General features: G+C 40.2%; 1 protein-coding gene and 1 long non-coding RNA gene across 2 annotated transcripts; one reads left to right on the plus strand and one right to left on the minus strand.

Annotated features, from left to right (window-relative positions):
• Positions 1-289: 289 nt before the first annotated feature.
• On the minus strand, positions 290-41,753 carry LOC126278969 (peptidyl-prolyl cis-trans isomerase Fkbp12). Its single transcript, XM_049979264.1, has 5 exons — positions 41,368-41,753; positions 30,172-30,219; positions 20,796-20,908; positions 7,969-8,042; positions 290-967 (listed from the first exon to the last, which is right to left on the minus strand). Exons 1-5 carry the CDS (start codon positions 41,402-41,404, stop codon positions 910-912), a joined length of 330 nt encoding a protein of 109 aa, XP_049835221.1. The 5' UTR covers positions 41,405-41,753; the 3' UTR covers positions 290-909.
• Positions 41,754-41,811: 58 nt separating this feature from the next.
• LOC126278970 (uncharacterized) lies at positions 41,812-42,975 on the plus strand. The gene is made up of 3 exons (XR_007550772.1): positions 41,812-42,321; positions 42,480-42,590; positions 42,768-42,975. It is a non-coding gene; the product is annotated as an uncharacterized LOC126278970 (long non-coding RNA).
• Positions 42,976-72,089: the final 29,114 nt, after the last annotated feature.

The raw sequence follows: 72,089 nt of genomic DNA on the forward strand, positions 1-72,089 counted from the left end.
TCTGGCATTTTGGATTAGAGATATTTGCTTGCTGTTTTAACCTTTTATCTCTATTTCACTGTATTTTGAAAGCAATGTTTGTTGAATTTGCTTTTCAATTGTTTCACACTAACTATGCAGTCTGTATGGGATCATCCACTTTATCATCAATTAACATTTCATTTAACACAATCTTGTCTAATACAACACTAGGATTCTAGTTAATATTTTCAGAGAGATTTGGTAGGTCAATGATGTTGGTAAGAATGGTCCAAGTTTGTAGCTTGTGGTTCACAAAAATAAGTGCAAATTAAGACAAATGCCACTGACATTTATTCATTAATATTTTGTTTACACATTTTTTCATATGGGGTAACAACATAATGATCAAAATCCTTTTAACAGACACAACTTTGGTTACTATGAAAATATTACAAAATAATAATGGCACTAGCAAAAAGATCTTGAAATGGTTGACAGTATAGCTGAGGTATTTTGGAAGACAGTGATATTTCAATCACTAATACTAAAAAGATAGTAATTTTAAACTTCCTCACTGAGAAAATTAATTAACTTACAAGTGAGTCACAATCAGTACCTGAACAGTCAAAGATTCATTCTACTAAGTTGCTACATAAACAGTACATAAGACACTAGCATAAGTTTTCTTGTAAGACAGCTTTTGGCATAAATATATATATATATAGTACTGAAATGCATTAGTTTAAAATGACAGTCCAAAAATCTTCAAAGTAGATTCTACACATTACACACACGCATCCACACAGATGCAGTATCACTAAAATAGAAAGTTTTAACACTGGAAATGATACTGTTGTAGCATAGAAATAACAATTTGGTTGGTTTGTCAGTTGGCTGACAGTTTGGTTTGTTGGTTGATTTGCTGATTCAATGGTTATTTGATGTTATTCAAGGTTCAACCTTCAGTAACTCAACATCGAATATCAGTGTTGCATTGGGTGGAATAGTAATTTTCATTAAGGAAAGTCTACAATCAACTTGTCTACATAAAAACAGCTAATATAAATAATGAATCCCAAAACAAGTTTTAGCACTATAACAAATCATATTGGTCAAAGTAAACACAGAAACATCTGTTAAAGTACTGACAGCACAATCAAAAAACAAAAGAATAATAAATACTAGCTTTTACACACACACACACACACACACACACACACACACACACACACACACACAAAACAGAGACAAGGAAAGGGCTAAAAGTAAGACAGCCTAAAACTTGGCTGGAGAAAAGATAAAAACAAACTTAGCATCCAAAAGTTAAGATATGCGAGTCGAACATAAAGAGAGAGAGAGAGAGAGAGAGAGAGAGAGAGAGAGAGAGAGAGAGAATTTCTTCAGCTTCAATTGTATATGAAATTATATATAATCTTAAAATATTTATTTTGTACTGCTAACCAATTTCAAGTCAGACCTTTATCAAGCGTATCTGATGCACAGGCATAAAGATGCTAATGAAGCCCGACACCCTTAAACATCTCCATTTTCATATAAAGCATTGCCACAAGTTTCCCCAAGTGAAATTCCCTGATGCCCAAACAAGTTTTAACAATTTTCCCTGACAAATTTTGAGATCTCAAGGGTAAGTTAAGACATAAGTTGACAATACGACTTTGCAGCTACAGTACAAGGAACAACAGTGTACACAAGGACATATCTTTAAAAAATTACTTGCAAGCCGAAGGCATTTCCTGATGTGAGCAAAAATCATAAGTACTAATATCAACCTCTTTTGTAATGAACTGTTTTTAGATAGAGAAAACAAGTCGAATGGTGTATGTGTTTCACTAAGACCACTGATATTTTACTTCAATAAAATGAAACATTTCTTTGTAGTGACTAAACAGATTTAAAATTCCTTCATTGATTCCTGAAATAACCTCAGACTGACTATTTTCCTTCTTATCGTCCATACTTTCTAGCATACAAACTAATTTTTACTTTCTAAGTGCCAAAATGTACTATAAAAAATAAAATGTCTATCACACTGTACAAATGTACTTGTGGCGAGACAGTCACAATTCTTGAAATCCGTCACTCGTGGCCTCTGGCATGCTGAGGAGCACTGCAGTCCTGGGTCCATGGGTAAACAATGAAAATCTGAAGCATTACACCACACACAGACAGACCTGGCCTGTGGGCAAATCAGTGAGACTAGATCTGACAGGCAAGGCCTGCACACCAGTGGGAAACAACGGGCTTCAGATCGGCAGACCTGATCAATTTCAGATATCTGCAGAAATGACCTGTGGTTTTGGCCCATCGCAGAAGTCCACTCGTGTGGCCAGCTATTCACAAGCCACAGACAGCATGTTTTTGAAATGAGACCACAGTGATCAATCCATGCAACATATAACTTGTTCAAATACTCTGGGAACCAATCAAGATGAGGATAGGTAGCAACTCACCATAAATGTGATTGCTGAGCTGCAGACAGGCACGTACAAAAGGCAATCATACTTTCACAAGTAAAATTTCAGCCATAGTTTTTGTCAGAAAACGAGCGCGCGCCCCCACCCACCCACACACACACACACCCACACACCCACACCCCCACACACCCACACCCACCCACACACCCACCCACACACACACCCACACACACACCCACACACACACACACACACCCACACACACACACACACACACACACACACACACACACACACACACACACACACACACACACACCCACACACACACACACACCCACACACACACACACACCCACACACACACACACACCCACACACACACCCACACACACACACACACCCACACCCACACCCACACCCACACCCACACACACACCCACACACACACCCACACACACACCCACACACACACCCACACACACACCCACACCCACACCCACACACACACCCACCCACACACACACACACACACACACACACACACACACACACACACACACACACACACACACACACACACACACACACACACACACACACGAGCACAATCTCCGGCCGCTGTGTCTGCAGTCTCTCAGAATCAGATCCAAACAAACCACTCCTCATGCCTCCCTAACTCTCGTCGGCAGCTGCAAGCCTAGGGGCAAGAAGTGTGGCAGCACTGACTGCACGCTGATGGGGGTGGTCGGAAGAGGAGAAGCAGTAGTAATGTGGGAGTAGGGAAGAGGCGCATGTACTTGACTGCACACAGCCACTGACAATACGTGCCTACGTGACACCACAGTACACAAACCATTTCATCTACTGAGACAAAAACCAAAGTTTTCCCAGTGTTTTCTTTTTTCCAAATTTTCCCGTCATGTTTGAAATTCCCCAATTTCCTGAACCTGTGGCAACCCTGATATATCAAACCAAAATTTAAATATTTCTCTCTTCTGGTAACTGTGCAGTTTCTTCTTCCATTGGATTTGAATTGACATTATCCATAACAATGACACTTAACAGATCTAAACAGGAGTGTTTGCATCTGGCAAATCTAGTGATCCTCATGAGATTTCAAACGTTAACACTGAACTTTCAATGAAGCTATAGTCTGATTAATCTCCATATAACAGTTAGTCTGTTTTTCTATCCAGTCAGCCCTTTCAAGCTGCCATTTCCCCTCAAATCCTACATAATGTTTCCTGGCTTAATTTTGATTGAGCCAAGTCTCATCAAGATAGGTAACACAACAACTCAATCATTTTCTAGGTGACATACATTTTTGTTAGAGAAGTTACCCTACCTGTTACCACATCAGAACATTCCATCAGAATCTACCTTCCGCCGTTCCATTTTCCCCAACTCCAAAATATTTTACAATTCTGCCTATCAAATAGTGATCCCTTTTTAAATCTATCCTGTCATGTAACACATTTGCCGTCTTTAGCCATAAGGGAAACTAAACACTATCATAAAATTCCAATAGTGTGACAAATGTCCTGGAAACTGTCCAACTTAGTGAGTTGCTCTTTCAGGAGCATTTCCTTGCACACAAACTGTTACATAACTACAGATTTCCTTTCTTGCACTAATCAATGTATAACACCACACTCCTTTGAAGTTTTTGTCTGCAATTTTTAGATTTCATCTTTTCTGAGATTGTATTTAAGGTTATTAAGACATTCTTACACCTCTTATGTGACACTCAATTTGACCCCATGTGTATTGTAACTGAGTCACCTTCACTCCAAAACAAGAAAAGCCAAATATATTATGAAAAATCAAAGCTCTCTCACTAAACAAACACTTCCACAAAGCAAACACGTAAGTGACCGATTAGGTGCAACAATGTGGCAAAGGCATGCCAGTGCCAGCACTGATGAAGTATAGCGTAGCCTCAAACAGTCAACGATGTGTCTGGTAGTCACTGCTTCTTGTGATGCTAACTGGAAGACAACCATATCAGTAATGATACTGTGGCTAGTGCGTGCACATAAGTCATGGACTGAGAGAAAGGCTTTTCACTGGCAGTTAAAGGTGAAGGAAAAGATGAAATACTTCTCCAAGCCACAACTTTGGCTGCTTTAGTATAGGAGGGAATGGTGCATGGCACTAGTTTCACAATTGGGGCAGTAAGAAATATTCACAATATGGCACTGACATGTATCTATAATGAGCAGAGCAGAGTGACCAGGATATATTTTTGATGATTAGAATCTTACCAAGGTGTGTAGGCAGAACAAGCGATGTGCAAGCCTCATTATACACTGGCTGCTAAAACATCACTTGACACCTCACATGTCGTTGACTATACTGAGATTGCAAGCAATCAAAAGCCCACAACTCATAGCTCCGAAGTATATTTCGTAAATGCAGGCAACAACCATTGTGTCTATAAGCTGTCAATTTGTACGTAAGTATAACAAAGAATATGTTACTTTCAACGGAGAAAAAGCATTTGATAGCCTATGAAAACATGATATAAACAAATACCAAAGTAAACTACAGTTTTATTCTACATCTGTTGTTGTGGTCTTCAGTCCTGAGAGTGGTTTGATGCAGCTCTCCAAGCTACTCTATTCTGTGCAAGCTGCTTCATCTCCCAGTACCTACTGCAACCTACATCCTTCTGAATCTGCTTGGTGTTGTCATCTCTTGGTCTCCCTCTACGATTTTTACCCTCCACGCTGCCCTCCAATACTAAATTGGTGATCCCTTGATGCCTCAGAACATGTCCTACCAACCGATCCCTTCTTATTGTCAAGTTGTGCCACAAACTACTCTTCTCCCCAATCCTATTCAGTACCACCTCATTAGTTATGTGATCTACCCATCTAATCTTCAGCATTCTTCTGTAGCATCACATTTCGAAATCTATTCTCTTCTTGTCCAAACTAGTTATCATGCATGTTTCACTTCAATACAAATACTTTCAGAAACGACTTCCTGACACTTAAATCTATGCTCGATGTTAACAAATTTCTCTTCTTCAGAAACGCTTTCCTTGCCATTGCCAGGCTACCTTTTATATCCTCTCTACTTCGACCATCATCAGTTATTTTGCTCCCCAAATAGCAAAACTCCTTTACTACTTTAAGCGTCTCATTTCCTAATCTAATTCCCTCAGCATCACCCAATTTAATTTGACTACATTCCATTATCCTCGTTTTGCTTTTGTTGATGTTCATCTTATATCCTCCTTTCAAGACATCTATACTCTGGAAACTACCTAGAGGTCTATGGCAGAGGATACATCCCACTGTATCAGTTATCAGGGTTTCTCCTCATTCCATTCACAAATGGAGTGCGGGAAGAATGACTGACCGAATGTCTCTGTGCATCAAGTAATTATTCTAATCTTATCCTCATAATCCCTACGTGAGCAATACAAAGAGCATTAAAAAACTAAGAACCCACCTCGATTGCGAAAAAAAGCACCTAGTGTTAAGTGTTAACCCAGGTTTCGGCATAGATAACTACACCTTCTTCAGAACAACGATAAAACCCACAAGTGCCTAAGAAGACCTTTGTCAATGATTCTTAGGCACTTGTGGGTTTTATTATTCTCCTGAAGAAGGTATAGTTATCTATGCTGAAACCTGGGTTAACACTTAACACTAGGAGCTTTTTCACAATCGAGGCGGGTTTTTAGTTTTTTAACATATTAAGCAAGAATTGCTGACGCGCTGCAATGTTGAAGGTTCTTACAAAGAGCATTGTAGTATATTCACACAATCACCATTTAAAGTAAATTCTTGAAACTTTGTTAACAGACTTTTTTGCAGTAGTTTACATCCGGCTTCAAGAGTGTTCCAGTTCAGTTCCTCCAGTTTCTCTGGGACACTCCCACAGGTCGAACAAACATGTGACTATTTGTGCTGCTTCCTCTGTATATGTTCAGTATCCCCTGCTAGTCCTGTTCGGTACAGGTTCCACACACTTGAGCAATTTTCTAGAACTTGATGCAAGTGATTTGTTAAGCAGTCTTCTTTGCAGATTAACTGCACTTCCCCACTACTCCACCAATAAACCGAAGTCTACCACCTGCTTTAACCATGACAACCTATGCGATCATTACGTTTTATACCCCTACAAAGTGTTACACACAGGTATTGTTTGCGATGGCCGATTCTAACAATAAATCATTGATATTACAGTCTTAGGACACTATGTTTTCTTCATTTTGTGAAGTGCACAATTTTACATTTCTGAACAGTTAAAGCAAGTTGCCAATCTTTGATCCACTTTGAAGCCCTATCGAGATCTGAATGAATATTTACGCAGCTTCTTGCAGATAGTACTTCATATAGATAACTGCGTTATCCGCAAAAAGTCTGATGTTACTATTTATATTGTCTGTAAGGTCATTAATATACAACATGAACAGCAACAGTCCCAACATACTTCCCTGGGGGCACGCATGAAGTTACTTCTACATCTGACAATTATTCTCCCGCGAAAATAACACACTGTGTCTTCCCTACCACAAAGTCTTCAATTCAGTTACAAATTTACTCGATACCCTGCATGACTGTACTTTTGACAATAAGCGTACGTGTAATACTGACTCAATTGCTTTTCGGAAATCAAGAAATACCGCATCTGCCTGACAGCCTTGATCCAAAGCTTTCAGTATGTTAATTGAAGTCTTTCTGAATCATTACCATAATGACTGAAAATAAAACGTCATATAATAATGTAAAACTAAGCCTAACAAAAGATCACACTATCAAAAACCTTACTGGGGGGGAGGGGGGGACAAGTGCATACCACACCACCACCAAGTTAAATCGTTAACTGTTCATTATTTATGATATGATATGGTCTGGTCTACCAACATGGTTTACTTTCTTCCTCCAAAAGGTGGCATTTGAAGTAGCAAGACCTTTACATAACAGCCTTTTCACTTCTGTTACAGTAAAAAATGACATTTTGAACAACATTAAGCCTACCCTCAGGAACCCTGACCTTGGCAAGGTCTAAAATACGCATAAGACATACCATAAGTGCAACCAAATCTGAGGGGTATCTGAAGAGTAATGACATGTGATTCCTGAAAAAGGGCAGCAGCCTTTTCAGTAGGTGCAAGGGCAACATTCTGGATGATTGACCTGGCATTTTAACATGAGAATATGATCTTGCTATGCTTACATGCAACTGGCTGAAATCAACAGGAAACTATAGTCATTCTTTCCGAAGGCACACAGCTCTTTTATATTGTTAAATGGTGATTCCATCTCTTAGACAAGATATTCTAGGGGTAAAAATGGCAGCTCCTTTCAGAGCTTTGGGCAGGTCTGATAATGATTCAGAGATGATGAGGCTGCACAGAAGAGAGACGTGTGGAGAGCTGCATCAAATAAGTCTGAACCGAGGAACCACCACCACCACTCCATCGTAATGATTACGACAAATCCTTCATTTTAGCCTTCTCAGCACCCAGAATTTCACTATGAGAGTAATGTTATGTTTATTCAGAGTTGAAATCTTACTTCAAACCTCACTAAATACAGCAGACAAAGGATATATTCCAGGATGACCACGTGACCCGTACGCATAATCTGGAGAGCATGTAAGGCGGGCTCGTTGACCAACACACATCTGAAAATAATTGCAGTTATTAATACAATTATCATCTCACAGTAAATGGCATTTACAGATTTGTCACCAGCTTAGAAAGAAAACCAATTATCTGTTCTTAATTAATGCAATGGAAGTTGTTAAAATCATACAATGGTAATAACTGCAAGCTTCTCTGAAGATTTAAGGAATACATCTACATCTGTCCACCTTCAGACAAACACATTTAGTAACTACAGAAATTTAGCACAGAGCAAGAAGATGCTACCAATTTTCCCACTGCCCTCCTGTTCTTTGAGTGTGTGAGGTAACAGCAGCATGCTGCATTAGACCAAGAACTATAGTAATTACCAAGTAGCCTTTCTGTTACCCGTATATTTACAGCTTCAGGGATAATGAATGCACTCAACCAGACCTTTCTATGCCTGGTAACAGCACGGTAGAGTAATTTTTTGCCAAACTGCGTTTAAATGTGAAGTGAGCAATACTCACATAAATTTAATAATATGGGTGGACACCCATTCTGCAACAAAGTGAAAAAGTAGAACATTTAAATTAATTTGTTGGTTGGTTGATTTGGTGTGTATGTGTCTGTGGGGAGGGGGGGGGGGAGGGGGAGGGGGGGGAGGGGGAGGGGGAGTGGGAGGGGGAGGAGGAGGAGGAGGAGGGGGGGGAGGGTTAGGCAAAAACATGTTCATTGGTCCCATGCACATGACCTACGATGGCAGAAATCAAAGGAGGAACAACACAAACAGCACAGTCCCATCAAGGGGAAGGAATAACGCCCAAATAAAGGGTGGGAAAAGGGTCATCGCAGCAACAGGAAAAGGAAAGGACAGGAGGGAGTGGGCGGAAACAGTGAGAGCAGGGGTGCCCCAGAAAAACTCTATGTGATGATGCACCAGCAGCACAACCGACCCGTCCAGACACTCGCGCCATGCCATACCATAATCACAATATAATTGGGACAACACCAGGGGAAGAAAAAAGGGGAAACAAAACTACAACAGAGCAGACAAAATATAGGGACAAGGCAGAGAGCAACTGGCCAGTGTGGTGGCAAAGTCAAGGCCTACACTGATTGAGGGACTCAAATTCTAGAGTAAATTCAAGGCCTTTTACCTCACCCTGGACAATGAAGGTGGGAAGGCATATTTAATGTGAAAGGCCAAAAGGCAGGGGCAGTCCAGCAAAACATAGATCACCATGAGGGAAGCCCCACAACTACGAGGGGGGAGGGGGGGGGGGGGGAGTGGGCAGTCGTGCTGCGGAGTAAAAGACAATGGGTCAACCTAGTATGGCCAATATAAATACAGCAGAGAATGGTAGATTCCCACTGGGAGTTGCAGAGCAAAGAATGTCACATGGTGGGAATCTCCTCGATGGCAGAAAGTTTATTAGACAGGAGGTTAACCTCTGAAGAGTCGACCAAGGACTAAGCAAAAAGATTTGATGTATAGCCGCAAATCTGTCCCCATAGGGGTCACAGATAATGAGGACATGGCAGCAAGTTCAGCACCCGGAATACCTAAGCAGGCAGGAATCCAAAGGAAATCAACCGAACAAGCAGCATCACCACGATCAGCAAGAGAGCATGGATGGCAGAGGCCAAGGCGTGACAGGGAAAACAATGAGTGATACCCTTAAGGCCACTCAATGAGTTCATACATAACAAACCTCAGGTGAGTCAGGACCGTTTCATGCAGAGCACCTGATAGATTGTTATTAATTCTGTAGTAAACACTCTACATGTAGCAGTCAGGAGATGGTGTTCGATGCCAACAGAAGACATGAACACACATGCCAAATGATCGGCTGATTTAGAGCCATTGGTGTAAAAAAACAATGGCATCGTGAAATTCCTGTAAGAGCATTTGGAACAAACAACGCAACTCCAGTGGAGCAATGGATGCTTTCAGGCCCCGAAAGAGATCCAGCTGAATCCAGGCTGAGGAACAAAGCAAGGGGGAAAGGGGAGGTGAGCAGGGGGGGGGGGGGGGGGGAGTGTCGTGTCAGGAAAGGCCAAGGAGGGGAGATTGAAGTCACAGTGGAGAGACACAAGGTGAAACCCAACCAATACACCCACCGAGGGCAGGCAGTAGGCAGGCGACATCCAGAAGCCACAAAAAGAATAGAATAGAATAGGAGGGGTGAACAGTGATGGCATAGGAAACCAGGAGCTGGGACCACCGATTCAAAAGGCGAGTGATCCAAGTGTCAACCAGAAGACTATCAACAGCATTAGTGCTAAAGGCTCTGGTTGCTAAATGGATACACAAAGGTGAACCAGGTTCAAGAGGAGCAGCGTGGAAGGGGCAGCTGATCTATATACTTGACAACCATAGTCCAGATGAGAGAGAATTATTGCCCACTATAGGTGGAGAAGTGTAAAATGATTGGTGGCACAAGAAGTGTGGGCAAGGAAGCAAAGAACAATGGGTTTACTAAAACAGCCTATCTTCAGACGACAGCTACGGGCCAACCAAGTAAGCTTGTTGTCAAAAAGAAGACCCCAGAAACGGTCAGCATAGAGCATCAAGATACAGCTCCAGAGCAGGATCAGGATCGACTGTAGTACGGTGACAGAAAAGCATCACCCTAGACATAAGTGCAGAGAATTTAAGATTATGCGAGGCTGTTCCCATGGAAGCGCACCGGATGGCACCCTGGAGACGACGTTCCACAGAGACCACCAAGTGGGAGCCAGCCCAAATACAGAAATCATTAACATCCATAGCAGAGGTGACCATTGGCCCAGGAGATGCCCCATGTCCATTAATAGTGATGACAAGACAGGTACTTTATACTGAACCCTGTTGAACATACTTCTCCTGGGTCCGCAAAGATCTGAGAACAGTGTCGACCTAGATTCTGAATGACCAATAGGACAGGAACTCTTGAATAAAATCAAGAGTGGGGGGCCCCCAACGACCCCACTCACGCTGCATAAGGAGGATGTGATGGCGCTAAGCTGTGCCATTGGCCACACAGAGATTGAACAAGACTGCGGCAGGATAGCAGAGTTAAGAAAAACCTGCCGGACTGTGGTTTCCATTCGAAACAGATGATCAACCGGAAATCGTCTCTCCCAGAAGCCACACTCTTAAGGAGATAGAAGTTCCCAGGGTTCAAGGACCCAACTGAACTGACTAGCCACCATCCAGTCTAGTAACTTACAGGGGACAATGATCAGGCTGACTGGCTGGTAAACAAGGAATGATACATCCTTGCCAGGCTTAAGGACATGCTGTCTCTCCACTGAGAGGGGAAAATGCCTTGGAGCCACATACAATTAAACACCTGGAGGAGATATTGTCACTGTGGAGGATTGAGGTGTTGAAGCAATTGGTTATGGATGGAATTCGGGTAAAGGTTCACTACAGGATTAAGGTGTAAAAGGTAAGCGGGAAACTTCAGCCCACTGTTTCCAGACAAGGAAGTCAATGGCGGGTTAGGAGGCCAATGCTGAAGCCTTGGGTCATGAGGTGTTGCGCAAGAACTGATGGGTCGGTACAAAGGCTATCTGAAAGGCAGGGCCTGAAATGGAAGACTGCCACAGAGCCTTGAAGGGTGCAGAGTGTAGCTCACACCTGTGATGAAGAGAGAGAAGAACCTAGAAAGGAGACAAAGTGTTCAATACATCCATTTGCTCTGTTTGATTAAGTAACAGGCTTTGGTGCAAGATAATAAGACCAGCAGAGCACAGGTGCCACTTAAAATGTCTCAAGGTGCAACAATGATTACAGATAGCGATGGAAATGGCCATACTACTCTACAGGCCAGGACCTTTCAAGTGGGGACAGCAATGCTAGCAGCACAAATTATCTTACTGGACTGATCACAGACAACGTCATCTTTGTCGGGTTGCATAGAAGGTGGAAACATGAAATGAGAGGTACATAGGGGTCAATCAGCATGATGGAAAGCCCAGCAGGGCAACCTAATCAGAGGGAAGGGAACAGGAGAATCAATGGGAAGCAGTCACTATCACAGAGGTCATCATGTGGCGACAATGTAACAAAGGAAGAAGTGGAGGGGAAGGGAGTGTAAGATCAATGGCAGAGAAAGTGCCACATGCAGCACTAAAATGAGTCTGGGGAACCATCATTAAGAAGGCATAGGTAATGGTCCACAAAAAACTGGTCACTGAGGATCTCCCAGCTAGATGAAAAAGCACTGCCCCAAAAAGGGTGATAGGCATTTAAATACCCAAGGAGGAGGAAGAGAGGGGGAGGGGGTGGAGTTGCTGATGGAGGGCAGTTAGGGCAGCAGATGTAGGTAGCCTGTCAGGAGCAAGGTAGAGATTGAAACTCTGACTGCCAAGTCCAAGCAGACCACGACAGCATCTGCATCCAACAGGGTACTAACAATAATTATAAGGATCAACCTGCAAACACCACCAGAAGCCCTCAAAGATCTGACCTGGTTCCAACAAAAAGTACGGAACCCAGGAAAGATTGGTGAGAGCACCAGTAAAATGAGGTTACTGGAGAATGACAAGTTGCTGAGTGAAAGGCACTAAGGGATTGCAACTCTGTGAGGTGACTATAGTATTCATTAGAGTCCCACTGAATAAGCACAGAATGGGTATCCAAATGAGAGGTGAATATGCTGGAGGCGATCACACTGCCAAGCGACATCCATAAATAAGAAGTCAGGCTCAGGTTGAGAGAGGGGGTGGGGGTGGAGGTGGAGATATGGCACCTACAGCGACACTAGGGTGGCCTGTGGCTTTGTCCTGGGGTTTCTTGTTCTTCTCCTCCTCCTCTTTCAGAGGGTGAAGAGGGTACAGCACAGAGGAAGAGTAGGCTTCCTCAAGATCTGGCACCAAAAGAGAGCAGGCGACCTTGGGGTGCACCGACTGTGTGTCCCATGGCCCAGATGTGGCAGCAGGCCTCTGGCCTAAGGGAGCAGGGTGAGGATAAGTCCTATCACCAGCAGGTGCCAAACAAGGAGGGACAATTCTTGAAACGGGGAGTAGGCGTGGCACTGGGAAGAGACGACGTGGGAACTGCAAGGGAGGGTAGAGGACGAAGCGACCCACTGGGGTTAGAAGAGGAAGGAGGTGAAAGGACATAACAGAGGCAAAAGTATAAGTCTATGACACAGGATGAAGTCTTGTTAAACTTCTGAAAGCGTCAGTGTAAGATGAACGATCCAGGGACTTACACTCTTGTATCTTCTTTTCTTTCTTATAAACTGGGCAATCTGGTGAGCATTGAGAGTGACAATGTACATGGGTGGCAGAACACAAGGTCACCCCTCACAGAGTGGGTGTCCATAGTCACCACACAGAGGGTCCGCCGTACGTTGGGAAGACATATGCCCAAAATGCAAGCACTAAAGGCACCTCATGAATAACGGGACATACGGCTTCACATCACACTGGTAACAAATAACCATAATTTTCTGTGGGAGGGTGTATCTGTCAAATGCCAGAATAAAGGTGCCAGTCCCTGTGCAATTGTTCTAACGACCTTTCTGCACATGTTGAACAAAATAAACACTGTGTCGTTCCAAATTGGCTCCGAGTTCTTCATCCATTTGAAGGATGAGGTCCCTGTGAAAAATAACTCGCTGGACCATATTCAAACAAGTGAGGTAATGGGCACTGGGACATCAAGATGATCGTGAGCACAAAAAGCTACATACTGGGCGGCAGAAGAAGTTATGATCAACAGGGACTCCAACCATACCTTACTGAGAGGCTCCACTCTGCCAAACTAGTCTTCGACATATTCCACATTATGGCAGTGAATGTGTCCCCGACCATCCTAGCACAGACCTTGTAGAGAGAACAGTGTTTCAGCCCAAGTCGGCGAGCCTAGCCCTCCTCCAAGGGCGTAGCCAGGGCAGGGAAGCCTGCAGTGTCATACAAAGCAGCACTGAATGATTAGCTACCACTTTAAGAGACAGCCGTAGAAAAATGGCCAGATTTTTGGAGCCTGATGCATTTCCCCTCCCCATGGGAATCACCCAGCCATAGCAAGAGCATCTGGCACAACAACCGTAGCTGGGAGTTGTGATGTTCCAGAATGACAAGCAACCAATCCTAGGCATGGGGGGTGGGGCTCAACAGCTCAGGTATCAGAAGTGTAATCCCTGTTTTGTCGGAAGGATCAGCCAGATAGGTACATAACAGTCCCACCACATGGACTGGCTACTGCTGGTGACCTAGCAGAATGGAGGGGGGCTACAGAGGAAGTAAGAGGGGAGAGGAATCCACACTGTAGACTGTAGGAAGGAAATTCTTCCTGAAGTGGCACACACTACAGACAGAAAATTTATAAGTGAAGGTCAAACAACAAAGGGGGAACAAAAATGCCGAAGAGGAAGAATGAAAGAGAAAAGCCAAGGGGAACAAAATACAAGGAATAAAATAAAACTAGGTGGATAGCCAGGTCAATATAAGTCAGAACACAAAACAGGAAGGAGGCGGCAGTAGGGAAAAAGCGAGGATGGGGAGGGACGGGCACATGGAAGAAAATGCAACCTGAGAAGTAAGAATGGGCTACAATAGCTCAGGGCTCTGTGGGCACCAAGCACGAACTCATGGAAATTCTTGGCTGGGGCAATACATAAAATAAATGCAACCATTCATCTATAGCAGATCAATATGTGGAGCACCAGAAAACATCGTTCACCCTACCTTCCAAATACCTGCTGTTTCCCTACAAAAAGCACACACATTCACAGCCACAGTCACACAAAAATCCAAACTATCTTCAGGTGAGGATGCTGATGCACAAACTCACTGGAACTGAGTTTCCAACAGACTTGGAGGCCCCTTTGTACATCATGGCCAGTCCCCTGCAGCAGCACTGCTGCCCTCAAGTGGAAGTGAACTGCTTGTGCACCAGTGGAAGAAATAGGCAAAATGATATATTGCTAGCTGAACCTCAAAAGACTCTGCCGGTTGAAATGAAGGCCACTGTTTAGTATCGGCTATAATCAGATTCCGCATCTTGAAGGGAAATATTTATCCCTATTATTAATATTACCAAATAACAATCTCAATAGATTCCTTTAGAACACATTCCCAGTAACAGGAAGTAGAGCAATCATTTGTGTGTCATTAGACATCACTTGACATCACTCCTTAAGATAGTGTTCTGCCACTGAATTTCTCTGGCTGGAGCAAAATGGTTTGACAGTAGTGTCTACACACAGATGCTGAATATTACGGATAGTTTAGCCAATATGCCACCCCTCAATGATATGGAATTTTGTATGCTCAGATTTTCCTCAGATGCAAGTCATCCTTTACTGACAAAAATAGCTCTAATCTTAGCCAAAGCACACACTTTTGATGTCAATCTTAAAATTCTTGAAATTTTCAGGTATATATTTCCCGCAAAAGATAGAAAAGCAACAGATTTACCAGTTTCCTTGACAGTTTGAATGAAAGAGCATGGCATAGGTATTTGTCGGTCAGAGTAACTATTTTGCTTAAAAACAATATTAAGATGGTCAAATTCTGGTATCAAATTTTCTGTATTGGAAATGGCATGGGCTCCTCTCCAAAGTCCGCAACACCCCCATGCATTGGTGTAGTGGATGGATGGAGAGAACGATCAGTATGCATAGGTTTACACACTCTACTATGCCCCGTAATTTCATTGTCATGCCCATAAACAAATACACCAAGAAAAGAGTCATCCTTTTCAACTTCCATTGTAAATCTGATACTAGGATGGAGACAAAGGATCTAAAATACTGTTCAAAGCGAGGATACTCGCAAATATGCTGCTATTCTACCTATTGCGAGGAATGTATCCTCAAGAATTTGTATGCTACTGGCTAAGATCAGTGCCCTCCTTCCATCAGCAAAGGATGACTTGGGAATCAGGAAACCCAGAGTATACAAAATTCCTTGTCACTGAGAGATGGCATATTGGCCAAACTATCCAAGACAGATGTGTAGAACACTATCATCACACTAGTTTGGTCCAGCCAGAGAAATCTGTAGTGGCGGAACACTAGGGATATCAAATGATTTATAACATGACACATTATTTTTCTGCTACCTGTTACCAGGAATGTGTTCTAAGGGAATCTATTCCGATTGTACTATCTGATATAATAAAAGGGTAAAAGATTTACCTGTAAGATGTGGAATTCTATTTTTGCTGGTATTAAAAGTGGTCTTCATTTCAACTAGCATATTCTTTTAATTAAGGTTCAGCTAATAATGATTTATTGTTTTGTCTATTTATTCCACTGGTGCACCACTAGTTCACTCTTCCTTGAGGTCAGCAGTGCTGCTGCAGTGTACTGGTTATGGTGCATAAGGGAGTTGCTGATTCTGCTGGAAATTCAGTTCCAGTTAGCTTGTGCATCAGAATCCTCACCTGAAGATGGTGGCCAGTTGGTCTGTTGAAATATTGTGTGAAGATGACATTATCCAACTGCATACCCAAAAGTGCACAATCTGTACACTTGGGTGTGCGAGATAGCGTTGAACCTTATGTAGTTTTACTGAACATTTATACTGCAGTTTGCGTACATGTGCTCCAAATATTGTTACAAACAAGATCCATTGCTGTGATAATACTAAAAATAGATGCTACAGGATCAGTTTAAAAAGGCTACTTTTTCATTTGTTACAGAATTGGTGTTTAACTTCCAAAGATATTAAATTTATATGAGCATTGGCTTTACCTCATTTTACATACCGTTGAATCCAGGAATTTCCATAATGATTTCACTGTTTTTACATTCAGTTCACCTCAAGTCTGAGAGGACCTTCTAGACCTTTCCACCACAAAGATTTGTGTTAGCTACTGGGAGCTCAGTATTACTAACCAAAAATGCTACCTGCCACCATGCAGTTGGCTTGCTTTTCTCTTGTGACTTTTTACTGTTGTGGCATTACAAGACTAGAAAGGCTGTGTGTATCAAGCGAAAAAAAGTTGTGTAACAATGAAAATAATTTTTGACAATATAATGTGATTGGATACATAAACCTACTCATCAAGTGGCAGAATACACATACAAAAAAAGGTTGTGTGTATATAAACTTTCAGAGCCAGTGGCTCCCCCACCTGACAGAAGGGTTGAAGAGGAAGAAAGAGGAGTGATGGGAAAGGCTTGGAGAGGTTTAGGAAATGGGATGTTGTTGTCTTCAGTCCTGAGACTGGTTTGATGCAGCTCTCCATGCTACTCTATCCTGTGCAAGCTTCATCTCCCAGTACCTACTGCAACCTACATCCCTCTGAATCTGCTTAGTGTATTAATCTCTTGGTCTCCCTCTACGATTTTTACCCTCCACACTGCCCTCCAATACTAAATTGATGATCCCTTGATGCCTCAGAACATGTCCTACCAACCAATCCCTTCTTCTGGTCAAGTTGTGCCACAAACTTCTCTTCTCCCAATCCTATTCAATACTTCCTCATTAGTTATGCGATCTACCCATCTAATCTTCAGCATTCTTCTGTAGCACCACATTTCGAAAGCTTCTATTCTCTTCTTGTCTAAACTAGTTATCGTCCATGTTTCACTTCCATACATGCCTACACTCCATACAAATACTTTCAGAAATGACTTCCTGACACTTAAATCTATACTTGATGTTAACAGATTTCTCTTCTTCAGAAACGCTTCCCTTGCCATTGCCAGTCTACATTTTATATCCTCTCTACTTCAACCATCATCAGTTATTTTGCTCCCCAAATAGCAAAACTCCTTTACTACTTTAATTGTCTCATTTCCTAATCTAATTCCCTCAGCATCACCCGACTTAATTCGACTACATTTTATTATTCTCGTTTTGCTTTTGTTAATGTTCATCTCAACCTTTCAAGACACTGTCCATTCCGTTCAACTGCTCTTCCAAGTCCTTTGCTGTCTCTGACGGAATTGCAATGTCATTGGCGAACCTCAAAGTTTTTATTTCTTCTCCATGGACTTTAATACCTATTCCGAAATTTTGTTTTGTTTCCTTTACTGCTTGCTCAATATACAGGTTGAATAACATCGGTGAGAGGCTACAACCCTCACTCCCTTCCCAACCACTGCTTCCCTTTTATGTCCACCGAATTCTCATAACTGCCACCTGGTTTCTGTACAAATTGTAAATAGCCTTGCGCTCCCTGTATTTTACCCCTGCCACCTTTACAATTTGAAAGAGTATTCCAGTCAACATTGTCAAAAGCTTTCTCCAAGTCTACAAATGCTAGAAACGTAGGTTTGCCTTTCCTTAATCTTTCTTCTAAGATAAGTCTTAAGGTCAGTATTGCCTCACGTGTTCCAGTATTTCTACGGAATCCAAACTGATCTTCCCCGAGGTCGGCTTCTTCTAGTTTTTCCATTCGTCTGTAAAGAACTCTTGTTAGTATTTTGCAGCTGTGGCTTATTAAACTGATTGTTCGGTAATTTTCACATCTGTCAACACCTGCTTTCTTTGGGATTTGGAATTATTATATTCTTCTTGAAGTCTGAGGGTATTTCGCCTGTCTCGTACATATTGCTCACCAGATGGTAGAGTTTTGTCAGGACTGGCTCTCCCAAGGCCGTCATTAGTTCCAATTGAATGTTGTCTACTCCAGGGGCCTTGTTTTGACTCAGGTCTTTCAGTGCTCTGTAAAACTCCTCACGCAGTATCATATCTCCCATTTCATATTCATCTATAACCTCTTCCATTTCCATAATATTGTCCTCAAGTACATCGCCCTTGTATAGACCCTCCACATACTCCTTCCAGCTTTCTGCTTTCCCTTCTTTGCTTAGAACTGTGTTTCCATCTGAGATCTTGATGTTCATACAAGTGGTTCTCTTATCTCCAAAGGTCTCTTTAATTTTCCTGTAGGCAGTATCTATCTATCTTACCCCTAGTGAGATAAGCCTCTACATCCTTACATTTTCCTCTAGCCATCCCTGCTTAGCTATTTTGCACTTCCTGTCTATCTCATTTTTGAGATGTTTGTATTCCTTTTTGCCTGCTTCATTTACTGCATTTTTATATTTTCTCCTTTCATCAATTAAATGCAATATTTCTTCTGTTACCCAAGTATTTTTACTAGCCCTCGTCTTTTTACCTACTTGAGCCCTCTGCTGCCTTCACTACTTCATCCCTCAAAGTTACCCATTCTTCTTCTACTGTATTTCTTCCCCCATTTCTGTCAATTGTTCCCTTATGCTCTCCCTGAAACTCTCTACAACCTCTGGTTCTTTCAGTTTATCCAGGTCCCATCTCCTTAAGTTCCCACCTTTTTGCAGTTCAGTTTTAATTTACAGTTCATAACCAATAGATTGTGCTCAGAGTCCACATCTGCCCCTGGAAATGTCTTACAATTTAAAACCTGGTTCCTAAATCTCTGTCTTACTATTATATAATCTATCTGAAACCTGTCAGTATCTCCAGGCTTTTTCCATATATACAGCCTTCGTTTATGATTCTTGAACCAAGTGTTACCTATGATTAAGTTGTGCTCTGTGCAAAATTCTACCAGGCGGCTTCCTCTTTCGTTTCTTAGCCCCAATTCATATTCACCTACTCCGTTTCCTTCTCTCCCTTTTCCTACACTCGAATTCCAGTCACCCATGACTTAAATTTTCACCTCCCTTCACTATCTGAATAATTTCTGTTATTTCGTCATACATTTCTTCAATTTCTTCGTCATCTGCAGAGTTAGTTGGCATATAAACTTTTACTAATGTAGTAGGTGTGGGCTTCGTATCTATCTTTGCCACAATAATGCGTTCACTATGCTGTTTGTAGCAGCTTACCCACATTCCTATTTTCCTATTCATTATTAAACCTACTCCTGCATTACCCCTATTTGATTTTGTGTTTATAACCCTTTAGTCACCTGACCAAAAGTCTTGTTCCTCCTGCCACCGAACTTCACTAATTCCCACTATATCTAACTTTAACCTATCCATTTCCCTTTTTAAATTTTCTAACCTACCTGCCCGATTAAGGAATCTGACATTCCACGCTCCGATTCGTAGAACGCCAGTTTTCTTTCTCCTGATAACGGCATCCTCTTTAGTAGTCCCCACCTGGAGATCCGAATGGGGGACTATTTTACCTCCGGAATATTTTACCCAAGAGGATGCCATCATCATTTAATCATACAGTAAAATGGGAGAGAGTTTGGATAAGTCACTCAGAACCCTGGATCAAGTGAGACTTACCAGTCTTTCCCTCTCGAACCCTTTTCCTAAACCTCTCTAGCCCTTTTTCTTCACCCCTCTTCCTTTCCTTTCAACCCTTCTGCCAGAAGGAGCCACTGGGTTGCATACACAAAACCCTTTTTATGTGTGTCATCCTGCCACCACTTGGTAAGTAGATTTTTTTACCTATCCAATTACCAAAAAGTGTGTGAGGTTTAAGGACGATAGACTCTGCACACAATGAATCCGAAAATATAGTAAAATCAGTTGGCATAGATTCAAACAATGAGTCAGCATTACCATCCACAAGAAACAGTAGGCAACAAGTCAAGTCACAGATGAGGAAAATAGTGACACAGCAAAACAGTAAGGGTAGTTTTACGGATACTGCCTATGAAGCATCTTCATCAGCAAAAATCCAGATGTAGTGTATATCCTATTACTGTTCTTATTCTAAATATGCACTTCAGAGAGTACTGCGGTGTATGCTATAACTATGTCCTCTCCCTGTTTCTCAGACATAAAGAGTGGTGCTGCCACCCTCATCAGATAACCAGTTCACTTTGCCAAGTTATTAATAGCAGAGGAAAGCAAAAAATAGAAATACATGTTACAAAAACGAAGTATGTAGTAAGTAACCACAAAACAACTTACCTGTGCTACACCTTGATCCCAACCTTTAATGACTTCACCTTTACCTAATCTAAATTTGAATGGTACACCTCTGTCTCTCGAAGAATCAAATTTAACACCATTTTCTAGTGTACCTGTAACATAAGAAGTTAACGTCATTTCTTAATATGATATCAAAATAAAATGTCAATCTGACATTATATACTTCCTTTATTGTGTTGTCATATGTGCCTGACAAAATGGATCAACTGAACCTAATAATATCGGATGACAACTTTGTCCTCTACAATAATGATGTGGCGTGCAATCTCACACCAAATACAGACTTGTTTAGACGCTTAAGCAATTTGTGGTATGGCCTTCCCAACCGAATTTATTAGAGAGATGTAATCCCAGAAATTTAACACTGTCAAGCTCTTTGATCTACATGTCATATGTTATACTTATGCTGGAGGGAAATCTCTTACAGGTTCTGAACTTCATATAGTGGGTCTTCTCAAAGTTTAATGACAGTGAATTAGTGTTAAACCACTTATCAATGTCAGTGAAAATTTGATTAACAGTTGTTTATAAATATGTACTTGACTTGCTGCTTATTGCAATGTTTGTATCACCTACAAACAAAACAAATTTAACATCTGGAAATGTAACAGATGAGAAGTTTTAATGTACACAAGAAAAGGCAAATGCCCTGAGATGGAACCTGGAGGACAACCACATGTTATTAATTACCACACAGATGAATACAGATTGCTTACTGCACAGGTATTTCGCAACGACACCCTTTGTTTCCTGTTAAGTAAGAAACCATTTTGCTGCACTGCCAGTGACACCATAATATTCTAATTTACTTAAGAGAGTGCTGTGGTTCACACAGTCTAAGGCTTTTGACACGTCACAGAAAATTCTAGTAGCCTCTAATATATTATCTAATGAATTGAGTACATTCTCACTGTAAATGTAAATAGTTTTCTCTATATGAGAACCCTTCAAAAATCCAAATTGTGACTTGGACAATATATTATTTGTCGTCAGATGCTTAAGGAGATGCTTCAACATGACCTTTGCAAATATTTTTGAGAAAGACGGCAAAAGTGAAACTGGTCGATAGTTTGATGGTGTCTCTTTACCCCGTTTCTTATAAAGAGGCTTAACTTCAGCATATTTTAGCCAGTCTGGAAATGTTCTGCTGATAAGAGATTGATTACACAAATAAGATAGAACTTAATTCACATGAGCACTCTTTGATTAACTACATTGATATGCTACAATATCCACCTGAATACTTAAAATTTAACTGACTGCAAAAGTGAGTAACAGCTGCGGCAAGTTTGGCACTTTGCCAAAGTCGTCAATCTTTTGCTGAATTAAACCCAGAATACCTGCAAGTAAAAGTAAGTGGATAGTTCTTTGCAAAGGTATACCTGACAGGCATTCCAGACAAAATACAAAACTCCTTGTGGGTAGAACTGAGTACTTTGGACTGCCTAAGATCTTCGAAACACTATCCTACCTGACTGGTAAATAATGGTTGTGGAAGCTGACACTTCTGTCTCCAAGTTTAAAGAGAACTGTCACTACTTCATTGTTTTAGGAGCACCAATCCCATCACCGACACCAACACAGTTCTCTAATCATCCTCATTTACTGCTGTATTATTTAAATTAGCTAAACCTAAGGCTTTCTAAAAAAGCTCGACAATGCCATATGTAACATCCATAACAAAGTCTTCCATTGATGCCACATTAACAGACAAGGTTAACAGGTCTTAGCAGCAACGATCTTTTCCTTCCTTGCCTAATCCAAACAACAATTTTGTCAGTTCCATTCCATGTAATATCATGGCATCACTACCTTTTACAAAATTGCTAATTTGCAGCACTACATAGTAACAAATGACATTACAAAGTGTACAACCAATCTAATATGAAACTCCAATCTGTTTGGGCACTTACAAGTTGGATCTCTTTAAATACAGCTCTCTGATAGCTCCCTCACTTTGATTAAATTTATAAATCATACAGTCTAATACCACACTGCTCAAACTAAATAAATTGCCACCAGTGTAGCTCACGTGGGCATTTTTTCTTCCAACAGTGTTTAGGGAGTTGGTTCTGCACAGTTTTGCTTAATGGGTCACAAGGGAACTGGGTGGTTCAGGAATTCATGTGCCACAAGGATTTGTTTCTCTAGTATCAAAAGACATTCTGACTCTTGGTAACCATGCTGTTGAGTGCCCCCCCCCCCCCCCCCCCACCACCACCACATATCAACTTAAGGAGAGCTAAGAGATTGGCAGAATCAAAGTTTGGAGGTAGCTGTGAGGGGTGGCATCTACAGAGGGAAAATTTTTTATTGTTAGGCTGTTGGGAGAATTCAATGGTCTAAAAAGTGTTTAAGGAACTGTATGTGTCAGTTTTCAGGACTAATACAGATGGGACAGAAGTCCCTTTGGGGTTGGGATTTTACTGCAGTGGGAGGAAGCTAGATGCAAATGACTGCAGAGTGGTAAGTAAAAGTAAATACTGTACAGGAATACTGAAGGTAAAACTGGGTGGCACAAGACAGGAAAACAGTTACTAAATATGTAAAACAGATGTGAGGAACAGGCAGATGAACTGTTTACATGTCTTTCAACAATTCAGCACCTGTATTATTTGGTTAATTAATCTCGTTTTACAACATTTAATGCTCTTAATTTACAATCCCAAAGTATCATAACTTTATCTCTGTGATAACATTATTTTGACATGCTCCATATTGCTGAGCATTCTCCTGGGATCTCTCAATTATCTGAATGAATAAATGGAATGTTTAGACCATAAAAATCACTCATTTCAATTTTCTGTAGTTTAATGCCCCAGACTTCGTAATATAACTAATAATTTGCTTAGTTCACATCTGACTGAAATATCTCCACAAGTTTAAATAAAGAGCCCTAGTGTAACCACAGCTTATGGTGCCTTAAAGAAGCTGTATTTTTACGTCTGACCTATCACACACATTAATATTGTAATAGCCCCTTATAGAAATCATGGTCATGGTAACTGATTTGTAGAACAGCCTGAGGTCTAGGTTAGGTGACAACCTCGTTGGGAGTTGGAAAACGTAACAAATGTTTATGTGAGAAAGGTTTTAACAGATTGATCAGTAGCCTAGCTGTATATTAGTGTCAATATGTAATGCGCTATCGACTATAGAAACAAGGTAGGGTGAAGTGGGGTAAGTGTAACCATGGGGTTAGTGTAACCACAGCTTATGGTGCCTTAAAGAAGCTGTATTTTTACCTCTGACCTATCACACATATTAATTTACACCTTTCTTTGTTATATTTCACCATAAGTTGTCAAATCTGACATAAATTGGTAATTAAATTTTGGACTTGAATGGACGTCTACATTTTCACTCTGCAAGTGAGCGACATGCTCAGAATTTGGTGGTCTGTCATTTTTGCAGTTTTAAAGATAACTGCACAATTTTTTGGTTACAAACTAACTTTTGCATGACAATTTCAAATATGAGATTCATTTTACTCTACTGATAAAGCTCTTGATATGCCAGGCATGGTTACACTTACCCCAACTTTTTCCCATGTGGGGCAAGGGGGGGGTTTACACTTGCCCCAAACAAATCTTGTTTTTGCTACCACACTAGATCAACTAAACTGGCCTTCCTGTACATATGGATACCAGAATACTTGATGTGCTGGATTTGTAGGTGTACTGTGTTTGTGTGAGATACATTTTATTTTTATTTAAGTCTACTATATTTTTAAACCACATTTCCTTTTATAAAATATGACACAGTCCGACAGTGTAGTCCCACTGGTAAAACAAAGAAGAGGATTGCACCAGGAGCTGAAGTTATCACTTTTCAAGATGCCATCTATAAAGAAAAAGATTTTAAAGGAAACAAGAATAATAAGGAGAAAGCAAAACGAAAAAGCATTATCGACATAAAAAGGGCTTTTAATGAAAAGTAAATCTTCCAAACAAAGTGCTGTTGCTTTATTCGAAATGGCACCTCTAAACATTGTGGGGGAAAAAAAAAATCCCTGATTGCTCATGTGGGTAACAAGAAAAAAAGACTGAAGTTGACTCAACAAGTGAATAAAGTGAAACTGAAGGAGGCCTATCTTTAACAAGTAGTGATGAAGAAAATGGGACCATAATAACACTGGGCAATATCAGGAAAGAAGTGATAAACTGAAGAAGAAAAAGAGGCAAACTTTTTTGAAGCCAAAGATAAAATTACATTTGGAAACTATGTTCTGGTAGCTTTTGCAACATAATGTAGGAAAGTTCGTTTTATTGGCCAAGTTACCCAAATTAGTGATTTAGGAGATCCAGAAGTGATTTTCCTCAGATGCAAAAATAAGACAAAGCATGGCACCACATTCTACTGGCCTGATAGAGATGACAATGAAGTTCCATCCTCTGATATCATTTCAGTGCTGCCCGAGCCTACTTTGAGTTGCTGGGTGTAACATTACAGGACATATTGGGACATATTGAAATATTCGATACTGTAGACTTTTAGGGGATGTCGATACAGATATGCAAAATGTAAAGGGAAACTTTGGTGATGTTTAAATATTGTACTGTGTCAATATTAGGACATTTTGCACAGAAAGAACAAAAATAGAATTAATGTAAATATATATATTAGTGGTAGTAACCTATTTTCATTCAATTTTGTAATTATATTTCATTTTGTAAAAGAAAGACTCACTGTTTGCTGTAGCTCTGATTAATTGTATAAATTATCAGTTTTGAGCTAAATTATTTCGTATAATACGGACAAGATACTTTTAAAAACTCACCAGCTAAAGAGAAAGTCTGTAAATGAACGTTTAATGCACACTTCTGGAACTTTCTATGGAGAAATTCTATATTATGATCGCAAAAATACGAAAACTTGTGAAAACTGTTTCATAACCTAATTCCGAAAGACGATTTGTATCAAGAAATATTGCTAAAAAGATTTATTTACGTTTTGAAACAAGATTTAAATCATTTTACATATAAATAGTTGTTCTAAATCACTCAAGAAATATCCAGAATCAAATGTCAAGATATTTCTGGAAACATCGGTACAAATCTGGTGAAGGTTAGCCAGAAGCTGGTAGAAAAATGTTATAAAATCTATTTGGAAATTATGCTTGTAAGAATTTATATGTACTGATCCTTTTACTTTAATCTGTACTAAAATTCTGTAATGTCTAATTTAGTTTTAAGTCATGAATTGCTATCGTATTGTAAACAAAACATTGTCAAAGACTCTCATTGTTTGGAAAGATATTAATACACCTAGGAGTTGTCAGTTGCCAGTTCGGATATGCAGTGCGGTTAGCTCTGAGAGTCAGTTGTTGAGTCTGTGAAGTACTGTCAGCTCTGTTTTGTAAATAAACGTCTGTAATGAAGAATTACTTGTTGTCGTCAATATGAACTCAAGACCTTTTGCACGAATAAGACCCCTCCTAATGCAACGTTTTAATTTGGTTGAGGAAGCTGGGATCGCTATAAGTGCAAACAAATTGAAGTGGAACGTTTTAATTTGGTGTTGAGGAGCTGAAATGTTATAATTTGGTTAAGGAAGCTGGGATGTTATAAGGGGAGACCTGACATTTGGTGTTACATTTGATTCATACAACGTTCAGTAACTAAATAATAGTTAGGGCCTAAGTGTGAATATAATAAGTTGAATGAGGCAGTTTAGCGTTAAACACAAATTGCCAACAACTTTAGTTCAATTACCATGAAAAATAATAGAAAGTGAACTTATAAATTGAATTTTTCTTTTCTCTTGATACTAGATATTTTATTATTTTTGTTAAATTGCCTACTAAAGAAAAAATATTACTTTTGTAGAATTTAAACTAATCAATTACTGGCCTAAAACAAAAATAAATTGTCTATGAAGCATTCTGTTTCAGTGTTTTATTGTTTAGGCTAACACTTATTTTTTAATTTAGCTAACATTTTTGTGCATTTCATAATATACAAAGAGGCGTGTGCAAAAAGTTAATATTGTGAGTAAAATTTAAGATAGTTTAAAAATCCTCAAATTCAGTAAAAATTGGGTAATCAGGTCACTTACCCCAAGTCTCTTTTACAATGCTCTGTATGGGTACAACGATGTGGGGTTACACCTGCCCCGAACCATGGGGCAAGTGTAACCTCACAACACAAAATTTTGAAAACAATTAATTGACCATATAATTTCTTTTTTCAAAAACAAAATGTAGATTGTTTAAAAGTCAATTAAACTTTAAGCATGAGAAATTTCAAAATCATATCTTCAATAACAAGTTCACCCTACAACATAAATTAGACTTATTAGACAGACAAGTATCTTAGTATTTTGTTGCACATTATACATTTTTACTGTAAATGGAAAGGAGGGGGGGGGGGGGGGGGGCAGAACTACGTGGCTCTTACCACAACTGAACAAGTCACTATCAGCATATCTCAGGATTCAGTATGAGGTACCTTCTTGTTCTTTCAAGAAGTAAATAGGTCATTTAAGCAGCTGCCAGTGGATGCACATGCATGTACAGAACTTAAGTATGCTTTTAAGCAGAGCTGCCTCCTATTTTGGCTGCTCAGTGTGGCTGCCAGTTGCTTATGCAATGAGTAGCAAGAAGCAGTTAGAACCTGCATGAAGACAGTTTTATAGCACTCCAAAGTTGCACGATTCTTACATGTGCAGAGCACTCCGAGTCATAGTGAGGGATAGTCTCCATGTAACCTGTGTACTTGATTTTGCTACTTATCTTTGTTTACAATTCTCTCTTCAAATGAAACCAAAATGGATTTCTATGGCTGGAAGCTATCAAGTGAATTAAAATACATTCAAATAATCTTGAAAGACTAAAATTTGTTAGTTTCAGGTTTCTAATTTCATTTCCATGTTATTAGCAGTCAAGCATTAATTGTCTTGCAGATCAATGAAGTTATTTTTATATGTTTGCTAAAAAAATGCTGTTTTTAATCTTTTCTGTAGAGGTATTCAGTTTATTTGAAACTGTTTCATTCCACACTATAGGCTAGTTTCAATTGTTCTCTCAATTTCAAGTGCACATTTTCACTTTCTGGCAAGAATCACATTATGTCATAATAAAGAATCAAACATTAGATGTTACAATAGCGGTACTCCAAGAACAGTTGCATACCAAAAACGAGACTGAAAAGGTAAATATGAAGTACCTCAGTGTGAATGTGGACATACAAATGTGCACTTTAAGACAAATAATGCATTTTAGTACAGTTTACGAAATTGTGATGCTCTTTGAACCTTCTCTGACATTCAGTTTCTTTTACAAGATAATTTAAGGTCTCTTGATTCTGTATATGTAAGAACATACATAAATATTCACTTAAAGATGACTAAGCAGGCAAACTTGGGTAGTAGTATTTAATAAAATATTTTGTCTCAAATATGCTTTAGCAGAATTTTACAAATCAGCCCTGTTGTTCGACAACAACTTGTTTTAACAGTATTATTTTTTTATAATTTACATCATAATTCACAGAATGCCATTTTTTAGTAAATTATAGACTGGGAGCCCACACATGGATTTATATTTATTCCTAGAGTAGAAGATGAATTGCCAGTCAGAGTTTCTTGGCTTCACAGATAACCTTGTCAATTTTTTTTTAAAGATACGGAAATAATCATGAAATAACTTATTATCCTTAGTTTTTGTGTACACAAGCACCTTCTATTTTTGCAAGAAATTCGTATTTGTTCTTACTTTCTTTTTGCAGTGCTGCGTGCATATAAACCTGATAGGAAATGCTACATAACAATATCCCAGATAAGGAATTAAAAAAATTATGTTAAGCTCACCACAAAGCAAAGTATTAGGGTACTTTGAGTTGTAGAGTCTAGTTCTGAAATGAATATTATGCCAGGAACTGATTCCTTATTTTGCATTCCTTACCTGCACTAAGTACAATAACTCATGTCCCCTCTGAGGAACATGCAACAGTGCTGCACATGGTCACATAAACCAGAAATGTGACCAAAGGTGTATGAGCAGAGCAAACACCAAGCATGCACTTCCTACGTCATCTTATATGAGCATGTACAACAACGCTCGTTTTCTCACAATACTGGCAATTGCTCAAAGTAATCTCGTTATGTCCCTCCACATTTCCTCTAACCATGTCTTCCTCCTGTCTCCCCAGTTCCTCTTCCACCTTCTCATTATGCTTCTACTACTTCCGCCAGTTCCATGCACCTTCCCTTCCTTCCCTCACTCTGTCCATACCCTCTATTATCCATCTCAACTTGTCTCTGTTCTTGTTCATCAGCACCTCTAGCCCCTGCAACACAGTTCTATAAAGTTTACCAATGTTACTCCCACAACATACTTGACATGTAGGACTGCCTACATGTAAGGGCCTTTAAAAATCATTAATTTACCCCATATGTGTGGGCTGCACAGCAGATTGGATTTGATAGACCGATACTGGTCCCCTACAATATGCCTGTCATAAAAGGCAGCCTTCAAGCCAGGGGTTGAAAAAAAGATGTTTTTCCCTGGATCCCACTTGTATTAGGAGCTAGCAGACTATAAACCTCCACAGTACTGATACTTTTGAGGCCTGGTGTCTATGCCAAATATTGTTGGAAGTGATCCAAGGATTGGGAGGAGATAGCAAACACACACACACACACACACACACACACTTGCAGAAGACCTTTTTCCCAGTGCTCATCTATTTCACATTGTGTCTATATATTGAAACCATTTAAGTTTGTTGGAAGTAAAAGCAAAAAATTAAATGCCTAGCCTCAAAGTACAAGACATAAAATGAAGCATTACAGTCATACAACACAAACACTGCCTTTATAAAAAAAAAAAAAAAAAAAAAAAAAAAAAAAAAAAAAAAAAAAAACAGCACTTTTCAGCAAGGAGTTCCAATAGAAAATTGCAAACACAAAAATACAAGCAAGAGTGTTGTACTAAGTATTTTCAAGAGGTATTTTATGACCATTATGTAAGAGAAAGCATAATATTCATGATGTACAAGATTAAAGAATTAGTATGATTTGAAACCAAACGGAGAGACTGAAGACAATAGGTTTATACGCAAGCATCACATCTGATTTCAACTACATGAAGTTAGACAAAAAATTACCTCCTTTTAATAGTTCTTTGAAGCAATAGTGTATCTAAGCATGGCATTTCCTTATTATGCAATTTGTAATACAAAAATGCCAGATACGGTATTTTAGTTTTGGAATCAGTGAATCCTATGCAGTGTAAATATAAATTTGTAGTGGTTGAGCAAGCAACAAAACACACTGCTCGTGTTAAGGCAGTGCCACAAGTTGCAGCAGCTAGAAAAAGCATATAACACGAAAGTATACAACGACCCTTACATACCTGTGTAGTGAACAACCACAGTCTGGCCAGTTTTGGGGTACGTCTGTCCTGCAACAATTTGTTTCTTTTGTCAATTGCCATTATGTTAATGATGAACACACTTAATGCTTACTTTGTTAATATCTCAACATAAATGGTGAAAAGCATTGACAAATAACATCCTTGTCTAGCACCTCTTCCAATACTAGTTTTAACTGCTGGCTCCACACCAATTCTTACTATTACTTTCTTGTATACAGACCCTTTATCTATCTCCTGTCTTTAAATCTTCTATTTTTTAAATATCTCCAGGAGTATACTCCAGTAACCTCCACCCTATGTCTTTCTCCAATCAACAAAACAGCTGGGCATACCTCTGTTAATTCCCAACCCTCTTCATCCTATGATCCTCAAACATCCAATGGCATCTCACAGTTACTTCTGAATCCATCTTAGCCCTGATCTCTGTTTATTTATCTTTCAAAACTGTAGATCAAGTCAACACACTGCCTTCTAAATATATCATTCAATGACCAATAATGTTTGGATTAGATTAAGTTTTCATTCTATGGACCCAAAAAATGAGATGATTCTCGTGGGTGTGGAAAATGTCAAAATATAACAAAATCATAAAACATTTGAATATAATACTTACTATCCTGATCATTTGTCAGGAGATAGTTGAAATATGTTAATACAATGCAGCAAACTGGAATAGCTAATATTTACAGGATTAACACACTGTCAGAATGAAACACTGTTATGCACTATTAATAAATTTCTCATACACAAAATACCTAATCTTGACTGTTGTGACCAAGTGTTGTCAAAACTGAAATCTAACAGATATTTTTACTTAAGCTGGCTTAACAGTCTCTGTTAAGATCTTTATCTATGGAGTAGGAGTTGCCTCTCAAAAAGTCTTTCAAACTCTGTTTAGACTGAAACTTCCTGGCAGATTAAAACTGTGTGCCCGACCGAGACTCGAACTCGGGACCTTTGCCTTTCGCGGGCAAGTGCCCGCGAAAGGCAAAGGTCCCGAGTTCGAGTCTCAGTCGGGCACACAGTTTTAATCTGCCAGGAAGTTTCATATCAGCGCACACTCCGCTGCAGAGTGAAAATCTCATTCTGTTTAGACTGTTTGACCTGAAACCAAGTCTCCAATAGTTGCTGGCAATTTATTGAAAATTTGTGTTCCTGAATATTGGAACCCTTTTTGGACCGAGGTAAGATGGTTGGATTGGAGAAAGGGACCAAACTACAGTCATCAGTCCCTCCAACTTCGGAATAACAAACTGATAAAACCTCACACTATAAGAGGGAAATACAATGGCAATAAAATTACAAACTATTGACAGAGAAGAAAGGGAGGAGGCAGAAGAAGAAAGGAGGGAAAGTAAGTGAATAATGACAGGGGCATGAGGGAAGAAGCACAGGTAGGCAAGATAGAGACTCAAAACAGACCCAGTCAGGAAAGGAGTGGGAAGGCAAAAGGGTGGGGTCGAACCACCAAGCCCAGTCGAAGCCAGTGCAATCGGGGCGAAGGGGAGAGCAAGACAGCCTGCCATCCCCTCCACCCACAGATAAGATTGAAGGTCCCACCCTTAAATAAAGCGATAAAAATCCCCATCACTAAGAAATCTTAAAACTAGATCAGCCGCTGAGGCATTGTCAGCTTACGCCAGGGGTAGTGAGTCAGGAAAGCTAAAAAGTCCGTCGCAGGGCAGCTAAGTTGGGGACAGTCCAGTAAGAGGTGAAGCACAGTCAACATGGACTCACAACACAGTCAACATGGACTCACAACACAGTCAACATGGACTCACAACACAGTCAACATGGACTCACAACACAGTCAACATGGACTCACAACACAATGACAGAAGGGGGGGGGGGGGTCCTCACAACAGAGGAGATAACTGAGTCAGCCAAGTATGGCCAATGCAGAGCTGGCAAAGGATGATAGAGGCCTTACGAGAGGCCCGTAAGGAGGACCACCACATAGGTGTAGAATCCTTTATCACTCTGAGCTTGTTCAGTGAAGAAAGCGTGCCACTTTGCGTTCCAAAGTCCGAAAACCTGACAATGTAATGCCGAGCGAAGTTCTATTTCCAGAATGCCAATAGCAAGAGATGGCCTGTTAGTAGCCAATTTAGCTAGTCGATTGGCAAGTTCATTGCCAGGGATCCCAACATGGCGGGGAGTGATTAGATGCATTAGATGCATGAGACATAAATTGGCCATCGAAAACAAAGCCATGGGATAGAGCCCAAGATTGCACCCTATAGATTGCCCCCTGTAGATAGGGTTCTCCAGCACCCGTGACTGAGGAAGCGACAGATACAAAAATTGTCAGCATACAAAGAGGGGACACTTGGCCCAGCAGCCGCCACCCATCCATTAATGGCTACGAGAAAGAGGGATGCTCAGCATGGAACCCTATGGAACCCCATTTTCTTGGGGTTGGGAAGTGCTGTAGGAGGAACCAACTTGGACCGAGAAAGAGCGACAAGATAGAAAGTTACAGATAAAAATGGGCAGAGCACCACAAAAGCCCCATTTGTGAAGGGTAGTGAAGATGTGGTGGCACAAGGCGGTGTCTCAAGCATTATGCAGGTCTAAGAAGACTGCACTGAGGTGTTGCCGATGGGCAGAAGCTGACGGGATAGCAGACTCCACATGGACCAAGTTATCCTCTGTAAAAGGGCCACAACAAACACCATTTTCAGTTGATGACAAAAGGTCATGGGATTCAAGGATCCAAATCAGTTGCCGACTCACCAGGCGTTAGAGGAGCTTGCAGAGGGTGTTGGTAAGGCTAATTGGACGTAACTATCCAACTGAAAAGGTGGCTTCCCAGGCTTCAACACCGGAATAACAATGCTTTCCTGTTACTGGGTAGGACATACCCCCACTCCGCAGATGATTGAAAAGGGTCAGTATACGACGATGGCCAGTCATTGATAAAGTGTTGGAGCATTTGGTTACGTATCTGATCCAGTCCAGGAGCCGTGTCGGGACAAAGGGCGAGGCCGCTGGCAAATTCCCACTCGCTAAATGGGGCATTATAAGCCTCCAAGCAGCGAAAAACTAAAGACAAAGGCATTCGTTCTGAGTGCTCTTTCAGGAGGAGTAATGTGGACAGATACTGAGTCAATGCAGATGCTTGGGCAAAGTGTTGAGCGAAATGCTCTGTGACAAAGTCCAGATGGGTACGGACAACACCATGCACAGAAATTCCTGCAACACTGTGGGAGGTCGAGGGCAAAAAATTCGCCTGAGTTTCACCCAGACTTGTGAAGAGAGTGTGCGGTCCTATGGCAGGCCACACATCATTCCCAGGAAATCCGTTTCTGAAATTTGATTAGGTAACAGGCACGGAATCGTTTAAAGGCCAGAAGGGGAGTAGTAGAAGGGTGCCGCTTGAAGTGTTTAAGAGCATGGCGGCAGTCTTATTGCCGCAGCAATTTCCAGAGTCCATCGAGAAGGGATGGCTGAAACAGCTGCGGAAAGAATGACGGCAGTCAAAGTCTGTGTAAACCTGGGAGGGTGAAGGAGTGAGACACACTGAAAGAAGGTCAAAACAACCAGGTAATGATTGTTGTCACAAGTCATCGTGGACACCCCATGAATGGAGGGAAGAAGGCTGGGACTGCAGATGGAGAGGTCAATGGCAGAGAAAGTGCCATGTGCCACACTAAAGTTAGTGGGACCGCCAGTGTTCAGTAGACAAAGTTCAAGCCCTGCCAGAAAAACTTAAACTATCCTTCCCAGGACAGTAGTGGTGTGACTATCCCAGAAAGGGTTGTGGGCATTATAGCCCCTAGACACAGGAAGGGAGGTTTTGAAGAAGGGTGGTTAGGGCAAGGGATGTGGGCAGCCTGTGAGGCGGGTGGTAGAGATTACAGATTGCGATTGGAGTGGCCAGAAGGACCCTGACAGCAATTGCTTCCAGAGTGGTATGGAGAGGAACCCATTGACTACCAATGTCCTTGCAGACCAAGGTGCAAACACCACCAGAAGCCCACAAGGGGCCAATTCGGTTCTGACTAAGTGTGGCACCCACAAAGGGCAGGTGAATAAGAACTGAAAACAGGTCTCCTGGAGAGCAATGAAAGCAGCAGAGTAGAGCTGCAGCTCCAGGAGTTGACACAAATATCCATTACAATTCCACTGGAGTATTCTCAAGCTGGAGTCCATATGGGAAGCGAACGGTTGGCTGGTTGATTGATTGGGGTTGAAGGGACCAAACAGCAAGGTCATCAGTTCCTTGTTTCAAAGGTGGTCCATTCGGACGGATTTACATCTCAAGAGTCATAACGATACAAGGTAAAAGACTAAAAAACATGAAAGCGCAGTCGTGTTTTCAACGGTGAAAACAAAAGGAGGGAAGTCAGCAAGTGGGCAACCCCAAGGCTATGCTAGAAGCAGGAAATATCCACCTCTGATGTAGTACAGGCAAGACCACCTGCTATTCAAAAGCGTTCAACTGCTAGAATGTAAAAGTGTGTATTGTAAAAGGAGACTAACCAAATCTAAAATGTGATAAAAGGGAGAGAAGAGAGGATCTTGGCCAGGGAGGGGAATCAGGAATCTCCCAACACAGGGAAGTGAACAGACTGGAGCTGGTCACACCTCCGAGTCACCAACAGTCATCAATAAGAATGGGGTAATGTCCATATAGGATGGGTCAGACTGTTGGTTCATTGGCTGGAGGATGGGAAGGCGGCACCTGAAGGGGGGTACCGGAGGGGCCTTGCCCTTTTTATTGTGCTTCTGCTGCTTCTCTTGTGAAGGAAGAGAAGGGCAGACTGCAGTGAGGTCAGGCACAGAATTATCCATGGCAATCTGGTGCCCACCAGCTGCAGAACGCACAGCCGATGTGGAGCTGCAGATCGCCTTTCAGGGGGGGTCCCGGGAAGAGGAGTCCCGGGAAGAGGAGTCCCGGGAAGAGGAGTCCCGGGAAGAGGAGTCCCGGGAAGAGGAGTCCCGGGAAGAGGAGTCCCGGGAAGAGGAGTCCCGGGAAGAGGAGTCCCGGGAAGAGGAGTCCCGGGAAGAGGAGTCCCGGGAAGAGGAGTCCCGGGAAGAGGAGTCCCGGGAAGAGGAGTCCCGGGAAGAGGAGTCCCGGGAAGAGGAGTCCCGGGAAGAGGAGTCCCGGGAAGAGGAGTCCCGGGAAGAGGAGTCCCGGGAAGAGGAGTCCCGGGAAGAGGAGTCCCGGGAAGAGGAGTCCCGGGAAGAGGAGTCCCGGGAAGAGGAGTCCCGGGAAGAGGAGTCCCGGGAAGAGGAGTCCCGGGAAGAGGAGTCCCGGGAAGAGGAGTCCCGGGAAGAGGAGTCCCGGGAAGAGGAGTCCCGGGAAGAGGAGTCCCGGGAAGAGGAGTCCCGGGAAGAGGAGTCCCGGGAAGAGGAGTCCCGGGAAGAGGAGTCCCGGGAAGAGGAGTCCCGGGAAGAGGAGTCCCGGGAAGAGGAGTCCCGGGAAGAGGAGTCCCGGGAAGAGGAGTCCCGGGAAGAGGAGTCCCGGGAAGAGGAGTCCCGGGAAGAGGAGTCCCGGGAAGAGGAGTCCCGGGAAGAGGAGTCCCGGGAAGAGGAGTCCCGGGAAGAGGAGTCCCGGGAAGAGGAGTCCCGGGAAGAGGAGTCCCGGGAAGAGGAGTCCCGGGAAGAGGAGTCCCGGGAAGAGGAGTCCCGGGAAGAGGAGTCCCGGGAAGAGGAGTCCCGGGAAGAGGAGTCCCGGGAAGAGGAGTCCCGGGAAGAGGAGTCCCGGGAAGAGGAGTCCCGGGAAGAGGAGTCCCGGGAAGAGGAGTCCCGGGAAGAGGAGTCCCGGGAAGAGGAGTCCCGGGAAGAGGAGTCCCGGGAAGAGGAGTCCCGGGAAGAGGAGTCCCGGGAAGAGGAGTCCCGGGAAGAGGAGTCCTGGGAAGAGGAGTCCCGGGAGGGAGCTCCAGTACCAGTGGCTGGTGAAGCAGGGGAGCGCTTTTCCGGTGGGGGAGGGGGAGCAGCATCCGAAGGGGTGGTTATGGGTACTAATGGGGAGGGGGAGTGGTAGGGGGAGGAGGAGGGAGGGAGGGGAGAGGGAGACTGTGAGGCGGAAGGTGTGGGGCAAATGGGGCAGGGCTGGGAAGAGGAGGGGGTAGGAGGGGGAATGGATGTAACAAGCAAAAGTAGAAGTTACAGGCACGGGATGGAGCCGGTCATACTTAAGGCAAGCCTCGGTGTAGGCAAATCGATCTAAGGTCTCCTACTCTTGAATCCGTCATTCACATACACTGGACATGCTAAGGAGCATGTAGGATTCTGCGCATTACAATTTATGCACACTGGCAGGGAAACACAGGCACTCCCTTCTTTGAGGGGGCTCCCACAGTCACCGCAGAGGGGATCATTGGTGCAGCGGGAAGACATGTGGCCAAACTGTAAGCATTTAAAGCATCTCAACGGTGGTGGAACGCAAGGTTTTACATCACAACAATACACCATCACCTTGACCAGCTCAGGGAGGGTATCCCCTCGAAGGCCAGGATAAAGGTGCGTGTATCAGTGCAACTGTTCTTAGGGCCTTGCTGTACACGATGGAAAAAATCAAACTCCTCGCCTCTCGAGGTATGCACGGAGCCCCTCATCAGTTTGGAGGAGAAGATTCCAATGGAAAATGACGCCCTTTACCGAGTTCAAAGATTGGTGGGGTGCGACAGACTGGGATGTCACCGAAATGGCCACAAGCACACAGGGCTTCAAATTGGGCAGCAGAAGATTTCTTTATGAGCAAAGAACCTGACAGCATTTTACTCATGGATTCCACTTCGCCGTACTTTTCTTCAATCGTCTCCACGAAAAACAAAGGCTTGGTCATGGCAAAATTCTTGCCATCTGTCCTGGTACAAACCAGGTAGTGAGTGAAAGGTTTCAACCCAAGCCAGCAAGCTTGAACTCTTCCCAGGGGGTGGCCAGGAAGGGGAAGGCTTAAGGATCAGAAGAAGGAGTGTCATGTCTTCTATCACTCTTAGAGATGGCCACAGAATGGCCAGGATGTTGAAGCTTTTGTCGCTTCATGTGCAAGGCGACCGCCCTAGTACCATCCCCTCCAACCAGGGCCTCACTCATGGGCGTCCCACAGCCACAACAAGGGCAGTCTGGCACAGCGACCATTATGAGGAGTTCTGATGCTCAAAAGTGATCAGCATCAACTCCTTGGTATACACGAGGCGTTAACAGCTCATGTACTAGCAGTGTAATCCCTCAAAGTGGGTACTTAACAGCCCTACCACACGGACTGGCTACAGTGTTGGTGACCTAGCAGGAAGGGGGCTAGGGTGCAAGGGGAAAAGGGAGGGGAGGGGAGGGGGAGAGGAGCCTGCACCATGGAAACTAGGTTGGGAGTTTATCCCCAAATGGTTCACACTGGAGGGAAACATTGGAAATGGAGATCAAACCCCAAGGGAGGAGGAGATGGAAACAGCAAACTAAACAATAGCACATACCAAAACAAAGCCAGGAGGGTAGACAGGCCGGTACAAAGAAGTCCACCAAGAGAAAGGCAGGGAGAAAGGAGCAAGGACAGGGAAAGAGTAACAGGGATGGTAGTGGTAATGCAGTCTGGAAAAAGGAAGGAGACCGCAATAGCTCGGGGCCCCATGCGCGCCACACACATACCCACAAAAGATACTGGGGGGGGGGGGGGGGGGGGGGGGGAGACCAAGGTAAGTGATTTTACGTCTTTATGTAGACTGTTCTTATTCCTAGTATTGATACGATGTATTGAGCTATTGGTTGGAAACAGATGTTATCATTTGCAACATATTTCATTAAGGAATAAACACACTGAAAAGCAGTAGTTAGAATGCGAAGTTCCTTGAACAGGTTTCTATAAGATTTTCTTGAATTTACACCACTAATGATTCGTATCACATGGTTTTGCACCCTAAAAACTTTTGCTCAGTTTGATGAGTTGCCCCAGATATGATCCCATATGATATAATATAATGAAAGTAGGCAAAGTATGCAAGTTTTTTTAATATTTATATCTTTTACATCTGACATCAACCTCATGGCAAATACAGACTCGTTTAGGCGCTTAAGCAATTCTGTGGTATGGCCTTCCCAACTGAATTTTTTATCGAGTTGTAATACCAGAAATTTAACACTGCCAGGCTCTTCTATCTGCATCTCTTCATATGTTATACTCATGCTGGAAGGAAATCTCTTACAGGTTCTGAACTTCATATAGTGAGTCTTCTCAAAGTTTAATGACAGTGAATTAGTGTTAAACCACTTATCAATGTCAGTGAAAATTTGATTAACAACTGTTTATAAATATGTTGGTTAGTTGGTTTGGGGAAGGAGACCAGACAGCGTGGTCATTGGTCGCATCGGAGTAGGGAAGGATGCGGAAGGAAGTCTGCCGTGCCCTTTCAGAGGAACCATCCTGGCATTTGCCTGGAGTGATTTAGGGAAATCACTATAAATATGTACTTGACTTGCTGCTTATTGCAATGTTTGTATCATCTACAAACAAAACAAATTTAGCACCTGGAAATGTAACAGATGAGAAGTTTTAATGTACACAAGAAAAGGCAAATGTCCCGAGACGGAACCTTGAGGACAACCACATGTTATTAATTACCACACAGATGAATACAGATTGCTTACTGCACAGGTATTTCGCAACGACATCCTTTGCTTCCTGTTAAATAAGACTCAAACCATTTTGCTGCACTGCCGGTGACACCATAATATTCTAATTTACTTAAGAGAATGCTGTGGTTCACACAGTCTAAGGTTTTTGACACGTCATAGAAAATGCCAGTAGCCTCTAATGTGTTATCTAATGAATTAAGTACATTCTCACTGTAAATGTAAATAATTTTCACTATATGAGAACCCTTCAGAAATCCAAATTGACTTGGACAATATATTATTTGCAGTCAGATGCTTAAGGAGATGTTTGAACACAACCTTTGCAAATATTTTTGAGAAAGACGGCAAAAGTGAAACTGGTCGATAGTTTGATGGTGTCTCTTTACCCCGCTTCTTACAAAGAGGCTTAACTTCAGCATATTTTAGCCAGTCTGGAAATGTTCTGCTGATAAGAGATTGATTACACAAATAACTTAAGATAGAACTTAATTCACATGAGCACTCTTTGATTAACTTTGTTGACATGTCATACCAACTGGAATACTTAGATTTTAAGGATTTTATGATGGATGCTACTTTCTTTGGGAGACAGGAGTGTCATTTCCACCTTACTGAAGTTATTTTTAAAGACTTCAGTTAGATACTCCATTGCACTGTTCACCAAATCTGGTAACCCCAAGCTGTCAGTAACAGAAATGAAGTACTTATTTAAGAGGTTTGCAACACTACATGTACTTGTTAACAAAGTCTCCTTTATTTCTATACCTATCTGTTCCTCATATCTCTCTCTCTCTCTCTCTCTCTCTCTCTCTCTCTCTCTCTCTCTCTCTCTCTCTCGTTTTCTCCCCCCCCCCCCCCTCCACCAGCTGTCTGTCTTCACAGTATCCCATACAGTTTTTATTTTTTTACCTAATGCAATTGTCTTTTTCTCATAATAAAGCTGCTTTGATTTCTGGATTACTTGCTTCAATATATTGCAGTATACTTTGTAATACATTACAATTCTAACATTAGAGCTGTTGCTAGATAGTGCACACAGTCTCCTTTTTGCCCCATATGATATCTTTATTTCTTGTGTAGGCCTAATCCACAGTTTATTTTTTGACTTCCGTATGATTTGAGTTACCTTGAAGGGAAAACAATTTTAAAAAGTGGAGGTAACTTTATTAAAGAATGCTTTGTCTTCCATTTGAGTCCAGCCTATAGTAAACATCTATCCAGTCCATGTCTTTGAGCAATTTTAAATTTCTCAATTTACTACCCTCCTGTTCTCAAATGTAATAGATTTAGAATCTGTAATTGTTAATTCAAACAAAAAAGAGATCTACAAGTCAAAAAGAACAAATTACACAAACATTTAGTCTGAAGCACCATTCATGAATTAATATGCACTGATAATATTCCCCTGTAGCAAGGAAGCAGCCATAAGCTACATCACTTGGAATACAGTAACATAATCTGATTCAACACTGATTAAAATTTAGTTTTGTTCCAGGATATTATAAAACCTGGAGTATCATTATTACAAAAAGTAGGCCTATGTTGTGTTTTCATAAGTGAGCCGGAGTTACCTCATTTTAGCCACATATTTACTGAAATTTCAACATTACAGGTTTATAGTGTTTCATCAGGGCCATTTTGTAAATTCTTATACTGGTAACTGAAAGAGTGATACTGGTTAATGAAATATACTGGAATCTTGTATTGCTGATGGTACTGCAGGCCCTACTGTTTGTCTGCAGTGCAGATAAACTTGAACAACTGATGAAAAGAAGTTTCTAACTAGTTAGAAAATAAACCTGCTGACCAATTAAGATTATACTAGGACAATGTATAATGAAGACATTGTGCAGTTGAAGAGAACGACAGGTCAGAATATTTTTTAAAAAAAAAAAAGCCTGGAATGCTTTTAGTAAACTTCATACAGGCTTTTCCAAAACAAAGCTGCTCATGTGCGAAGAAGTTTAAAGTCGGTGTCTTACCAGTTTTGACTGATGAGTGTTTGGCACGGACAGCTAAAGCTACAGATTACTAGGCGGCTAACGGAGAGCAACATGTTATCCATTCATAGAGACACGAAAAATAAATTCATCTGTGGAAGGACTACATTGAGAAACATTGTGATCGTTGAAAATTAATAAGGTAAATGAGGAGACTGTACACACACGTATGTACGGTAGACAGTTCAAGGAATCACTCTGCTGTATTCCGTGGCATAAAGCAAGCAAATGTTGCTTTCGAAATGTCCCAATTTACCATAGTGAACACCACTGCTGAAACCAATTTCATTCAGTATAACAAGAAGATATAGTTTTCTTGTTGCAGCAAATATGGTCCATTCGCTTTTGCTATTTATTAACTGTATCAAATGCATTGAAGACCTAACTTTTTGAAAGCTTTTACGAATACATTGCGTTCATCCAGCGAACTACACGCGAACGAAACACACAATCTTGGAATAACTGATAATCACCGTATGGTCGTGAGGCGAGTCTTCCTTTGGATCAGCACGGAAACAATCTCATATTCAGAAAAACGAGCGAAATTTAGGCTATTGTATAAAGCCTAAGAGCTAAATTTTCATTTTCTGCTTACCATCGCCGGGTGAAATTACTTCTACTTCCACGCCCATTTTAGAAATGCCTCTCACAGTAGGCAACTATTATAATTAATGTAGACTAGAGTACTGCTCGACGCTGTACAGAGTGCAAAGCAGGCTATAACACTACCACTTCAGTACACCTGCAGCGGCTAACTGTTCGTGCTTCTTGCCTTTTAGACAATACGCTGAAAATGGCGCTTTCAAGGTACATTTTGGGTCATGCTATTTTTACTAACAAGATGTCATTATCGAAGCTTTCATGTAATTATTTAGAGATGAAAATAATTTGTGAAGAATAATAATCAATTACTATTGCAGCCAAACGTAAATTAATTCTAATTTATTATGCAGCTTGAGTTCACTAGTAGCAAAGTTACTGTTTATCAGGGATTCACTTGCTGAGAACTGTTACTGTAGAGCCGCGCGTTTCAAATTTAAATTTTGTGACTTCTATTCTTACGGTATCCGGTCTGGACTTACTTCACGATAGTCAAAGTTAACATCCAATACCGTCGTCAATAAATGTACCATCATTTGCACTGTAGCAAGGGTACGAAGGAAGGTTAAAGTGTAACCGATGTCACCACGATCGAAGTTAATTTCTTTCATTCATTATTAGCTACCAAATATGGCTGTTGCCAAGGCAGTGATCATAACATTTATGTCTTTGTGTTAATTAGTGACGGACTAAACTGCGATTTTCCGATATCAGTGATTTCTGTAAATGCTACTTTTCAGTATCTGCTATTCTTAATCGTGATTTGTCGCAGTTATGGAACGTAGGTCGTGTATCCCTCCGCCACTACTATTTCTGCGATTTCTGCTACTTTCGCGATTTCTGTGACTTCTGCGATTTCTGTGACTTCTGCGAGTTTTGCGACTTACCACCGTATGAAAAAGTTACATCTGCCCACACAGAAAATTGCATCTCAACAAATCTGTCATTGGTAAGTAAGTTTTACGTTTGTTCTTCCGTTGGCTTTAATTATGTATTAAAGAAACAACTGGGAAAATATTAATAGTGTAATTAATATGTAAGTAGCCATACCGTAGCGTAATAGTTCGTGTTTAGAAAATGAATTCTAACATATTGTTATGTTCACAGGTACCCGAACTACATTTCAGTCACTCAGTAAATTGATAACTCAAAATATCATTGTCAACAGATCTGGAGAAATTGCCACTGCGTCTTTAGACCGTTTTCGTCAGACGAGAGGTTAGTTTCTAAGTGTTTGATGGACTTAATTACTTCAGTGAGATCGTTCTTGCAAATGTGAAATATACCCCATTGAGAGGCTTTCATCACAGCAAATATTACCAATCTACTCTGTCAATTATATTGCTTGTAATTAGTGACAGCAAAAATTGTTTAATAATCCTTGTGATTTTGCAGACACAGTTCTGACTCTTGATTACTGGATGCTGTACGTATCTATCCACATCAAGGCTATTGAGAGAGACTTGTGAAGATTCAAGACAGCTCTTAGAGGATTTGCAGTTTAAGCGACATAATTGTGAAATAAGTGTGCAGATGAGTGATTAAACTGTGTTTTATTGAAGTTGTTATGCGATTTTAAAGGAATAATAAATGTTAAATACAGTGAGTGAATAGTGAAAATCTCATTTTCCACGTGTTTAAGCCGTCCTATACCCGTAATTTTCCGCCACATATTTACTGGTAAACACTAGTTGAAGAGTGACATGCCGCCCCCCCCCCCCCCCCAACCTTCTCCACAATCTTGGTGTGACACTGACCTGTAACATAGCCCGATGTATAGAATATGCATTTTGAGGCTGTTGATATCAAAGTTGGAAGTACAGATCTTCCAGTTAAATCAGGAATAGATTAAGTGCAGTACTTGAAAGTAAGACAGGAAAAGCTTACTTATGTAGGTGGTTGTAGTGTCGGCAAAAAGTTCGTGTGTGTGTGAAGTTGCCATGTAGAACACCAGGGGCAAAACTTTTATTCCGAGTCTTGAACTGTGCCGGAATAAAAGTGAGGCATTCATATGACTCAATAATGCTGTTTTCATTTCACTACACTTATGCAGATGTCTGAGTTCTGCTGTGTTAACATTGCAAAGTCCTGTAGACATGTGGCATATTAACCAAAATTGTCATATTGGAAGCAGAATCACATTTGTTACATTATTTGATATTTTCAGGAGAAAAAGGCAATGTTGCTTCTTATTAATATAATACATTCAGAGTCACAGCTGTGTCTGACCAATCATAACTGATGCTGAATGTGCATGTCATCATATAATGTGAAGGGCTTATTTCAATAGTGGTACAAGTCCATTACCTCCACTTTTCTGTCTATAATGCATCTGAAATTAATGATCCAAACAAACATTAATAAAGGTTCATTTCTAGCAAGAAGCCATATGCTTGAATATTTCTGGTATCTCAACTGTAGATTTTTCAGCGCTCATTTAACTTTACGACTCCGTATCTCAAAATGAACAAAAATGGACTTTTACCACTAATGAAATAAGACCTTCATACGCACACACAGCACACCGATCTCGTGAGCCACAAGGCTCTTATAACGAAGTACGTACGTCGTTCAACAGATGACTCTAGGAAAAGAAAGTTAAATGCGCTTTTTAGTTGCTACTTGTGACTCTTAGTTGCGATTTGTCACGGAAATCGTAGTTTGACTCGGTAGCGAATAGCATAGCATGAGCTTTGCTCAACAGATGGCACTGCTAACTGCGCTTTTTAGTTGCTACTTGCGACTCTTAGTTGCGACTTGTCACGCAAATCGCAGTTAGACTCGATAGCGTGTCACTGTTAGATTTTGTAAAGTTGTTACTGTGATATCTGTGACTTCTCAACCACAGTGATTTCTAACATACGCGATTTCCTGCCCACCACTAGTGTTAATTATCGCGTCTAAGTTACTGCACCCACCCAGGCTGCTCTGCAGTTCCACGAATACTCATTACGAAAGACAATATTATCTATGACAGCCCTCTTAAAAGCCTATCACCAGATCTCAGCTATGGAATATGATGAACAAGAACAAGCAATCATTACTACTCCATTTACCCTATAAGGATTTAATTTTATGTTAATTCAATTAAGCGTCAGGTGTGGCGCTAGAGGGTCATGACACCCGCAACTCATGAACGACACTTAGGAAACGTTTGTATTTTTACGCATATAAATTTTTATCTTCATTATATAATTTTCGAAGAAAAGGTTAACATGATAACCGCCAAAAAAATGACAAGGAATTCTAGAAAATTACAAATAATGTTTAACAGTGGCCACTTCAGTTGAGAGTTAACACACATAGGTGAACTGACCAACTCCAGAGAGTATTCCAGACTGGTACAGGTGCTCGTTCACTGCCTGGACAAAACTACTATAAGCAACAAAGCCAACTCCACACATAAAACTGGCAAACAAAAGGAGGTTAGCAACGCATGACAGAAAGAGAGAGACCTTCCACTAGGAATAAAAATAACAGAAATACTAGCAATCACAAGCATAGTCGGAAATAACTGAATGAAAGAGCAGTCCTCTTATTACATGATGCCGTAGCCTTAGTCCTCAGACCTGTGTTGAAAGTTATAGTGCTAAGTGAAATACTGATAATGGCGCGTAAACAGCTGGATTTATATCATGTAAATTATTATTCTTGTAATTAATGCTAAAGCAATGTACTAAGTACTATTATAATATTAAAACATTTGTAAGTGTTATTATTAAATCCTAGGCAACTGTGGTATGTTAAAAGTAGCAATGACAAGAAAACATTTTTTTTTGGGGGGGGGGGGGATGGGAAGGAGGAAGCTGTGATATCCCCCCTCCCCCCCCCCCCCAAACCATACCCCGGATTCGTGTCTGTTAAATTATGAATCTGACATTTTTTCAAACATGTGTTAACGAAATACTGCAAAGATTAGGATTCTGTTTTGCATACATAATAATAATTTTCTTGTATTTAAGCCATTACAGCAATAGACAAAGTCATACACATAATACAATACAGTACAGTACATGCTATAAAAGAACAGAATTGTTAATAACATTACAGTTTAATATCACAGGTCATGAAATCCTTTATATTGTAGAATGGTTTTACAACTAACCAGTCATAAAGTGTTTGTTTGTATTGTTGCTCTGGTAAATTTTGTATAGCTTGTGGAAGTTTGTTAAATAATTTGTGGCCCATAAGTTCATAACTGTTAACTGATTTTGACAGTCTGTGGTAGGGCGTATAGATAGAGCTGTTTGTCCTAGTGTTGTAACAATGTATATTTGCCCTACGTTTTACTTTAGGTAAGTTCTTTTTTTGTGTAGATTAAAACATAATAAATGTATAGGTTTATTACTGTCATGATATTTTGATGAGTAAACAAAGTTTGCAATGAGTCTTGTATGGTGAGCGTGTAATTATCCTAATAGCTTTCTTTTGCAGCAATAGTATATCTTGCACACAAGTGGAGTTTCCCCATAAAATAATACCATAGGATATGATGCTTTGGAAAAATGAATAGTAAGATACCCTAACATAATTTTTAGGTACACAGTGCATTAATCGCCTTAACAAGTAGATTACCCAAGACAATTTATCACTAATATACTTAATATGTGAATTCCAAGAAAGTTTATCATCCAAATATACCCCCAAAAATTTAACACAACTAGGATCGTCTGATGGAAACTAAATACCATCTGCTGGGCTTTGCTTTCATTAAGCAAGAATCCATTTGCTTTAAACCAGAGTGAAGCTTGTTCACTTGTCTATGTAGCACATGTTTTAAGGCTATTAAGATCATTACTGCTGTTTAGAAACGTTGTCTCATCAGCATAGAGTACTGTTCTGGATTTAATAAATGATGGCAGGTCATTTATCATTATTAGGAAAAGGACAGGGCCCAGCACAGATCCCTGCGGAACACCTACCTTAATTTGTTCTGTACTGGACATTTCTTTCCCAACACAGAGGGCTTGCTTACGTTTTTGTAAATATGATCTTAATACCTTTAACACCATAAAAGTCCATTTTTTCGAGTAGTAGTGTATGTTCTACACAGTCAAAGGCTTTGCCTAGGTCACAAAAAGTCACTTGAGCAAAGCATTTATCTTCAAATACTTGATGGATGTATTTAACAACTTGTTTATGGCATCAATAGTTGACGGGTTTTTCCTAAAGCCATACTGTGATCCACTTATTAATCCTATGTTATCGAAGTAAACGGATAATTGTTGGTAAATTATGCATTCTAGAACTTTTGAAAAAACTGGGACTATGGATATTGGCCTGTAACATCAGACAGAATTTTTATCTCCTTTTTTATGTAATGGAACTACCCTAGATAATTTAAGCTCACTGGGGAAAAAACTCTCCAGTATACACTTGTTTATACAATATGTTAGGGGGTACACTACACAGTCTATTACTTTCTTCAGCAGCTTACAAGACAGGTCATATATGTCTACACTGTCTGATGATTTTAACTGCTTCACTATTCTTAACATAAAACCAGGTGAGACCTTAGAAAAATTGAAGGTACTTGTGTTTGTTGATGACCTAGCAATATTTTTTGACAGTAACTGTGACAAGCTAATTTCAGGTTTAACTATAGCACTTCCTACTTCCTCAACTGATTTAATAAAAAAATCATTAAATTCCTGGGGAGAGATACTAATTTTGTCACTTCTTTTATCTTTAGCGACACTATTTATACGTGTCCATCCTGCTTTGCACTTGCTGCATCTGCAGCATCTAAGAACTCTTTCTACATCTACATCCATATTCTGCAAGCCACCTGACAGTGTGTGGCGAAAGTTACCTTGAGTACCTCTATCAGTTCTCCCTTCTATTCCAGTTCGTGGAAGGAAAGATTGTCAGTCTGCCTCTGTGCGGGCTCTAATCTCTCTACATCTACATCCATACTCCGCAAGCTAACTGACAGTGTGTGACAGATGATTTCCAATCATCTTGGTAAGTATGGTCTGATATTTAATCCAAGAAATTCTATGTTTGGCTTTCAGAAAACAGACTTTTTGAGATACTTCATTGTGTTAGATGATGCCTAACCAGACTTTAAGAGCAGTCCAGCCACTGTAAATGCACTTCATTCAGAAACTGCAACAATGACAAGTATTTCTCAGTATGTCGAATTTCTATTGCAGTCATTTAGAACTTTCTTTAGAGGGCCATGTTCTCCAAAAAGAATATCTGTAGCAAATAAAGAAGAATGGCAAAAGTAAAATTGACTAGATTCCAGAAACAACAGAACAGTTTTAAAAATTGTAAGGAAAATCTAGCCCAAGCAGCACTAATAACTTTTTTAAGGGTGGGTTTGAAGTATTGTTCATGGATGCATCAAACTTTACAACAGGAGCATCCCTACAACAGAAACATGATGGAATTTTGAAACCCATTGGTTTCATTTCAGAGACTATTTTCCTCCTTCCTACAGTAATTATGCAACTTATGACCGGGAACTTCTCAATATTTATTTGACAACAAAGTATTGCAAATATCTAGTTGAAGGTAAGATATTCTATGTCTGTAAAGATCATGTACCATTCACTTCTGTATTCAGACACAAGAAATGGAGGTCTTCACTATTACAACACTATCACATTTCCCAGTTCACAACTAATTTGCATCACTTATCCAGTACATGAAATATAGTGCTCCATCATGTGTCTAAGTTGGGAAAATTAGAGATGATGGACTACAATGAAATGGACAAGAAAAATGACTTCTCCCATATCCTTGTAGGTTCTCCTCCTTCATAGGATATAGAAAACATGAGAAAGGCGAATAATTTCTTGACCTCTAGTCAGTTGCAGCACCTTGTGGCGATGTAAACAGGAGAGCAAGTAGTGTGGTGAATATCTCTGAATCTAGATGACAGATGAAATGAGAATCTTTGTTGTTGTTTTGTAACCCAGTAATTTTATGTAATTTCCTCGAAGTTTAACTTTTTTTGTGAAATATAGATACTGAGATTTTGGAAGTGATAAAAATTAAAGAAAATAAAGTTACAGTATCTTTTAACTGATTGTGGAATGTAATACCCACAAGTGATGACCCTGACTATGGCACAAGATAAATTAATTAAGAGTGAAATCAGTTTCCCAAAGGGTGTGTGCTCTCTACTCATGGAGTGCAGGGAGAGAATGTCAGACTGTTCCGCTAGCAATGTTAACATCTGAGCAAGTCATGGTCATATTGCCAACGGGCTGCATCGCATCATCCATGTTGCACAGCAAAGTTTGTTGAACCTCTGTATATGCCGCAGCAGCCTGATCTTCATTTCAGACTTCTCGAGCTCTCCTTTGAAGCCTATGGACTCATGGATGATAACATACAATTCGTCATCACCGTGGGAGCACTGGACTTGTGGACATTATTGCTAAATCAATGTATCCCAACAGGTACTCAAACCAGCGAACATTCGCATTTAGCAAGTGCTGCAAAGAACAATGGGGGACAATATGCCTTTGGTCTTTTGGCAACACCTACAATCATTGGTTTCTGATGCTGCACTGAGGCAGGTGTGGATGGGCCAGTTACCTTTTGTGGTCAAGAGTGCATTGATTTCTGACACCTCCTCTTCATTTAACCTGCAGCTACTAATCACAGACAACTTTATCACATACTGTAGCCCTCAGACACAAGAGGAGCTTCAAAATTTGACAGCACAGCCTAGGAAGTATAGACACAGTTTTTGAAGACAAAGATCAACAACTCCCGCTAGATGAACAGGTGAGAACTCTATGACACAACTTCTACACTCTCCAGTGACAAATGCAAGCAGTTCAGAACAAAGTTGATGGTACCCAACAGGGGAAACTATTCTGGTACTATGCACATTTCAGGTAAACAAATGTCATCAGCCACTTCCTTACCCAAACAAATACAGGATCCAAACTTAGGCACATCCAGTCAGTTCAGTGGACAGTGCCTAGGTAACCTGACACTTGATAATAGTACTCCATTAAGCCATAACAACATGGTACCTATCTTGTACTTAGCATTGGCAATGTATCTGTCTCGAGCTGGACTAGCAAGCACTTTAGACTTTACAGTATCTCCTTGTCACATCGACTTTTCCTCAAAGACAGACACAATTAACTCATGTATTTAGCTGACACACGTTCAGATGTCAGAGCCCTTCTGGCAATGACAACTAATCCTTTTTCCATATAATCATTGTTAACAGCAGCAAATCAATTGGAAGATTCCTGCATATGGCAATGAAGAGGCAGCTGTGAGTCTGGGGTTTTCACAAAAATTAAGATGGACTTTTCTGATTGTTGACATCATTGAGCCAATTTTCAGGGGTGATTTCCTTTGCTATTATCATATCATCGTATCTATACATGATGCTACATTGCAGATGGACAGTGAAGCAGTACATGAACATTTGAGGATGCTGCAAAGTGCTGCAGTGTTGATGACTACAACAACACAAGTTCAAGTATGGAATCATACTGTTCACCATATACCTACAATTTCAGGGCTGCCGGTAGCGTACAAGGCATGTTGGTTAGCTCCTGATAAATAGGCAGCTACAAAGAAGGAATCTGTGGAGTTAATTGCAGTGGGGTTCATCAGATGTTCTAACAGCCCTTGGGCATCAATCCTTCATCTACCGAGGAAGAAAAATGGGTCATGGCATCTTTGTGGACATTATCAAACCCTGAATGCACATACCACACCAGGTTGCTATCCAGTTCCACACTTGCATGATTTTATGACCACAGAGGCAGGCTCTAAGAAGTTCAGCATTATTGATTTTCAGAAAGTGTATAACCTTATTCTGGTAGCACCAGAAGATGTGAAAAAGACTGTGGTTATTACACCTTGCAGCCTATTTGAATATGTTTGAATGTCATTTGGCCCTAAGAATGCAGTGCAGACATGCCAACAGTTCATCAACTAGATTCTATGTGGCCTGAACTTCTGTATTGCATATCTGGACACTGTGTTGATTTTTTTTTCTACTTCTGTGTCTGAGCACAAAAACTGCATACAGACAATTTTTGGAAGACTTGGTGAATATGGATTGCAGATAAACAAAGACAAATGTTCCCTTCTCAAAGAAGCAGTGGATTTTTTACGACACTGGATAACCCTGGAAGGAACGAACCCCTTGCAATCTAAAGTATATTCACTATATGCACTGCCACTTCCAGAAAAATATAAACAATAACGCCGGTTCTTGGGAATGGTCATTTTTAACAGATGTCATCTACCACAGGGAGATAAGGTATACATACTGCTCACAGCAGTGCTTTCAGGCAGCCATTCACACAGACACAAGTTATTGTATGGACTCCAGATATGTTAGTTGCATTTCACAAAGTCAAATCGTCCTTGCAAGAAGTGGCACTTCTAGGTCATTCCATACAGATTTGCACCACTAGCTATGGTCATTGACTCATCAGACTCCTGTAGGGACAGTTCAACAGCAGAAGATAAATGGATCACGGCAACCACTTGATTTTTTTCTCTCAGAAATTGTCAGAGGCAAAGATGCAATGGAGTGACTACGATCGGGAACTTCTGGCAGTCTATGAAGCAATCAAGCTTTCCCGAATGGAAGTTGAGGTGCATGACTTTACTATTTTTACAGATCATAAATCAGCTTCCTTTGCATTTAACAACCCATGCAAATCCTCCTCTCCTTGACACTTTCGCCTTCTAAAGTTCACAGCACAATTCACAACCGGTATTCATCACCTTAGAGGAGCAGACAAAATGGTAATGGACTATTTCCCCAGAATCAATGCACTCTCAGCAAATGTAGACCCAACACTGCTAGCTACAGCACAGAAAACATATAGAGAACAACAGTGGTCCAGACAATACAAGTGACAGGGATGCAGTTAAAACAACTATCATTGGGTAACTCTCTCACTTGGTGTGATGTGTTTCAAAGCCAACCTCACCTCTTTGTACCTGCAAGCTGCAGAAGACAAATGTTGGATATGATCCATGGGCTAACACATTCAGGGCCCAATGCAACCATTGGCCAGGCAACATAGAAATACATGTAGCCTGGGGTACAACGAGATTGAGAGAGGGAGAATGAGTCAATAATTAAATCTCTGGAAACTAAGGGCTCTCATGGATATGATAGAGTGTCTAGCAGAATATTAAAATACGTTGCTCCATATGTTAGCCCTGTATTTAGCCGTATTTGTAATTTTTCCATTAGGAATGGTCAGTTTACTGAACGATTAAAGTACTCAGTAGTAAAGTTGCTTTATAAAAAGACAGAAAGGGATAATGTAGTCAATTTTAGACCTATTTCTATACCATCAGTGTTTGCTAAAGTTACTGAAAAGGCTGTGTATGTAAGGATAATTGATCATTTTAAATTGCACGATTTGCTATCAAATGTACAGTTCAGCTTTAGAAGTCTTTTAACAACTGAAAATGCTATATTCTCTTTTCTATGTGAGGTACTGGGTGGGTTAAGCAAAAGGTTTTAAATGCTAGGTATATTTTTTGATTTAACTAAGGCACTTGATTGTGTTGATCACAAAATATTGCTCAAGAAGTTGGACCATTATGGAATATGGGGAGTAGCTCACAATTTGTTCCTCTCTTACTTTAGCAACAGACAGCAAAAGGTCATTATTCACAGTGCTGAGAATGGCTGTGATGTGTGATCTGAGTGGAGTATGATCAAGTGGGGGGAGCCCCAGGGATCAGTGTTGGGGCCACCCCTGTTCTTTATTTATATAAATGATGTGCTCCCTAGTATTAAAGTTAACTCTAAAGTATTTCTGTTTGCTGATGACACTAGCTTGGTAGTAAAGGATGTTGTGTGCAGCATTGGCTCAGTTTCAAATAGAGCAGTTCATGGCATAAGTTCATGGCTTGTAGAAAATAAACTAACGCCAAATCACTCTGTTTTTACAGTTTCTAACGCACAATTCAACAAAACCTGACGTTTTAGTTTCACAGAATGGGCATATGATTAATGAAACTGAACAGTTCAAATTTCTAAGTGTTCAGATAGATAGTAAACTGTCCTGGAAAACCCACGTTCAGGATCTTGTTTAAGGATTTAATGTTGTCATTTTTACTATTCGAATGGTATCTGAAGTGAGTGATTGTTTAACACAAAAATTAGTCTACTTTGCTTATTTTCATTTGCTTATGTCATATGGTACTATATTTTGGGATAACTCTTCCCATTCTAAAAGTATATTTTTGGCTCAGAAACTGACGGTTCAGGCAATAAGTGGTGTAAGTTCACGAACCTTTTGTTGACCCCTGTTCACAAGTCTGGGTATTTTGACATTGGCCTCTCAATGTATATATTCCTTACTGTCACTTCTTGTTGACAATATTAGCTTATTCCAAGAATAAGCAGCTTCCACTCAGTTAATACTCGGCAGAAATCAAACATGCATTTGGATTGGACTTCCTTAACTCTTGTGCAGAAAGGTATGCAGTATACTGCTGCATCTATTTTCAGTAAGCTACCACCAGAATTCAAAAATCTTAGCAGTAATCCATGGGCTTTCAAATTGAAACTGAAGAATTTCCTCATGGGTCATTCCTTCTATACTGTTGAGAACTTCCATAAAAAATTAAATTGATTCTTGTTGTATTGTTGACTGCATTTACTTAAACTTGACTTTTTTCAGGTTCATAAACATTTTATTTTTTATCTGTTACTACTTTTATCTTATAATTTCATCTACTGACACATTCCTCAACTTGATGTGTAAATAAATATATAAATTGTCACTTGGTTCATTTCAGGAGCCAACAGGTCGTTTTTCACATGTGCACATAGACCTCATAGTGTCACTACCATTAGTGCAAGCATTCAGATAAATTCTCACAGCTATCAACAGGTCTTCCCAATGGGTCTAGGCTGCTTCTACCATGGTCATGAAGGCAGAAACAGTTCCAAGAACATTCATGACTTTGTGGATATCAAGGTTCAGTTCCATTATGGATGTGACAACAGACAGGCACCTTCAGTTTGAGTCAGCCTTGTTCAGTAAGCTGACCACACTACACGGGTTCATTCATCACCATTGCACCAGCTACCATCTGGCTAGCAAGGCATAGTGGAATGCTGGCGCAGGACACTTAAGTCAGAATTAATGTGTCCAAGTCTTCCTGGCATGACCTTTGATAGTATGGCAGTGACTGAGCTAATATAGCTGGTGGTGGTGGAAGGGTGCATACAGCAAGTCTTGCAGAGGGGATGAATTTAATGAAATTTTATTGTCGTTTAGCTATTAAAGCAATTGACAAAGTCAGGTTACATATATACAAGTTATACAACATATATACAAGGGTTGAAGATCAATATGTCACTACTGGTTTACCATATAATACAATATTTAAAATGAAATAATACAAAAACATTGCATCATAAATTACTCAGTTAAAGAAATTATGCTGCACTCTCCAAACCAGTACCACTATCATATTTTACAGTCATAAAAATTCCTGAAATGAGTAGCAAGGATTTGCAGCTAACCAACTGAATAATTTGTCTTTAAATAAATCAAATTGAGTTTCTACCCATTCTAGTGGCAGTTTGTTAAACATCTTCATACCCACCACTTCGTAGCTGTTCAGTGACTTGGATAATCTGTAGTAAAGTATGTCAAGATGGCTACTATTTCAGGTTCCATGAGAGTGTACATCTCTCCTACGCTGGTATTCTGATAAGTTGCTCTTTATATGCGGTACGGCAGTGTAAATATACATGTTCATAACAGTTAATATTTTTAAGTTGATAAACAGTGGTTTGCAGTGGGCCAGTTTATCACTGTTTGTGATAATTTGAATTACTTGCTTCTGAAGTACCAAAATATCCTGAAGGTGTGAGCTATTGCCCCATATTGAAAGCCCATAAGATATAATGCTTTGGCAAAAAGCAAAGTAGGCCGATCTTGCATAGGCTGCAGGTACATTTTTTTTTTTTTTAATTCCTTAACAAATACACTACTCTAGATAACCTTGCACTAATGTATTTAATATGTGGCTCCCAAGTCAATTTACTATCTATAACAATGCCTAAGAACTTAACACTATCCATGAAGTCTTCTAATGGCAGATCTCTTAAACTTAATACAATCTTTTGAGTTTTACTCTCATTAAGCAGGAACCCATTAGTTCGAAACCAGACTGATGCCTGTGATATTGTCATTTGCCACATTTTGGAGCATATCCATGTCTGAGTTGATACTAAAAAAGGTATCATCTGCATAGAGAATGGCATGAGTATTTATGTAAGATGGTAGATCATTTGTCATTAGGATAAATAGCAGAGGTCCTAATACTGAGCATTGTGGCACACCACACTTAACTTCAGCTAGCTGTGATCTCTGTTTACCAATACAAACAATTTGTTTACGGTTGCTGAGGAAAGATTCAAACATGTTGTCAACTTCACTGTTTGTGATTCCGTAATAAACTAGTTTGTTGAGGAGTGAAATATGCTCCACATAATCAAAGGCTTTGCTAAGAACACAAAGGGTGGCCTGAGAAAAATTTTTTCCTTCATAACTTTTTTAATCAGGGAGTCAATGGGATGGACTGTGGATTTGCCCTTCCTAAAGCCAAATGGTACTGCAGTGATAATGTTATTACATGTCAGATAATTGCACAACTGGGAGTTGATGATGGATTCCAAAACTTTAGATAAAATAGGTGTCAAGTGTTCGGTAAGGTCCTTCTGCAGCCACAGTTGATGTTCCGTGGACATGTCTACATACCACATGGCAGAGTATTCCCCAGCAGCATATTCAGGCACTCTTTGATCATGTGCCTTGACATCTAGTGGCTCTGACTGCAGCACATGGTGGCACTACTCTGTACTGATTTTCCGCAGTCGACAGTGTATGTACAGGTCTGTAAATCTAATCATTTGTGTAGTGACATGTCTCTAATCAGTGGGACAAATTTCATAGTGATCACATCTCTCAGCCTTGGTGTTTCAGTTTCTCGAAACAGTACTGTATGTACAACAAAATGGCCTCTTAACAATCACAATTTAAAAAACTATTACATGAACAGAAATGACATAATGCTGGTGAAACCATTTTTAAAACAACTATCACTGCAGAACTATAAAATTCAAGAACAGAAATAAGAATAATCAGAACATACACAAGCAAAAATTACCAAGAACATAGATGCTGGAGACTGCTGAAAATAATACAGGGGGAACCATTGAAACACATAGTTGGAAAATAAACAACTGACTGACACAGGAAACTTTTATTTGTACTTATCAACAGTCTTATAACGAAACAATCTACAGGAATATGGGAGGCAGTTAAAAAAAAAAAAAAAAAAGAAAAAGAGAGAGAGAGAGAGAGAGAGAGAGGGAGAGGGGGGGGGGGGGGTGGTTGGTGTTTAATGTCCCGTCAACAACAAGGTCATTAGAGACGGAGCACAAGCATGGGTTAGGGAAGGATTGGGAAGGAAATCGGCCGTGCCCTTTCAAAGGAACCACCCCGGCATTTGCCTGAAGTGATTTAGGGAAATCACACAAAACCTAAATCAGGATGGCCGGAGACGGGATTGAACCGTCGTCCTCCCGAATGCGAGTCCAGTGTGCTAACCACTGCGCCACCTCGCTCGGTGTCGGTGGGGGGGGGGGGGGGGGGGAGATATTACAGAATTTCAGGTGAGTTGGCTTTAAATCATTTATTAATATCCATGAAAATATCATTAGCAGATCTTTCTAGAACTACACTCGACATACTATTTATTGCAATACTTGTGTCATCTGCAAATAAAATGAACTATGCTTCTGGCAGTGTAACTGATGAGGGATCATTAATGTACACTAGAAGAAGTAATGGCCCTAAGATGGATCCTTGTGGGACACAACATGTACTTTCTTCTCATTCTGATGATGACTGATGACTTAATTCACTAGTCCCTTGCACTGACATCCTTTGTTTCCTGTTAGTGAGGTATGACTTGAACCATTTTGGAGCACTGCCCATGACACCATAGAATTCTAATTTATTTAAAAGGATGTTGTGGCTCGCACAATCTAATGCCTTTGACAACAGAAAATACCTGCTGCTTGTAATTTGTTATTTAATGAATTATGTACATTTTCACTGTAGGTGTAAATAGCCTTATTGATATCAGAACCCTTCAGAAACCCAAACTGTGTTCTTGATAATATGTTATTTGTGGTCAGATGGTTGAGGAGCTGCTGTACATTACTTTTTCCAAAATTTTTGAGAATGCTGGCAAAAGTGAAATCGGTCTGTAGTTTGATGGTATCTCTTTATCCCCTTTCTTGAATAGAGGCTTAACATCTGCATATTTTAGCCAGTCAGGAAATGTCCCAGTTATAATTGACTGGTTACACAAGTAACTTAGAATTGTACTAAACACACAAGAACATGACTTAATTAACTTTGTTGATATTTCATTTTAACATTAGAATGCTTTGTTTTTAAAGATTTTATTACGGAAGTTATTTCTTTTGGTGAAGTGAGTGACATATTCATGTACCTGACTGTTTGTAAAGGCTAGTTTCAGATATTCAAGGGCATTATTTACTGATCCTGACAATCCCATTCTATCAGTAATGGATACAAAGTACTTGTTATATAGATTTGCCACACTATGCCCATCGGTTACTAATGTGTCGTCTACCCTTAATGCTATTTGCTCCTGTTCCTTTCTGGTTCTACCAGTCTCCTCTTTCACTATACCCCATATTGCTTTTATTTTGTTCCCTGACATTGCTATCTTCTTCTCGTAGTGCATTTGTTTAGATGTCTGAATTAACTTTTTTAAATATTTTACAGTATTCCTTGTATTCAACTAAATCATCAGCATTGGAGCTATTCTTCGTCGACAGATACATTTTCCTTTTTGTCTTACAGGAAATCTTTATTCCTTGTGTAATCAATGGTTTTATTATAGACTTCTGTTAAGGATGAAAAGAAAGATTGATTGTTGGGGACTGCACTGGGCAAAATTTGAAAACCTGAGAGCTTAAAGGTGGAAGACAGGGTAAAATGCAAGACAGAGATTACTGCTTAAATATCGTGACTGAGTTAATAGAGGTGGGAGGGGGCAGTGATGAAAAACAGAGAGGTAAGACAATGAAAGATGTAGAAAATTAAAATGGCGTGAAGAAAACAGTAGCTACCGTGAAGAAATGCTGAGATGAATGAAACTAATGAAAATTAAGGCCAGGTGGGCGGCAAGAACCAGGGACATGTTGTAGTACTATTTCCTACCTGCAGAGTTAGGAGAAACTGGTGCCTGGGGGAAGAATCCAAATGGTGCATGTGGTGAAACAGAGAGTGAAGTCATGATTGTCGCGTTGTAGAGCATGCTCTGCAATAGGATATAGCGTGTTGCCAGTACACAACTCTGCCTATGGCCATTCATCCTAATTGATAATTTGGTGGTCATCATGCTGATGTAAAAGGTCGAACAGTGTTTACCTAACAGCTGGTATATGACATGTGTCGTTTCACAGGCTTGGGGATGGTCGCAGGGTTAGGTGCCATAGGGTAGGGAGATGGGTGCAGAAGGAGCTAAGGATCTGACAAGGATATTGAGGAGATTGGGAGGTTGACAGGAAGCAATTCTAGGTGAGGTTGTCAAGATCTCAGACAGTATGGATCTCATTTCGGGGCATGATTTTAGGAAGTCTTGCCCGTGTCAAAGTAACTGATTCGTACATTCCAAATCAGAATAATGCAGTGTGACCAGTGATGTGCTCCAAAGTTGTTTTTTGGAGGGATCGGCATTACCAGGACTGGACATTATGGCCTGGAAAATCTGCTTTTGAACTAGACTGGTGGGGTAATTACATGCAGTGAAGACTGAAGTGAGAATCATTGTGTATTGCCTTAAAGAGTTTGCGTCTGAACAGATACATTTGCCTTGAATGCGAAGGCTATATGGGAGGGAATGTTTGACAGGGAAAGGATGGTAACTGTCAGAATGTAAATACTGTTGTTTGCCAGTTGGTTTAATGTGGACAGAAGCGTGTAGCTGGCTTTCGTTAAGGTTGAGATCAATGTCAAGGAAAATTGTATGGGGGTCGGAGTAGGACCTTGTGAAATTTAACTGGGAGAAGGTATTCAGATATTCCAGGAGTTTAACAGGTCAGCCTCGCCATGAGTTCATATGTTAAAGATGACATCAATGTATCTAAACCAAACCAGGGGCTGAAGACTTATGGATCCCAGGAAAGCCCACACCAAGCAATCCATAGGAAGGCGCCATCTTGGTTTTTATGGCCATACACATGATACGTTTGTATTTCTGTCCCTCAAAGGTGAAGTAGTTGTTGGTAAATATAAAGCTGATTAAGGTGAGTAGGAATGATGTCCCAGGTTTGGAATCAGGTGTGCAGCGACTGTGGAAATGTTCAGCAGCAGACAGGCCATGTACGTGGGGGATGTTGGTATAGAGGGACCTGGCATCAATGGTGACAATCAAGGTGTGTGGTGGGAGTAGGACGGGCATGGGTTTCAGACTATCTAGGAAATGGTTGGTATCTTTGACACAGGAGGGAAGATTTTTGTACTATGGGTTGCAGGTGCTGATCAAATAAGGCAGATATACTTTCTGTGGTTGCTTTGAAGCCCACAACTATAGGATGGTCTGGATGATTCGTTTTGTGGATCTTAGGAAGAATGTGAAAGGTGGGGGTGCATGGTTTGTGTAGGGTGTGAAATTCTATGGACTGATGTGTTAGTTGTTGTGAGTGGCATGAGATTCTGAAGAGGGACTGCAGGTGAGTTTGAATCATAGGGACAGGATCGTGATGCCAGACATTGTATGTAGAGGTGTAAGACAGCTGGCATAGACCTTCACTAACATACTCCTTTCAGTCAAGTACCACAGTGGTAGAGCCTTTGTCTGGTGGGAGGAACATAGAGCCTGGAGTTCTGCAGATTTGAGGAATTCAGGGCATGCTTGTAGGGGATGATTTTGAGATAGTGGTGGTGGGTCAAATTGGGATTATGGTCAAAACTGTTCAAGGCATGGTTCGATGTCAGGTTTGCTGTTGGAAGGTTTCTGGGATTGGGTTGCAAAGTGGTATTTCCATTTGACATTACATGTGAAGTGAATAAGGTCATTCACGAAAGCGGCTAGACTGAATGCAGATTTGGGGCAGAAAGTGAGACCTTAGGCTCTTGTGATTGTAGGTTCTTTTTGGTCTAGAGACAATGGTGAAGGCTGTGGGATGTTAAAGAGGTTGGCCAAGCTCAGTTTGTAGGAGAGGAATGGTGGTTGATGGTGTGGCTGTTTAGGGAGCTGCAGAGGAACAAGAAGGGAAACACCACTGTTCAGGCAATTTAAGAGAAGGTCGAATAGCTTTTTGAGGTGAAGTCCGGCATGCCGTTGCAGTTTGAAATTGGCTTGGCAGATGATTCCAACCAAGAAAACATGAGGGGCAGATAACCAGATAACTACAGGATTTTGCAGAAGGAGAAAAGTCTGGTGGAGTGTAAATTGGCGGATGAGGCATATAGGTCACATATTAGCTTGGTAAGAGCAAGAGATAACTGTATTGGAAACTGTAAAAGAGTCTAGTGTAGAGTAGGTTTACGTCCAGAAACAGGATTTCAGTACTAGTCCTTTTGGAGTAACTCCAAGGGACAAGCAGGTTTCAAGAAACTGAATGAGGTATCTTAATTTTGATAAAACTAAAGCATGTTTTTGAAAAGAATGGATGTAATATTTGATTGGATTCATCATGGCAAGAGAGGTCAGTTTGGAGTGTTAGTGATCATGGAAGTGGAAAAAAAAGATATGCAGAGGGTGGGTAAAAGATATAAATACAGAAGAAAATGCGAGGAAAAAATTCAGAAAAGTTCATATGAAAATTGTGAGAACAGACAATGTTTAATAACAGGTAATGAATTGGCAATCTATATGACATGAAAAAGATGACTGGAACAAAAAATCTATTGAGAAAGTGTGAAAAAGAGACTAAATTTTAAAAATTGCGTATACCGAAAGAGAAAGACGTAACAGAAAATGTAAATGACTTATAGAATAGAATAGAATAGAATCTTTATGGTCACATGACATGTTACACATAATTATTTGATTGAAACATTGGTGACTCATCAGTGAATGATTCTACGTCTTCCTAAGTATATCTTAAAACAAGATACATTACAATAAAGCATATAGATGCTCCCAGAAGCACATTACAACATAAAAAGATAATTACATGTTAGATTTCTTCCTGTCTCTTAAAATTTTCCACAGTGGTTTGAAATCTTCCTTTTTAAGCATTTTTCATGTTTGTTTCTCTAGTTTACAAATATGGACATACTTTATAAGAGCACATACTTCCATAAAAGTAATATGTATGTATACCTCTAGATATTTAGATACAAAGTTTACACAATACATAGTTTATAAGTATGGATAAATATGAAAAGAACATATACCTTGATTAAAAGAGAACATAAGCATACACATTGAACATAATGTAGAAAAAACAGAAAAACAAAACAAATGTAATATCTCCTATTTGTCTTCCTTGTTTATAAAATCATCCACATTCTAGTAACAGTTGCTTTTTGAATATTTTTCAATATTTGCACCTGTGGGTTCTAACTTGCAGTCTTTGATCTTTGAATGCATTTTATTGCTAAGCTTCAAAGCCATGTAATATGTGCTGTTTTCAAACAATGATAGTCTGTGGCAAAGTAACATGTTATCTTGTTTGTGCCTTGTTTCATAAGTATGTGTAAACAAATTTCCCCTCCCCCCAAAACAAGGTGTGGGATTTTTAGCTCAAAGAGAAGTGTTTCATATATAAACATAGAAGGAATTGTCAGTAAGTAAAGGCTTGCAAATAAAGGTTTGTGTGATTGTCTATTGTTTGTTCCATTTGTAGCTCTGATAATTTTTTTCTGTAGTTTGAACACACTGAGGAGGCTTCCTTTTTCAATTCCCCAAAAACTATGCCATATCTTGCAACTGATATAAAATATGTATGATACACAATTTTTCTAACAGCTAAGACAGGTACTTTATTTAGAATTCTCATTGCATTAACAAAACTATTTAACCGCTTCACATGATTAGTACATGACAAGTTTTTGTTTATGGTCACCCCAAGAAATTTCACAGATTCTGCAGTGATCAGTTCTCTGCTTTCATAACTTAACTGTTTTATATATTCAACAGTTTCTTCGGTCCTGAAGTGTACATTTTGTGTTTTTGTTAGCTTTAGCTTCATAGCATTATTATTTGTTCAATTTTCTAGTTCTTGAAGAGTTTGTTTCGTTTTCTGTGCTAACTTGGCACTTTCTATGCTAGCTTGGCAACTATTAGCTTACCCCTTTGAGGGGCAGACATACAAACAGATCAGGTGTGCGGCCATGAGAACCATGATGGCTCCTTCCTATGCCAACCTTTTCATCTATTGCTTGGGGTGGGCTTTCCTAGGATCCATAAGTCTTCAGCCCCTCATTTGGTTCACATACATTGATGACAGCTTTACCATGTGGACTCATGGTGAGGCTGACCTGTTAAAATCCTGGAATCTCTGAATACCTTCTCTCAGTTAAATTTCACCTGGTCGTACTCCAACCCCCATACCACTTTCCTTGATGTTGATCTCATCCTCAATGAAGGCCAGCTACACACTTCTGTCCACATTAAACTATCCAGCAAACAACAGTATTTACATTTTGACAGTTACCATCCTTTCCCTGCCAAACATTCCCTCCCATATAGCCTTCGCATTCGAGGCAAATGCATTTATCGGATGCAGTCTCCTTACAGCAATACACCACAATTCTCACCTCAGCCTTCACTACACATAATTATCCCACTAGCCTAGTGCAAAAGCAGATTTTCCAGGCCATCACATCCAATCCTGGTACTACTGGTCTCTCCAAAAAACAACTTTGGAGCATGTCACTGGTCACTCTGTATTATCCTAGTTTGGAATGTATTAATCAGTTACTTTGGCAAGGGCAAGATTTTCTAAAATCATGCCCTGAAATGAGATCCATTCTGTCTGAGATTTTGCCCACCACACCTAGAATAGTTTTTCACCGACTTCCACAGTTCCTCAATATCCTTGTCAGATCAATGCCCCTTCTGCACCCATCTCCCTACCCTGTGGTTTTTACCCCTGAGGCCAAAAAACAACATAACCTAGTCATCAATGAGTCATCAAAAAATAAACTCAAAAAAAGCATGGACTATAATAAATTCAGTGGCCAAAAGCAAGCAGAATTTTGAGGTAGAAATTTCAGTAGATGAATTTAATAACTACTGTACAAAATCTGTTAACCAAATTAGGGAAAGCATTGGGAGGCCACAAGAAACTGTAGCTGATCTCATTAAATATCATAATGTAGACTACATTCTTAAAGATAAATTCCTCTTAACAGAGGTCACACCAGATGTTATTTTAACTATTGTAAATAACTTTAGACCCTCTGATAGTGAAGATATATATGGTATTTCTTGTAAGATGTTAAAGAAGTAATTGGGCACATAGTATATCCTCTTACTAAATGTGTAAACAGATGTCTAATTTAAGGAGTATTCCCAGATATATTAAAATTATCCAGGGTAGTGCCCATTTTCAAGGAAGGAGACAAAAATTGTCTGTCTAGGGTTGTATTTTTGTAGTTCTATGGCTAAGGTTTTGTAATAGTATCTGGAACTGATTTTGTAGTAGTTTTCTTCTACTGAATTTATCACCTCTTTCTGATATTGCCTCTTGATTGGCTTCTTATACAAGTGGTGATTAGCCTGGACCTCTAATTATAGACCCATCTCCTTCCTTCCAATGTTCTCATAGATTTTTGGAAAGGCTGCTAGTGACGGAATATTGAACCACATTTATGATGAAAACATTTGAACAACAACTGAATTTAACTATCATAAAGGCTTATTCAGTGCTTGATTTGTAAGAAAAGAGGTTCCATTACTTTAATCTTCTGGGGAGGGGATTTCAAATTTAGACTTCGTAAAATGTTGTTTTAATGCTTTCCTGCACATTTTAGAAGTGTGAATACAACAACTGTACTGGTTGTTGTGTGGCTAGGGCCACCTGTTGGTTAGAACTGTTGCCTGGTGCAAGTCTGTTTATGTGACGCCACTTCGACGACTTGCGTGTTGTGGGGATGATGATAATGAAGGCAACACAACATTGAGTCCCTGAGTGGAGTAAATCTCTGACTCACCCAGGAATCGAATCTGCACCCATTAGCATGGCATTCTGTCATGCTGACCACACAGCTATCAAGGCTTGTACCAGTAAAAATAAATTTCTATCATCACATCTCAAAACCTGCAAGTCTAAATTTTTTTTACACTTCAGAACATTTAAAACAAGTTGCAAATCCTTGTAACATTTTAAAACCTTATCATGACCTGACTGAGTAGTATAGCACCAGAGATAAAGAGATGCTGAATCAACATTTGGCTGTCAAGAGAGCAATGCATGAAGCCTTAAATGACCTTCATAGCATTGTCTAACTGAAATATCTATTCATATGTAAAGGCTGTCAGTGGCACTCAAGTTAGTATTGAGACATGAGACATGACACAGGAACACTGTTCCACTCATAAATGGAGCCAGGGAAAAATTACTATCTATATGCTTCCGCGCAAGCCCTGATTTCTCTTACCTTGCCTTCATGATCTTTATGTGAGATGTACTTTGGTGGCAGTATGATTGTTCTACCACTTACTGTAAATGCCACTTCTGTAAATTTTTACTATAGCATTTCTGCAAAGAATGTCTTCTCCTTCCAAGGATTCCCATTTGAGTTCAGGTAGCATTTCCCTAATACTCGCATGTTGATCAAACCTAGTGCTAAAAAATCTAGCACCACGTCTCTGAATTGCTTTGATGTGTTCCTTTAAAACGATGTGAGGATTTCTAACACTCAAGCAGTACTCAATAGTGGCCTACACAAGTGTTCTGTATGCAGTCTCCTTTGAACATCAGTTACATCTACTTAGAAGTCGCCCAATAAACTGAAGTGAGCCCTTTGGCCTCTCTACAACTGACCTTACAAGCTTGTTCCATTTCATGATGCTTTTGCAGTGTTTTGCCTAGATATTCAATCAGCATGATTGTGTCAAGGCATATACTAATATTTTGTTTAACCATTGTGGGACTGTTTTTCCTGTTCATTGCATTAATTTATATTTTCCACATTTAGAGTAAGCAGCCATTCATCACACCCAAATAGAAATTCTGTCCAGTCATCCTGTATCCTCCTACAGTCAATTAAAGATGACAATGTGCCATACACTACAGCATCATCAGCAAACAGTCACAGATTGCTACTCACCCTATTCATCAGACTATTTATGTAAATAGAGAACAGGAGAGGTCTTATCACACTTCCCTGGGGCACACCTGACAATACCTTTGTCTCGATGAGCGCTCGCTGCAAAATACAGTTTACTGAGTTCTATTGCTAAAAGTTTGGAACTTATTCCATATACTTGGACCTTTGTTAATAATCCTCTGTGTGGCACTTTGTCAGATGCTTTCTGGAAAGCACTACATCCAAAATTCGCAGGATACAATGCAAGAAAAGGGCAAGCCAAGTTTTGCATGAATTATGCTTTCTAAATGTGTGCTGTTTGTAGATGGAAACTTTCCTCTTTCAAGGAAATTTATGATTTTTAAACTTACAATATGCTCAAGAATTCTGCAGCAAATCAACATTATGGATACTGATCTGCAATTCTAAAGATCCATTCTTAGACCCTTCTTAGATACGGGACTCACCTGCACTTTTTTCCAATCCCTTGGGACTTTATGGTAGATGAAAGATTCATGATAAATGCAAGCTAAGTATCAAGTCAATCATGATGCAATGAGTACTCTCTATAAAACCGAATTGTGATTCCATCTAGATAAGGTAACTTCTTTGTTGTCAACCTTTTCAGCTGCTTTTAATACCAAGAATGCCTATTTCTGTGTCCTCCATATGGCAGTTTGTGCAGTGGTCAAACAATAGTATGTGTGTAACATCCTCCTGCATGAATTAAATTTAAAAATTCAGCTTTCCTTTTCCTGACTTCTACTGTCACATCAGACTGGTATAGGACTGACTGAACAGAAGTCTCCAATCCACTTAGTTATTTCATGTAGAACCAGAACTTTCTAGGATAATCGGCAAGCTATTCAACATATGACAGTGAAAATTACTGTAGGCTTCATACATCCATCTTTTCATAATTGCAAAAATTTCTACTAACTTTTGCCTCTTACCATTTCTACTTACTTTTCTGAACCAACAATAGAACAATCTGTTTTCTCCATCCTTAATCTATGTATTCAGCATGTACTTCTCCAGAGCATGATTTACAATAAGTTTAAAACTTGCCCATTGGAACTAAATGGCACCCATTCATTGTCTAAGAAGCATGCTACTGACTGTTTCACCTGTTTTCTAGCATAAAATCTTTCCTGTCATTCTTGATGGAATTATTAAATACAATAACCATCAAGGCTATGATGACAACATAATTGCTAATCCCTGTCTCTGTCTAGAAGGTTGGGCCTGTTTGTAGCTATAAGGCCTAAAATATTTCCATTAACTGTGGATTGCTGTGCTAGTTGTTCAGGAAAGTTTTTGGTAAAAGTGTTAACAACTTCTCTGCAGGAATATCCATCTGTACCACCTGCAAAAAATCTATAGATGTTCCAGTCTACACACAATGGTAAAGTTCTGAAGGTGGTAAAGGTGTAAATTTATAAAGATGGTAAAGGTGTAGAGGTATAAAGGTAGTAAGGGCAAAATATTGGTATGGGTGTAGGGGCATATTAGTGGCAAAAATTTAAAGGAAAAGTTTTAAAGCTTTAAAGGAATAAGTTTTAAAGGAATAAGTGTGGTAAAGGTGTTAAGGTATAAATGTGGTGAAGTTTTAAGGGTATTATGGTGATAAAGATACAAACTTATAAATAATAGGTATACAGACAATAAAGGTGTACAGAGCACAAGGAGGAGCTCTGTGTACTGTGCCATTTTAAAAAATTACGCCAGTGCTACAGGACACCGCTATGACTCAGATTCAGCGTCGGCATTATTGCTTATACTCCACGACTGACATAAGCAGGCAACACAGTGAGCACATGGAGCTTTAGAAAGAACTACAATAAGAGGCTGCTTGCCCCTACCAAGCCTGTCCACAACAAACCACATGAAAAATACACAAGATGAGAGGAACCAGACCTTGATGTGCGAGCGCTAGGGTTTGATCACAGAGTAGTGTGAACTTTTCAGTTATCTTACTAAACAAAAAAAGAACACTTGCCCCCTCCTCCACCAAACCTTTTTCTTCTTTCTTTTTTTTTTTAAAGGAAGGGTTTGACAACCTTTTCAGTTTGCAGCGGCATGCCAGACATCGAAAACCATTGTGTACTGTTTTGAATTCCTACTTTACACTTGGAGCTGAAGTCAAAAGTTCACAGAAAAAAGGTGGGTTCACTTGATGGAGCTAAGGAGTGATGGGTTAGGGCATGTGTTGAAGTGTCTTCTCCTTCATGCAGTTTGGATTGCTTCAGAATAACAAAACATTTTTCAGTTCTGCAAGTGAGATTCTGTAATACACAAATAAGCATCAACAGCAGGACACAAAAATACTGAATCATAGCCTTACTTTATTTGCATGGCTTCCTAGAGCTGCAAGAAAGAAGGTGGCATGGTCTTACTGTTACTATATTCCAACATGCAGTAGAGGCTGGATTACCTTGCCTTGCCTTGCTGTGGCCTGATGTTGCCCTGACTTGCCACAGTATTTGCTAGAAGTGTAAAGAAAGGCAGCTGATTACATTATGAGGATGCAATTACAAAGGCAAGCTACAACTGCAAGAAAGATAGCAGTATGTTGACAAAATGTGCAATGATAATGTAATACAAGTACAATAAATGGCAACACATACATCCAAGGGTAAGATGGACCTTATCCTCATAAAGAAAGAGGCACATTATTCCAAGAAATGACTTCCATCATGATACATAAAGTAATCACAGAGCAGGCAGTGTAAACGTAAGTCTTCCATAGTGACAGAATGGTATTTTGTCACTGGCATTCACCTTATGAGGGGTTCACCTCCAGTAGCAATGCCATATAGGCTAATAATGAGTGAACATGGAACCAAGGGAAGCACTGAAGTATGGAGCGATGGTAAAGATGATAGATCTGGTCCTCCTCGAGGAAGAAGAAAAGAAAAATAGGATAGCGTCATTGGTATGGCACTAGGGTAAGAAATTAGAAGGTGAATAAAAAATAACTGGTTGGAGTAAGACCACAGTTGCCCACCACTGCAAAATGCAGAATGAGTAACTGCATGTCTCACTGAATAAAGCAGAATTAAGATACACACTCATCAAATTTCTTGTTCTGTAGTTGTCTCAGACCCTCTGTGGGAGCAAAGAAAGGCAGAAGGTGAATACAACTTCAGAGTTGCATCCACAGTTAGGATGCAAATGTAGCTTCCCATACTCAGCAATAATGCAATAGATTCAGCAAAACACAGTTTGAGGAAACCTAATTCAAATCCCTCTATCATAGTCCACACAGGTGCTTGGAACACCAAGTGTTTTTATGGGACCGAGAAATAGAACTTCTTTGCATTGTTTAATCCCTTGTGAGTTACCAGGTCCACCTCATGGTGATTCATCAGGAATCACAGCTGGTGGTGGTGTCAAGTGATTGAGGTATGGCTTTAGCCTGTCAAAATGTACTATCATGGTGTGATCAGTTAATTGTAACTCAATGTTCACAGGTTTACATCTACATCTGCTTACAGACAGGCCAATGTATGGTGCTTTGCTGAGGTACCTTGTGCCACTACTAGTTATTCCCATTCCTGTTTCACTATATGCCTCCATACCCACCTTATTTTCTCTTGTCTTCACAGTTGTTATGTGAAATGTACTCTTGTGGTGGTAGAATCATTCTGCAGCCAGTTGCAAATGCTAGATATCTAAATTTTCTCAATCATGTTTCCCTTCAGGGATTTCCATCTGAGTTCATGAAGCACCTCCACAAAACTCACATGCTTATCAAACCTACTGGTAACAAAAGTAGCAGCACACCTCTCAATTTCTTGTCTTCTGTGGCTATGAGAGCATGTTTGGATGTCTGTGTGTGTGAATATGTATACTATTACTAGAAAAAAAGCTAGTGCTTGAAAGCTAGTGTTAATACTGTTTTCAGTTGTGTGTTTCTGTGATCCACGCATCAATCCACTAGAGGAGCTGCCTTCCTCTTACTTTACTTACTGCTCCATCCAGATTCCCATAATTGTAATAGTAATGTCAGACTTTCTCAGATGCTGTAGTTATCTGTAAATACTATCTGAAAAAAAACTGCACAAATGTTCAGTTGGATCTTGATAAGATTTCAGAGTGACACTAAGTTTGGCAACTTACTTTAAATGTTCAGAAATGTAAAATCGTTAACTTTACAAAACATAACAACACAGTATCCTATGACTACAATATCAATAAGCCATAGCTGAAATCAATCAGCTTGTACAAATACATACATGTGTATAACAGTTTGTGGGGACTTGAAATGGTATGACCACAGAAGTCGAATTGACTGATTGGTTGGATACTGGAAAAATGTGTTAGTCAACAAAGGAGACTGTTTCATCATTGTCATCATCATCATTTAAGACTGATTATGCATTTCAGCATCCAATCTGGAGCACAGTCCCCCTTATAAAATTCCTCCATGATCCCCTATTCAGTGCTAACATTGGTGCCTCTTCTGATGTTGAGCCTATTACTTCAAAATCATTCTTAACCGAATACAGGTACCTTCTCCTTGGTCTACCCTGACTCCTCCTACCCTCTACTGCTGAACCCATGAGTCTCTTGGGTGACCTTGCTTCTCCCATGCATGCAACATGCCCCCACCATCCAAGCCTGTTTGCCCTGACTGCTACATCCATAGAGTTCATTCCCAGTTTTTCTTTGATTTCCTCATTGTGGACACCCTCCTGCCATCTACTAGTACCTACAATCATCCTAGCACTTTCATATCCGTAACCTCAACCTTATTGATAAGGTAACCTGAATCCACCCAGCTTTCGCTCCCATACAACAAAGTTGGTTGAAAGATTGAACAGTGCACAGATAACTTAGTCTTGGTACTGACTTCCTTCTTGCAGAAGAGAGTAGATCATAGCTGAGCACTCACTGCATTAGCTTTGCTACACCTCGCTTCCAGTTCTTCCACTATGTAGCCATCCTGTGAGGATATGCATCCTAAGTACTTGAAACCGTCCACCTGTTCTAACTTTGTTCCTCCTATTTGGTAGACAATCTGTTTATATCTCTTTCCCAATGACATTACTTTCGTTTTGGAGATGCTAATCTTCATACCATAGTCCTTACATTTCTGATCTAGCTCTGAAATATTACTTTGCAAACTTTCAATCAAATCTGCCATCACAACTAAGTCATCCACATATGCAAGACTGCTTATTTTGTGTTCACATATCTTAATCTCACTCAGCCAGTTTACTGTTTTCAACATATAATCCATAAATAATGTGAACAACAGTGGAGACAGGTAGCAGCCTTGTCTTACCCCTGAAACTACTCTGGACCATGATCTCAATTCACCGTCAACTCTAACTGCTGCCTGACTATCCATGTAAAGACCTTTAATTGCTTGCAAAAGTTTGCCTCCTATTCCATAATCTCGTAGGACAGACAATAACTTCCTCCTAGGAACCCGGTCATATGCCTTTTCAAGATCTATAAAGCATAGATACAATTCCCTGTTCCACTCGTAACACTTCTCCATTATTTGGTGTAAGCTAAAGCTCTGGTCATGACAACCTCTAAGAGGCCTAAACCCACACTGATTTTCATCCAATTTGTCCTCAACTAATACTCGCACCTTCCTTTCAACAATACCTGAGAAGATTTTACCCACAATGCTGATTAAAGAGATACCTCTGTAGTTGTTTCAGTCTTTTCTGTTTCCATGTTTAAAGATTGGTGTGATAACTGCTTTCGTCCAGTCTGATGAAACCTGTCCCAACTCCCACGCCATTTCACTTATCCTGTGTAGCCATTTAAGACCTGACATTCCACTGTATTTGATGAGCTCCGACTTAATTTCATCCACCCCAGCCGCTTTATTGCACTGCCGTATATTGACCATTTTATCCACTTCCTCAAATGTGATCCTATTTCCATCATCATTCCTATCCCATTGTACATTGAAATCTGAAACATTACTGACCGTATTTTCACCTACACTGAGCAACTCTTCAAAATATTCCCTCCATCTGCCCAAGGCTTCGTCAGGATTCGCCAGCAGTTTTCCTGACCTGTCCAAAATACTTGCCATTTCCTTCTTACCTCCCTTTTGAAGACTGCTAATTACACTCCAGAATGGTTTTCAAGCAGTTTCACCCAAAGTCTCCAACCTGTTTCCAAAGTCTTCCCAAGATTTCTTCTTGGATCGTGCAATTATCTGCTTGGCTTTGTTTCTTTCTTCAACATAACTTTCTCTGTCTACCTGAGTTCTAGTATGTAGCCATTTTTGACATGCCATCTTTTTTCTTTTACAGACTGCCTTGACTGTGACATTCCACCAAGCTGTTTGCTTCATCATACCTTACACACTACTGTTCCAAGACATTCTCTAGCCACTTCTAGTACTGTGTCCCTGTACCTTGTCCATTCCTTTTCCAATGACTGTAATTGACTACATTCAACTAACTGGTACCTTTCTGAGATTGCTGTTATGTACTTGTGCCTGATTTCCTTATCCTGAAGTTTCTCAACTCTTATACTCCTACATATGGACCTGACCTGCTGCACTTTCAGCCTCACAATACCAATTCCATTGCAGATTAAATAGTGATCAGTGTCATCAAAGAATCCCCTGAATACCCATGTGTCCCTCTCAGCCTTCCTGAATTCCTGATGTGTTATTATATAGTCAATGACAGATCTGGTTCCCCTGCCTTCCCAAGGAGACTGTTTAAAAAACATATTAAATAGGATTAACAGATTACATTGAATGTATAGAACTAAGGGTGGCATGAAGGGTCACAGGTCTGCTTAACTAAGAAGAGCATTACAGACATGCCTAAAAGCCTGAAATGGCAGATGCTTGAAGATAAGATACCAACTATTTTTCCAAAGCCTACTTAAAATGTTTCAAGAAACCAGATCACTTCCATAGTGAGTGTGAAAACAAGTTTAGGCTAATTAAAATGTGCACAGAGGCATTAAGCAGTAATTTTTCCCACACACCATACACAAATGGAATGGGGAGAGATCCTAATATACAGCACAATGGCTGCCACACAGCTCATGGTGGTTTGTAGAATATGGGTGTAGAAACTGGCCAACAACTGTAAATCCAACAAAAATATAATTGGGGATTTTAATGTGAAAGTACGGCAAAAACTACAGAATATATATATTTTCTATGGGAGTAACTTTGGCTGTAAGCCAGAAATGACAGATGTCATACATTAGAAAATTCGCAAAACTGAATACATTGTTTGTCATTAAAATACTCTTGCAGAAGAAAACAAACAGAAATTGGACTTGAGAGGGACCAAATGCAATTAAAAATTAAACTGACTATATTTTACCAAACAACAGAGGAATTCTACAGAATATGACAGTCTTCAACCATTTTTGAAATATATAATTTCTTTTGAAACCTTAACTGCAAGTGAATACGAGGACATTTTTTTCT

The sequence above is a fragment of the Schistocerca gregaria genome, chromosome 6 (genome assembly GCF_023897955.1).
Source record: "Schistocerca gregaria isolate iqSchGreg1 chromosome 6, iqSchGreg1.2, whole genome shotgun sequence".
Taxonomy (NCBI): Eukaryota; Metazoa; Arthropoda; class Insecta; order Orthoptera; family Acrididae; genus Schistocerca; species Schistocerca gregaria.

What these genes read in the sequence shown, in the direction of transcription:
- LOC126278969 (XM_049979264.1), bottom strand. Translation starts at nt 41,404, where the DNA reads ATGGGCGTGGAAGTAGAAGTAATTTCACCCGGCGATG. An exon ending in AGTAATTTCACCCGGCGATG is followed by an intron (nt 30,220 to 41,367) that starts GTAAGCAGAAAA and finishes AAATTGTTGCAG; the next exon opens with GACAGACGTACCCCAAAACT. An exon ending in TCACGTGGTCATCCTGGAAT is followed by an intron (nt 968 to 7,968) that starts ATATCCTTTGTC and finishes AATGAAAATTAC; the next exon opens with TATTCCACCCAATGCAACAC.